This window comes from Coregonus lavaretus, assembly GCF_964263955.1.
Source record: "Coregonus lavaretus genome assembly, chromosome: 4".
Lineage (NCBI taxonomy): Eukaryota > Metazoa > Chordata > Actinopteri > Salmoniformes > Salmonidae > Coregonus > Coregonus lavaretus.
In genome coordinates this window covers 68,148,872-68,220,960 of record NC_139991.1, presented here as the reverse complement: position 1 = coordinate 68,220,960, position 72,089 = coordinate 68,148,872, and the positions used below count along the sequence as shown (strand labels likewise).

The following is a 72,089-nucleotide window of genomic DNA, read 5'->3' as shown; positions in this document are numbered from 1 at the left end:
TTTTATCGCACTGCTTTGCTTTATCTTGGCCAGGTCGCAGTTGTAAATGAGAACTTGTTCTCAACTGGCTTACCTGGTTAAATAAAGGTGAAATGAAATAAAAAATAAAATAAAAAATGGATAGGGCTGTGGCTGTCACGAAATTTCGTCAGTGGGTGATTGTCAAGCAAATAACTGTCGGTCTCACGGTAATTGACCGTAATTAACATAAACACATGTAGCATCTCCTGGCTTCCACACATAGTCTACAAGCCATTTTAAAAAGTCTAATAAATCCATGTAATATAGCCTACACCTTCACAATATATCCATTATTTATTTTAGACAGGTCTAAATAAGCATGATATGAAGAAAATGTAGTCTATTTCAGAAGAAAAGAATAGCATACTCTGAGTTGTCCTGATTTTAGGTCCTGATGTGGCTATGCCAAATGGCTGTGGGCTACACTAGTTCATTTAGCAGACAAGATTTGCTTATAATTCCGTTGCATTATTTTATATTATTTTATAGTATGAAGAATACAATTGAACAAAGCTGAATAAAATATTAATATTTTCTCCAAATGATTAGAGGGAGTGCGCACATGCGGCTATTCTGTGTTGAGCGGTTAACAAAGAAATAGGTACTCCTATATGATTAATATAAGAGTTATTAATGTAACTTGAGTTGTTCTACAAACGTTGGGCTATATGTTTTGATTTGTAATACATTGTAAGGCTGCATGATGAGACTCTAATGGTAATTTGAAAAAAGTCGCTTGAAAGGCATGAGCTCTGCTTAGTTTTTTGTGCAGGTTGTACACACTCCAATAGTCTCTCATTCATAATTTGACAAGCACTTGAAAATGCCATCAATTTCACCGCGGCATACTCTTTGTGGCCGTAATGCACCCTAAAAAATCCATGCCTATTGCGGCCGGGTGTGCTGGGTTGTGCCCTCCTCCCTGAGTGTGCTGCGCAATCCGAAACGTCTCTCACTCGCATCACTCTCGGTCACTTAATCGGGTCTTTCTCACAGTCTACACGTTAAAATAGACACACCTGGGACGCAACTGCCCGCGTCCTTATCCAATTCCGAGGTGCATATTGAAGATGTTGGAAGAACTGTCAACAAGATGAGTAGGCCTAACGAACAGCGAAAGCACTAGCCTATGTCAATCTACTAACCCCCATAGTACAAAAATTTATTTATTCTATTCTGTGCGAGAAATTAATATTCCAAACATAGTCTGGGACAGTTGTGGGATGTGATAGATCCCAAATTAATACAACCACTAGCATCAAAAAACCTTTTTATGCAATGTGGCTGACGCAACAGATCAGCACGTTTAGCGTAAAATGTTGATAAACTATTAGGCTATTTCTTTACATTATAAGTGCAGCAATGCTAGGCTATAAGCGCGAATGTTCCATCAGCAGAAAACACCATTATCAAAGGTGACCGCAAATGCAATTATTTTTATGGTGAAAATTATCTTCCCCAAACTTGAAACTCATGCACTGCTTATATATGCCAGTTAGGCTCTACACCCATTGTAAAGCGGATTAATGTGCTTAATTTTAAGAAGTTATTTGGCCACTTTAGTTGTGATACAAACCATATTAAAACATATAGGCCTATAGGCTAGGCTACATGAGGTCGCAAAAAAAAAGGCATTGTTTCTTATGCTGGGCATCATTCACAAGTGATAGGCTAATATTGTCACCCATCATACTATTCTTGATTTAATATTGTCTTCACGTATAATATACACTACCTTTCAAATGTTTTAGAACACCTACTCATTCTAGGGTTTTTCTTAATTTTTTACCGTGACTAAACGGTCATGTGGAATTTAACTGCCTTCATGACTCGTCACCGCCGGTGTGGCGGTAATACGGTCACCGTAACAGCCCTAGGCATGGACAAGGCTGCAGAGAGACACATCAAGTCATGCCATGGTTGCCAGATTGTAGCACAACCAGATATGCCAGAACCGCTGAGACCCACAGCGCTACCTGATGGCCAGTGGCAGGACGTCGCCACTGACTTATTGGGTCCACTGCCAACAGGACTCTCAATACTAGTAGTTGTAGACTTTTACAGCAGATATTATGAATTAGATATCATTCAATCTACTACCGCAAAAAATATGATTGATAGTCTGGAGACTACAGTGCCTTGCAAAAGTATTCATCCCCCTTGGCGTTTTTCCTATTTTGTTGCATTACAACCTGTAATTTAAATTGATTTTTTTTGGATTTCATGTAATGGACATACACAAAATAGTCCAAATTGGTGAAGTGAAATTTAAAAAAGATACTTGTTTCAAAAAAATTCGAACAAATAAATAACAGAAAAGTGGTGCGTGCATATGTATTCACCCCCTCTGCTATGAAGCCCCTAAATAAGATCTGGTATAACCAATTACCTTCAGAAGTCACATAATTAGTTAAATAAAGTCCACCTGTGTGCAATCTAAGTGTCACATGATCTGTCACATGATCTCTGCATATATACACCTGTTCTGAAAGTCCCTAGTGTCTGCAACACCACTAAGCAAGGCACCACCAAGCAAGCAGCACCATGAAGACCAAGGAGCTCTCCAAACAGGTCAGGGACGAAGTTGTGGAGAAGTATAGATCAGGGTTGGGTTATAAAAAAATATCAGAAACTTTGAACATCCCACGGAGCACCATTAAATCCATTCTTAAAAAATGGAAAGAATATGGCACCACAACAAACCTGCCAAGAGAGGGCCGCCCACCAAAACTCACGGACCAGGAAAGGAGGGCATTAATCAGAGAGGCAACAAAGAGACCAAAGATAACCCTGAAGGAGCTGCAAAGCTCCACATAGGAGATTGGAGTATCTGTCCATAGGACCACTTTAAGCCGTACACTCCACAGAGCTGGGCTTTACGGAAGAGTGGCCAGAAAAAAGCCATTGCTTAAAGAAAAAAATAAGCAAACATGTTTGGTGTTCGTTAAAAGGCATGTGGGAGACTCCCCAAATATATGGAAGAAGGTACTCTGGTCAGATGAGACTAAAATTGAGCTTTTTGGCCATCAAGGAAAACGCTATGTCTGGCGCAAACCCAACACCTCTCATCACCCTGAGAACACCATCCCTACAGTGAAGCATGGTGGTGGCAGCATCATGCTGTGGGGATGTTTTTCATCGGCAGGGACTGGGAAACTGGTCCGAATTGAAGGAATGATGGATGGCGCTAAATACAGGGAAATTCTTGAGGGAAACCTGTTTCAGTCTTCCAGAGATTTGAGACTGGGACGGCGGTTCACCTTCCAGCAGGACATACTGCTAAAGCAACACTTGAGTGGTTTAAGGGGAAACATTTAAATGTCTTGGAATGGCCTAGTCAAAGCCGTTCAAAGTCCTGAGGAGGTTACCTATAGGTTAACTTCCACCAGATTATCGTATTAACCCCTTGTTCCACAAAAAGGAGGGGAAATATCACAAAAAGGGGCAGAGACAGAATGCAGAAGGAAAAGACAAATCAGAGAAGGTGTGCTATTGTTGTGGACATGCAGATCATTTTGCAAAGGGCCTTGTTTTTCCAGCACGTGGGCAGACCTGCAAGAAATGTAACGGAAAGGACCAAAGGTTACTCGAAACAGACTGTGAAATATGTTGATTCAGAGGAACCAAAGCGAGACTGCATTTGTGGTAAATGAGAACAGAAACTCAGAGAGGATCACGTTCTCAGTGGGAGGGGTCAATTTATTAATTTTAATTGATTCTGGGGCCACGAGCAACATAGTCGATGAGAGGACATGGGAAATGTTGAAAGCCAAGGAAATCAGGTGCTGTTCATCACTGACTGATAAAAAGCTATATGCACACTCATCCATTACCAGTAAAAGGGGTTTTCACATGCCAAATAAAGATAGGCAAGCGCAGCACACAGGCTGAGTTCACTGTGATATGTGGACGTGGAGAGCTGTTGCTAGCTAAAGAGACTGCCATCAAATTGGGTGTGCTAAAAGTGGGTGTTGACATAGCAGCAGTGACAGATGTAAAAACACAGATAAAACAGCAATACCCCAAGTTGTTTGAAGGTGTGTGTAAGCTAAACACAAAGCAGATCAACCTGCATGTTGATAAAAATGTGACACCAGTAGCACAGGTCCTTGGGCGTGTACCATTCCACTTGAGAGAAGCTGTGGAGAAAAAGATAGAGGAACTACAAAACATGGACTTAATCAAGAGAGTGGATGGTGCCACACCATGGGTGAATCTGGTGGTGGTAGTGCCAAAACCGGACAGAAAAATAAGACTGTGTCTGGACATGGGACAAGCTAACACAGCAATCATACGTAGCACTTACCCAATCCCCACAGTAGACAAACTTTTGCAAGGAATGAATGGGTCTGTCATGTTCAGTAAACTGGATCTATAAATGGGCTATCATCAATTGGAGCTAACACCAGAGTCAAGAGACATAATGACGTTTGCAGTGAATCATGGGATATACAGATATAAAAGACTCATATTTGGAGTTTCATCGGCGAGCAAGCAGCATCAACATTAAATCGCAACAGCACTGACAGGCATCATGGGGGTGGAGAACATATCAGAAGACGTCATCTTCCACTCCCCGGACAATGAGACCCATGACCAGCAGCTACATACTGTCCTCAACAGGCTCAGGCTGGAGAACTGTGGGCTGACTCTCAACTCAGAGCAATGTCAGTTCAACATGGACAAATTGGTATTTATGGGCATGCTACTCTCACAGAAGGGCATTGGGCCCACAGTTGAAAGAGTGAGAGCAGTGGTCGAGACCAAGGAGCCTGAGACTGCATCAGAGGTTCGTAGCTTTCTAGGGTTAGTGGGCTACAGCAGTAGGTTCATTCCCCAGTTCTCTACACTCTCAGAGCATCTACGGTACTTGCCCAAGAAGAACACAACATTCCAATTTGGAACAGAACAGAACAAGGCATTTCAGACATTAAAAGAGAAACTGGCTGAAGCCGTGACACTCGCGTACTTTGACAAAGACGCTCCCACAAAAGTAATAGCAGACGCAGGACCAGTGGGTCTAGGAGCTATGCTCGTGCAAGAACAACACAGAGAAATGGTTCCAGTCTGTTATTTGAGCAGGAGTCTGTTAGAGAGTGAACATAGTTATTCGCCAACTGAGCGTGAGGCCCTTGCATTGGTTTGGGCTTGTGAAAGGCTTCACCCGTATATGTATACGGCAGGAAATTTGATCTAAGCCATGCGCTCGCATCGAACGGTGGGTGCTGAGACTCCAACCCTATGACTTTCGTGTTGTCCACATACCAGGGAAAAACAACATCGCTGATCCTCTGTCTCGTCTAATTGGAGAGACTGCAGTGAAAGACTCATACACACATGGAGCAGAGGAGTATGTGAGATTTGTGGCTGTGAACACAACTCCAAGTGCAATGACCACAAGGGAAGTGGAGGAAGCATCAGCTACAGATGAAGCGCTAAGAGAAGAGAGAAATGCTCTTCAGAGTGAGACATGCCAGGCAAATGCACCTATAGCAAATGAACTGTGTGTAATTGGACAGTTAGTCCTAAGGGGAACACGCATTGATTTGCCACATGGACTTCATGCCAGGGCTGTAGCCTTAGCTCACCAGGGACATTTGGGTATTGTAGGCACAAAACAACACCTCAGGAGTAAAGTATGGTGGCCAGGCATGTTGTTTTTATCGCACTGCTTTGCTTTATCTTGGCCAGGTCGCAGTTGTAAATGAGAACTTGTTCTCAACTGGCTTACCTGGTTAAATAAAGGTGAAATGAAATAAAAAATAAAATAAAAAATGGTTAGGGCTGTGGCTGTCACGAATTTCGTCAGTGGGTGATTGTCAAGCAAATAACTGTCGGTCTCACGGTAATTGACCGTTAATTAACATAAACACACGTAGCATCTCCTGGCTTCCACACATAGTCTACAAGCCATTTTAAAAAGTCTAATAAATCCATGTAATATAGCCTACACCTTCACAATAAATCCATTATTTATTTTAGACAGGTCTAAAGAAGCATGATATGAAGAAAATGTAGTCTATTTCAGAAGAAAATAATAGTATACTCTGAGTTGTCCTGATTTTAGGTCCTGATGTGGCTATGCCAAATGGCTGTGGGCTACACTAGTTCATTTAGCAGACAAGATTTGCTTATAATTCCGTGACATTATTTTATATTATTTTATAGTATGAAGAATACAATTGAACAAAGCTGAATAAAATATAAATATTTCCTCCAAATGATTAGAGGGAGTGCGCACATGCGGCTATTCTGTGTTGAGCGGTTAACAAATAAATAGGTACTCCTATATGATTAATTTAGAGTTATTAATGTAACTTTAGTTGTTCTACAAACGTTGGGCTATATGTTTTGATTTGTAATACATTGTAAGGCTGCATGATGAGACTCTAATGATGATTTGAATAAAGTCGCTTGAAAGGCATGAGCTCTGCTTAGTTTTTTGTGCAGGTTGTACACACTCCAATAGTCTCTCATTCATAATTTGACAAGCACTTGAAAATGCCATCAATTTCACCGCGGCATACTCTTTGTGGCCGTAATGCACCCTAAAAAAATCCATGCCTATTGCGGCCGGGTGTGCTGGGTTGTGCCCTCCTCCCTGAGTGTGCTGCGCAATCCGAAACGTCTCTCACTCGCATCACTCTCGGTCACGTAATCGGGTCTTTCTCACAGTCTACACGTTAAAATAGACACACCTGGGACGCAACTGCCCGCGTCCTTATCCAATTCCGAGGTGCATATTGAAGATGTTGGAAGAACTGTCAACAAGATGAGTAGGCCTAACGAACAGCGAAAGCACTAGCCTATGTCAATCTACTAACCCCCATAGTACAAAAATTTATTTATTCTATTCTGTGCGAGAAATTAATATTCCAAACATAGTCTGGGACAGTTGTGGGATGTGATAGATCCCAAATTAATACAACCACTAGCATCAAAAAACATTTTTATGCAATGTGGCTGACGCAACAGATCAGCACGTTTAGCTTAAAATGTTGATAAACTATTAGGCTATTTCTTTACATTATAAGTGCAGCAATGCTAGGCTATAAGCGCGAATGTTCCATCAGCAGAAAACACCATTATCAAAGGTGACCGCAAATGCAATTATTTGTATGGTGAAAATTATCTTCCCCAAACTTGAAACTCACGCACTGCTTATATATGCCAGTTAGGCTCTACACCCATTGTAAAGCGGATTAATGTGCTTAATTTTAAGAAGTTATTTGGCCACTTTAGTTGTGATACAAACCATATTAAAACATATAGGCCTATAGGCTAGGCTACATGAGGTGTGCGACTATGATTCGAACAAGTCGCAAAAAAAAAGGCATTGTTTCTTATGCTGGGCATCATTCACAAGTGATAGGCTAATATTGTCACCCATCATACTATTCTTGATTTAATCTTGTCTTCACGTATAATATACACTACCTTTCAAATGTTTTAGAACACCTACTCATTCTAGGGTTTTTCTTAATTTTTTACCGTGACTAAACGGTCATGTGGAATTTAACTGCCTTCATGACTCGTCACCGCCGGTGTGGCGGTAATACGGTCACCGTAACAGCCCTAGGCATGGACAAGGCTGCAGAGAGACACATCAAGTCATGCCATGGTTGCCAGATTGTAGCACAACCAGATATGCCAGAACCGCTGAGACCCACAGAGCAACCTGATGGGCAGTGGCAGGACGTCGCCACTGACATATTGGGTCCACTGCCAACAGGACTCTCAATACTAGTAGTTGTAGACTATTACAGCAAATATTATGAATTAGATATCATTCAATCTACTACCGCAAAAAATATGATTGATAGTCTGGAGACTACAGTGCCTTGCAAAAGTATTCATCCCCCTTGGCGTTTTTCCTATTTTGTTGCATTACAACCTGTAATTTAAATTGATTTTTTTTGGATTTCATGTAATGGACATACACAAAATAGTCCAAATTGGTGAAGTGAAATTTAAAAAAGATACTTGTTTCAAAAAAATTCGAACAAATAAATAACAGAAAAGTGGTGCGTGCATATGTATTCACCCCCTCTGCTATGAAGCCCCTAAATAAGATCTGGTGCAACCAATTACCTTCAGAAGTCACATAATTAGTTAAATAAAGTCCACCTGTGTGCAATCTAAGTGTCACATGATCTGTCACATGATCACTGCATATATACACCTGTTCTGAAAGGCCCTAGTGTCTGCAACACCACTAAGCAAGGCACCACCAAGCAAGCAGCACCATGAAGACCAAGGAGCTCTCCAAACAGGTCAGGGACGAAGTTGTGGAGAAGTATAGATCAGGGTTGGGTTATAAAAAAATATGAGAAACTTTGAACATCCCATGGAGCACCATTACATCCATTATAAAAAAATGGAAAGAATATGGCACCACAACAAACCTGCCAAGAGAGGGCCGCCCACCAAAACTCACGGACCAGGCAAGGAGGGCATTAATCAGAGAGGCAACAAAGAGACCAAAGATAACCCTGAAGGAGCTGCAAAGCTCCACAGCGGAGATTGGAGTATCTGTCCATAGGACCACTTTAAGCCGTACACTCCACAGAGCTGGGCTTTACGGAAGAGTGGCCAGAAAAAAGCCATTGCTTAAAGAAAAAAATAAGCAAACATGTTTGGTGTTCGTTAAAAGGCATGTGGGAGACTCCCCAAATATATGGAAGAAGGTACTCTGGTCAGATGAGACTAAAATTGAGCTTTTTGGCCATCAAGGAAAACGTTATGTCTGGCGCAAACCCAACACCTCTCATCACCCCGAGAACACCATCCCTACAGTGAAGCATGGTGGTGGCAGCATCATGCTGTGGGGATGTTTTTAATAGGCAGGGACTGGGAAACTGGTCAGAATTGAAGGAATGATGGATGGCGCTAAATACAGGGAAATTCTTGAGGGAAACCTGTTTCAGTCTTCCAGAGATTTGAGACTGGGACGGAGGTTCACCTTCCAGCAGGACATATTGCTAAAGCAACACTTGAGTGGTTTAAGGGGAAACATTTAAATGTCTTGGAATGGCCTAGTCAAAGCCCAGACCTCAATCCAATTGGGAATCTGTAGTATGACTTAAAGATTGCTGTACACCAGTGGAACCCATCCAACTTGAAGGAGCTGGAGCAGTTTTGCCTTGAAGAATGGGCAAAAATCCAAGTGGCTAGATGTGCCAAGCTTATAGAGACATACCCCAAGAGACATGCAGCTGTAATTGCTGCAAAAGGAGGCTCTACAAAGTATTGACTTTGGGGGGGTGAATAGTTATGCACGCTCAAGTTATTTCTTGTTTGTTTCACCCCCAAAAATATTTTGCATCTTCAAAGTGGTAGGCATGTTGTGTAAATCAAATGATACAAATCCCCCCAAAATCCATTTTAATTCCAGGTTGTAAGGCAACAAAATAGGAAAAATGCCAAGGGGGGTGAATACTTTCGGAGCCAGGTATTCCAGGAATACAACATTTGTGAAGAGGTATACAATTGAGGAGCCAGATCCACAACCAAAGGACACTACACAACTGAAAGAGACTGTGGAACAGAGTTCTACTCTGAGACATTACACAGTGTCCAAACCAGAGACTATCTGTGAGGGAGCACTACAAAGACTCAGACTTCACAGACAAATTAAACTGCCACAGAAGTTAACAGACTTTGTCATTGAATAATTATCCTGTACTGTAAGTGGTAAAGCAAACCGGTATAAACTGAAAAATGACAAGTACAAAGGACTAATGCGAAGACTCTGAATGTTTGATTTATGTTGTGAAAAAGGTGCATAATGTTTTGTTACAGTAAGAAAATGAAACAATTGTTTTGTTTTGCTTAGAAGTAAGCTTAAAATGGAAAGTCCATTAGGGGAACAGAAATAATAAGACATTGAACAGAAAGGTTGCTATACAGGTAAAGAATGAGTGTTGTTGTGTATGTCAGGTTGACATTGAAGTTAATATCCATGTAAAGGGGGGATGTCGTGTATTGATGTGACGTACTGATATATTTTTCTCTCGACCTGTGTGCACCTACGTTGTAAACTTTCATTCATAGGCTAGGTTGTAGCAACCTCATGATGGGTATAGGGAAAATTAGAGTATCATGTTGTAGCCGAAACCTATTGCTGTTACATTGAACTGGGTGATTGGAATATAAAAGACAGTCATCCAATATGCTGTAAAAACAAACAAACAAAAAAAAGGTCCTCCCTCATCTTAACCCTCCCGTTGTCCTAGGGTCAAAATGACCCGCCACTGTGTTGAACCAACTTTATTTAATTTTTATATTTTTTGGATCATTTGTGAGAAGGAGGCAGTGATACTTTCTTTAAAGTCTCACTGCCTCCTTCTCATAAATGATCCCCAAAATATAAAAATTAAATAAAGTTGGTTCAACACAGTGGCGGGTCATTTTGACCCTAGGACAACGGGAGGGTTAAACAGCACTGACCGCCACTGGTCTGCTTGCATAACAGTGTCAGAGATAACACCTTACATGCACATTCGCATTTTCTCAAAAGATGCTGAAATAAATAAATAATATTTCTCCACTCCTGTTCCCACGACAAAATAAAAATGTATTGTATAATTTTACTGCAAGAAATACATAATTCTGCAGGAGTTAATATTATATTAGGCTACAATATTATATTAGGTTATAGGCCTACAGTCAGTTTCCAGATTTCAGTTACTATTCCATTTAACCTATATTAACTTCAATTAGGAATATTCTGTTTATCCATGGATACAGGGATATTCGTGAACGGGATATCAAAGGTGCATGTACACAGCTTCTCCTGAATAAGACCTTAAGGATATGAGCCACTATCCGGAACACTGTGCACATGTAAACGTGGTCAGTGTGAGTTGCTATGGCTGCGTTTTACAGGCAGCCCATTTCTGATGGAAATAATATATGAATTGGACTGCCTGTGTAAACACAGCCATAGCAATGACCATCAAGAAGAGGTATATCATTGGTAAGCATATATTTGTAGCTGTTGTGTTTTTTTCTCCAGAGGAAACTAACATATAAGGCTGCGTTTGCACAGGCAGCCCAATTCTGATCTTTTTTTACTAATTGGTCTTTTGACCAATCAGATCAACTCTGAAAAAGATCTGATGTGAAATGATTTGATTGGTCAAATGACCAATTAGTGGAAATAAGATCAGAATTGGGCTGCCTGTGTAAATGCAGTCTAACATCCCCTCCCACCATGTCAGTGATAAAGCAAGGGGAAGTGGACTCGTGTGGGCTATTTTGTTGTCCTCAAAATAAACTTTTTGTGGTCTACTTCATATGCAAAAACCAAGCAAGAAAATGTTAAAAACAAAAAGTATAAGGGTTTGATGAAGGTAATGAACACAAAAGACATAGGGTTTACAAATTTCGTAATTTATTGGTATTCTTTTTAAACATTCTGCTTATTCTCCAATCTTCATGTTATTAAGTACAATTTACATGCTTTATTAGCACCCTTTTAAGAATATTTCTATGACATGAGATGGTCCCAATACTTAGGCCATGTTGGTTGTTTCAGATAAATACCTTGTTATAAAGGGCCTTGATCTACCCAATTCTTCACAATCATAATCTCAGTAGAGTTAACCAGATAATTATGCTACTGTTTGTGTACATCTGAGATGCAACATTTTGTGTCTAACCTGAATAAAAACCAGTATTGGAAGAAGACATGATCAGGATCCAATAGACAACATGGAGGTAGAAGATGTTAGCCATTTCAGCATAGGTTACTTCCTGTTTTTATATCTGCACCATGTAGCCGCACTTAAGCTACAGTAGCGTGCTTTAAATAGCTTTTTTCTTAATTTGTCCAGTTTTATCCATAAGAGAAAAGGTCCACCAACTATCACCCCCCACCGCTGGCCATAATAATAAATAGCAGGAATAATAGCGCTTGGTTAAAGAGCACAGGAGGTTGGTGGCACCTTAATTGGGGAGGACTGGCTTGTGGTAATGACTGGAGTGGAATGAGTAGAATGGTATCAAATACATCAAACACATGGTTTCCATGTGTTTGACGCCATTCCATTTGCTCCATTTCAGCCATTATTATGAGACGTCCTCCCCTCAGCAGCCTTCTGTGCAACAGATCTAGGATCAGATTGCTCTATCCACAATTCTAGAGGGAGGAAAAATCTGCCCCTTTAACAGTGGTTAGGCGCAACTTCTACCAAGCCTTGTCCCACACTGTATGTGCTGTAATCAACTCTTCTATCGTTGTAAAGCCACACTTTAATCAGAGATTTGAATTATACCTGAGTAACTAGGTGTATGAAATCTCTGGCCAATGAAGTGCCAGGGTAAAACAACACCAGCAGGTGCCAGGGGAAAATAAAACGAGTGAAATTGCAGGTATGCAAACGGATAAAATAATTAAATAAATGCTTAGTGGTTTACTTAACAGGTTCACAAAGAGTGAATAACAGTCTATTTCTGCAATACATTAACTGTTAAATAGTCATATATACACACATTTATTTTAATACATACATAAAATGACTGTACTGAGCTACCTTTTCTCTGGGAAACTAAGAATGCATCCATAAACATATTTGAAAGAGGCTTTGATTGTACAGAGAACATGAAACGCATGGTAGACTGTCCGTTCGTTCAGATATAAAACTATGTCACCTGTAACATGTTACGAGAGTGTGCTGACTGGTAGAGAACCGTTGCATCCAGATTTCCTGTGTGCAGTGGTAGCCTGAATCAGCAGCCTAGAACTCAGTTATGCCATGCTAGTTCTGTGGTGGTTTTCTACATAGGTTCCGACCACCATGCTCCCTCACTTGTTTCTCTGTGGCCAGATACCACTTCTTCACCTTTGTGTTCTCCATCACGTCGTAAAAGGCCTCCAGGTCCTCCATGGATCGGAGGACTCCATACACCGCCTTCAGGAAGAAAGAGATTATCAGCAGTGGAAAGTCAAGAGTTGGGTGTCTTGAAAAGCGCATAATATTAAATGTATTATTATTATTGAATTCAGGTCTCTTGTCAACATGTGTATTCAATTTAACATGTCAATGTAAACTGTACCCAATTTAAATGGAATTGCCTTTTAAACTGTCACAACAACCCAGATAATCTTACCAGATCAGCGAGATTGGGTTTGTCACCACCCATGAATTTCCTCTTCCTCCCAATAGCTGTTATCCACTCATTCACAGCCATGTACAAATCTTCCCTCACATCATCCTGTAACTTGTACCTATGTGGGGGCAGGAACAGAGGGGAACGATCAGGCACAAACTCATATTGACCAGCAAGAGAATGAACTTGAAAACATTCCATTTAAAATATACAGTGGGGAGAACAAGTATTTGATACACTGCCAATTTTGCAGGTTTTCCTACTTACAAAGCATGTAGAGGTTTGTAATTTTTTTCATAGGTACACTTCAACTGTGAGAGACGGAATCTAAAACAAAAATCTAGAAAATCACATTGTATGATTTTTAAGTAATTAATTTGCATTTTATTGCATGACATAAGTATTTGATACATCAGAAAAGCAGAACTTAATATTTGGTGCAGAAACCTTTGTTTGCAATTACAGAGATCATACGTTTCCTGTAGGTCTTGACCAGGTTTGCACACACTGCAGCAGGGATTTTGGCCTACTCCTCCATACAGACCTTCTCCAGATCCTTCAGGTTTCGGGGCTGTCGCTGGGCAATACGGACTTTCAGCTCCCTCAATCAATTACTTAAAAATCACACAATGTGATTTTCTGGATTTTTGTTTTAGATTCCGTCTCTCACAGTTGAAGTGTACCTATGATAAATATTACAGACCTCTACATGCTTTGTAAGTAGGAAAACCTGCAAAATCGGCAGTGTATCAAATACTTGTTCTCCCCACTGTAGTAATTTGCAATGATTGACAAAACTCACCAGATTTTCAGGACCTTGGAGGCCCAGAACATATAGAAGGCCCCTCCATACTTGGCAAAAGGAACAGAACCAAAGTTGCCCTCACGCACTATGTGGTCATAGGTAGCCAAGGCCTCAGCGGGAGTCCTGTACACATTGGGATTTATCCGATTCGCTAGCCAGTCATCGGCCCATTGACGCCACCGTACCTCCTCCCTGGAAAATTAGAGAGATTTGCCCAGTCCAAAAACAACCTCTAGCCCCTACCCCATAGGAATTGACGTAGATCTGAAAGAACTGGAATCAATATGGTGGGTAGCTCCACCTTACCCTGTGAAAGGTGACATTTTTCAACCATATTACTTATACCTATCACTTTTCAGATGTACTCTAGTGCATGTAGAAAACATTGAACAAATCACGACACAATCAAATTCTTAGATCAATACAACATAGAGCTAACTTACTTTCTGGCATTTTTGGATGTGTACACCTCTGTGATCTTAATCTCATTCAACATCACCCAGTATTTGTTAGTGTACTCCAGAACTTCATTCCCCCAGGCATTGGTAGACGGGAGTCTCGGAAAGTATTGAACAACCTCTGATATCGTTCTTTCTCTGCAAAGTCAAAGAGAACAGAGGTATAGAAATAAGTGATACTGAAGGGTTGAAATGCGATACGCCATTCTGCTTTCTTTGAAATTACATTATTTACTTACTTGTCAATCATGCATGTCTTCATTGCACTGATTATGACAGATGAGTTGTTCAGTTGCTGTTAGACAAGCAATTAAAGAGGGAGATGGTGGTATTAAACTAAATTCAAAAAATATAGTATTTGCTTAAAATACTTAGAAAATATTATTTTTCTTAAAGTTTGAAATCTACTCTGCTTACCACAATTTCTTTCCCCTCCACCATAAGAATTGGCACCTTTTGGTACTCCGACGACCATTTGATCTCCGTGTGCATGATAGGGTTGACTTCCACAACCTTATATGGCAGACCATAGTAGTCGAGGAATGCCCGCACTTTGCTGCAGTATGGACAGGTCTTGTACTGGTATAAGGTAAACTTCAAGTCGGTGGCAAACGTCAGGTCAGAGCCCAGGTTTGTGGGGATGCCCTATTGGAGATTGGGGAGCTTTGGGTAAATATCTGATTGCACACAGTGGTTGTCCCCATATCCTTATTTCTAATCCGTTGCAGCAAAACATGAGACATACTTTCAAAAGTATAGTGCTACTACATCATCAAGTTGTTTTGTGGACATCAATGGAAAAACTGAAGACAGTTACAGAGAGAGAGCGACAGATACATAGCCATAAACAATGAATGACGTGACATTGAAGAGATATAAGTATGAAGCAGAAAGGCATAAATGGTGGAAATCCTTACATATGACAATTCATCCTCTGCTAAATGCTGTTGAAATGATAATTTGATGGTTTGATACAAGCCGACTCCTCCTCCGAACAAAAAAGCGTACCCCAAGAAGCGCCTGTTGGTTGCGCGCAAGGGGAGTGTGGAGATGAGTTTGGATCCTAACGTGGTGCCACCTCTGCTATATGCCCTGCAACTGTACCTCGACGGGAGTTTAGATAGTGCAACTGCTAGGCTGGTTTTGGCTCTCGGAACCCGCAAAACATGCCAGGCGGTCTGTCCAAAACTATTGCAACGCGAGGCTGACATTTTTGGTTTACACAACCGGCTCCCACAATGCATCTGGTCTGGCAAAAAGCGGCAGCTACAGCTTCCGGTTTCGTACACACGTGGTTATGTTGTTATATCACCGGCCACGTTCCAGACCGCCTGCAATAAAGTCGTGCTGCGCAGGTTATTATGTGTTTCCTGCCAAGTTAAACTCTACTTGCGTTTGAAGAAATCTGATACATCTGATTGGTCCCAGAACTCCACAAATGTGGGTTTAGTGTTTGACGGGGATGGCTCAATAAGATTTTACATTCTGCGTAAAGGGACTAGCCTACAATATAGGCAGCTTGGAACGCAGCCACCATTATTGCGCAACAAATGTTTCAAATAATCTTGCAAAAAAATTAATTAGGCATCTGACTACAAATACATGATTTGTACATGCCCAATGTAAGTAATTAAATTGTTCTGGTCTGGAGTATGACAGCTATTTTTGGCATCAGATGAATGACCTTATCAAGAGACATTTCGAAAAGGATCATCAATCCACACACAGGGTCAGCACAAATCAAAAACTGTGCATGCCCTGTACCAAAGGGTATTTCAAGGATATCATTGACATCTCAGACAGCCAGGTTTACATCCTCAATTGAACTGCATCCTAGGGCCGGGATTCAATCCGATCAGCAGTAGATCCACGATATAGCATGCTTGTCATGTAAAGGTAATTTCAGATTGAGCCAATATATGCAACGTTTTACCTTGAATGCGGTCTCCCTGAATGCGGGAACATTAGCTTTAAAAGGTTCATAGAAAACAAAGCGCGATCGGATTTAATCCAGGCCCTAGATTAAATAATGTAAATCAGTAGACGGATTATCAGTCTACCATAGACAAAGACAAAGGAGAAACAGGATATAACCACTCCAACTTTATTGTTTATTCATCTGAGACGAAAGGAATAACATCTAGAACTAATGGTGCTATTGAAAGGAATTCAAACTGTGGATGCCATGTGAGCCATATGCACATTTTGGCCGTAGGTTTCCCTTGACACCTCTGAAATATGATACATTGTTATGGGCATGATATAACAGATATAATATGAAGTCATAAAATCTGACTGTAGTTTATGAAAAATGAGTTGACACAGTCATGATTAGCTGGGAATTTACTAGCTTACCTGTAGAGGAGTTTGTGTCAGATGACAAGACTGTTTATTAAATATTTATGCTTATATTTGATAGGCCTAATATCACCATTATTATGAAGAGGCATCTCTCTTCTGGAGACATAGAACAGAGATGTCAAGTAAGTTTTACCTACATTTTCTTCAGATGCACTACAATTTACAACTGAATAGTGCTAAAGAGCCGACGCTGCAGCCTAAAAGACCTACATAAATCAACCCATCCTCCCTTTAAAAACTGCATTGTTGGTTAAGGGCTTGTAAGTAAGCATTTCACTGTAAGGTCTACACCTGTTGTATTTCGCGCATGTAACAAATACAATTTGATTTGATTTGTAACTCTGCCCATTGATTGAATATTAGAGATTCCAACATCCGTAAACTTACTATGAAGTGAGGTTTCCAACAACAATATAATATATTTTCAGTTTCTATAGGCCTTGCCCATTCCGGCCTCCCATTTGAAAATAAGCTCCCATCATAATTGTGAAAGAACAATATAAATATAGTTGAACCAGGCATACAAATACAAAATCACATGATAAAGGCTTTTAAGACAATGTACATGGAAAAGTTAAGATGAATTAATTTGATATCTAATGGATCAGAGGGGTTTTCTGTTCAAGAAGCGAAGGAAAAGTCCATGTCTGAATGTGTTGGGCCTTCATGTGAAATGTCAAAATAATAATACAGCTAGTCAGGGGTGCAACTTTGGTTTTAGAAGTGGGGGAGACATAACTTAAAAAAGAAAAGAAAAATCCAGTGGGGTAAACACTCCAAACAGCCTCCCCGACCGCTCGGAGGCGTCCGCATGGTCCTAAAGCACACCGTGACCTGGTTTTGTATCACATTCCAATAATAAAACTGGGGGGACAGTGAAAGTTGCGCCCCTGCCGCTAGTGATCAGTCAATGAACAGTCAGTCTGGTGTGGAACGTTGTATTTTTTCTAATGATATTTAGCTCAACTGACATCAAGTTTTGGACGGGGAAATTAGTGTATAGTTCTGAACAAAGACCAATGGATATCATCTGTTTTAAGATATATTCAAAGGGAGGATTGTCAAAAGTTGGACGCTGTGAGGACAGATACTTGGGGCATGCTGTATGTTTCCATATCATGGCATTGGTTTCTTGAATTAATGTTGCGTGAACATGCTAGTGTTTGGAGACCAAGTGTACCACTACATCACTTGACTACCTTTGTATCCAAGTCATGTGCAAATGTTAGGCCAAATATGTTTTACGTGGCAACTAAATGTTCAGAAATGAATTACAGGTTTTCCTAAATGTGTCAAATCAAAATATATGAAATTAGACTTTATGGTTGAGGACATTGTATCCATATACTCCACACTGTTCAGAAATCAAATTCCAATGCAAATATTACAATGTATACATGATAGACACAAAATAAAATGTTTTTTCAAATCCACCTTCAGATTTTCCTTAAAATATAAGAACATGGGCATTTTTTAGAGATTCCAAAAATCCTAATAGTCGTCCTCCCTGGTTTGTTTCTCATCATTCTGCTTCTTTATGGTTATATACATGTAACTGTCAAAATAAAGGAAACACCAACATAAATTGTCTTAAAGGCCCAGTGCAGTCAAAAACGTGATTTTCCTGTATTGTATATACAGTAGCAGTCAAAAGTTTGGACACACCTACTCATTCAAGGGCGTTTCTTTATTTTCACAATTTTTTACATTGTAGAGTAATAGTGAAGACATCAAAACTATGAAATAAAACATATGGAATCATGTAGTAACCAAAAAAGTGTTAAACAAATCAAAATATATTTTATATGAGATTCTTCAAATAGCCACCCTTTGCCTTGATGACAGCTTTGCACACTCTTAGCATTTTCTCAACCAGCTTCATGAGGTAGTCACCTGGAATACATTTCAATTAACAGGTGTGCCTTGTTAAAAGTTAATTTGTGGAATTTCTTTCCTTCTTAATGCGTTTGAGCCAATCAGTTGTGTTGTGACAAGGTAGGGGGGTATACAGAAGATAGCCCTATTTGGTAAAAGACCAAGTCTAAATTATGGCAAGAACAGATCAACTAAGCAAAGAGAAACGACAGTCCATCATTACTTTAAGACATGAAGGGCAGTCAATCCGGAAAATGTCAAGAACTTTGAAAGTTTCTTCAAGTGCAGTCGCAAAAACCATCAAGCGCTATGATGAAACTGGCTCTCATGAGGACCGCCACAGGAAAGGAATACCCAGAGTTACCTCTGCTGCAGAGGATAAGTTCATTAGTTTCCAGCCTCAGATTGCAGCCCAAATAAATGCTTCACAGAGTTCAAGTAACAGACACATCTCAACATCAACTGTTCAGAGGAGACTGCGTGAATCAGGCCTTCATGGTTGAATTGCTGCAAACAAACCACTACTAAAAGACACCAATAAGAAGAAGAGACTTGCTTGGGCCAAGAAACACGAGCAATGGACATTAGACCGGTGGAAATCTGTCCTTTGGTCTGATGAGTCCAAATTGGAGATTTTTGGTTCCAAACGCTGTGTCTTTGTGAGACGCAGAGTAGGTGAATGGATGATCTCCGCATGTGTGGTTCCCACAGTGAAACATGGAGTAGTAGGTGTGATGGTGCTTTGCTGGTGACACTGTCTGTGATTTATTTATAATTCAAGGCACACTTAACCAGCATGGCTACCACAGCATTCTGCAGTGATACGCCATCCCATCTGGTTTGCGCTTAGTGGGACTATCATTTGATTTTCAACAGGACAATGACCATACACACCTCCAGGCTGTGAAAGGGATATTTGACCAAGAAGGAGAGTGATGGAGTGCTGCATCAGATGACCTGGCCACAATCACCCGACCTCAACCCAATTGAGATGGTTTGGGATGAGCTGGACCGCAGAGTGAAGGAAAAGCAGCCAACAAGTGCTCAGCATATGTGGGAACTCCTTCAAGACTGTTGGAAAAGCATTCCAGGTGAAGCTGGTTGAGAGAATGCCAAGAGTGTGCAAAGCTGTCATCAAGGCAAAGGGTGGATACTTTGAAGAATCTAAAATATATTTTGATTTGTTTAACACTTTTTTGGTTACTACCATTTCATAGTTTTGATGTCTTCACTATTATTCTACAATGTAGAAAATAGTAAAAAATTAAGAAAAACCCTTGAATGAGTAGGTGTCCAAACTTTTGACTGGTACTGTATATAAATTATACATATATTTCCACACTATGAGGTTGGAATAATACTGTGAAATGATGAAAATAATGCCCTTTTAGTGTAAGAGCTGTTTGAAAAGAACGGCAGAAATGTCTGTTTGTTTTGGTGGGATGGAATTTTGGCCTTCCATGGTGACAGCACCATGCAGTAAATTAGTTAATAGACCAATAAGAAATAGTTCCAAACCTCTCTGCCAATAACAACTAGTTTTCAGTTTCCCCCTCCCCGGTTAGAACACTCCCTGTAATAGGGAGTTGGGCCACAACAGCAGCCAGAACAGCTTCAATGCGCTTTGGCATAGATCCTACAAGTCTCTAGAACTCTATTGGACGGATGCAACACCATTCTTCCACGAGAAATTCCATCATTTGGTGTTTTGTTGATTGTGGTAGAAAACACTGTCTCAGGCACCGCTGTAGAATCTCCCATAAGTGTTCAATTGGGTTTAGATCTGGTGACCGAGGCGGACATGGCATATGGTTTACATCGTTTTCATGCTCATCAAACCATTCAGTGACCACTGAAGAGTCCACTCCCATCAGGATAGAAATCCTTCACTATAGGTTGAAGGTGATCACTCAGAATGGCTGTGTATATGTTATTGGCGTTTACCTTGCCCTCCAAGGGGTTGAGTGGACCTAAACCATGTCAGGAAAATGCACCCCACACCATAAGAGCCATCAGAACCCTAATTTACTCAAGTGCTTTCTTTATTTTGGCAGTTACCTGTATGTAAAGAATTGGGAACCAAGCCTAGATGTACAGATTAAATCATAGGAGTGTTTATAATCATATATCATAAAAACAGACAGACAGAAACAAAGATGGGACAGACAACTCCAAATATCTACAACGAAAAACAAAACGAAGTCCTTCCCCATGCCACAGGATCTAGGAAGACTTCTGCTGGGGTCATCGTCATGGTTACACTCCAAGGTTAAGCTCTCAATCAGTATGGGATGTAGAGGCCTCCACAGAGATAGCAACTTCACTGCGCAATATCAACTGTCCACAGATCAGTGCTGCATGGGACAAAACTAACCCACCTTCCACACCTCATGGCGTCATCCATTTAGAATTTCTCTGTCAGAAATCGCTGAGAGGACCGAGGATTCTAAGAAGGAGCATGATGGGCATTATGTTCTCTGATGATGCTGTGTTGGAAACTCAGCTTATGTAATGGAGGGCCTCTCACTAGACCCGATAGAAGAGACTAACGGGAGAGACAGACAAACATCTCCCCAGTGTTTTGATCCTTATTATAAACACATACGTCCTTCCATACAGACACACACTCATTACACCCACTCTAGCACGCTCACACACACGCACTCTGGCGTGCTCACACTGAAACGAGGACAAGCACGCACGCCCCAAAAAAAAGCAAAACAAACCAATAAGAGAACACAAATCCATTATACAAATGATGCTTATCATGTGCAACACAAATAAAAACACACACACCAACTCCGTGCACCATATCTCAACTTCCTAATAGTGTCGCATAACAAGGTTCTGTCCAGAAAGCCTGGCCGAGAGGCAAAAAAACTGTTGCTCTGCTCTACAGTAAATCGATGCACACAATTGACCCTCGTGGTGAGAAGATAGTGAAGGGTTCCTATGAAGTTTTGCCTTTTTGTTTGTTTAGCGGTGTTGCTCCCCTGACGTCGACCTCTGCTGATCGTCGTCTACCTCGCCGTTTCCATGGGGTCTTCTTTGAAGTTCTCACACTGCTCCATCACTTTCCTGAAACAGAGGGAGGGAGGAGTCAGCATTTTCATTTAGTTCACACAGTTTGGGCTCCATTCCATTCGAATTCAAGTCAATATATAAATTAAGGGGAGGGGGATTAGGGCAGTCCTCAATTTATTAACTACATTTCAATTCATTGCTTTAAATGAAAGTAAATGCAATGTAAGAGACCCCAAAATGATCAACATCTCCATAAATATCGCATTGGTTCTAAAATGATGATCAGGTCAAAGGTCGGGTGGGTTAATAGGTGAGGTCATACCGCGCCATGTCCTTGGTCTCTTCGTGTGATGTCTGGAGCTGCAGCACCTTCTCCAGGAGAACGATCCCTCCTTCCTTTACCAGCAGAGGGCAGTACTTACTCGCTGAGGGAGGAAAGGAACAAAATAAGGGAGAATAATTTTTTACTATAAAGCAGAGATCTTTCCCTGATGAGTGGCAAAGTGTGGGCAGTGGGCTGTATTCTCTTGAAAAACGAATACTCCAAAAGTGAATCCACAATTATTATATTAATAATGCATCAATAAATACATTTTCAGTATGAAAATGTATGCACTCATTAACTGTAAGTCGCTCTGGATAAGAGCGTCTGCTAAATGACTAAAATGTAAAATGTAATAAACATTAATGAAATAACTGACCTCGGCAGTCTCTCAAATTGATACAGTGTGGCAAAGACTGGTGCCACCGCTGACACCAATAAGCGGTTTTACCTGGCAACTCGCTTACTGGTGTCAGAAGTGGGATTGGTCTTTGTATCGATACTCACGGTAGACTGACACCAGGTTGAAGAGTGCCCATGTGGCCCAGTGCTGACTGACTGGGGCAATGCTCTGGGGCAGCAGGCGCAGGATAGGCTCAAAGGATCTGAACAGAAAAGGGGAGGGAGTGTTAATTCCGAAAATGTGAGTGTTCATTCAATAATTAATTCAGAAGATGTGAGCGTTAATTCAAGTGTTAATTCTGAAAATGTATACATGAAAAGTGAAATGCACTCGCACATCTAAAAGGTTGCATTACAGGTCTGTTGGAGAAGTTCAGCAATAGTTAAATATTTTCCAGACAATCTACTTTGATCATTTTCTGAGGATATATCCAATTGTAGTTGGGATCAAGGTGACATTTGTAACTGTCTCCAGATACTCATCTCCATTGAGTTCTCTGTTTACCTGTAGTTGATATTCCGGCGGGAGGTGACGTCCCAGCTCTGGATAGCAGCCATCATCTTGTCCATGACCGTGTCCCTCAGTGGCTCCTCCATGCCCCATGCCTCTGGCCCATCAAACACGATGTGGGACAGCACCCCACACGCGTTATAGGACACCTCGATCCCATCCGCCTTGCTGTCCAGCAGGTCACTGTCACCAGAGAACAGTCAGAATCCAGTTTTATTTATCCAAGTTAGTCTCAATGAGATAAAATCTATATTGCAAGACAGATCTGGGACCATATGTATCAAGTGTCTCAGAGTAGGAGTACTGATCTAGGATCAGGTCCCCCCCCCCCCCCGTCCATGCAATCTTATTCACTGTGATCCAAAAGGCAAAACTAATCCTAAATCAGCCCTTCTACTCTGAGACGCTTGATACACACGGTCCCTGGTCCAAGATAGCAGCAGGATCAGTTTAACCATTCAATATAGACAAAGGACATTCTCTTACCTGAAGACAGAGATGAACTGTGGGGTGAGGAGTTGTGGCCGCAAAGCCCTCACTTCTGCCACATTACCCAGCAGCCCCAGCATGTTACGGTGGAGCTCCTGCTTGTCTGGAAACTCCTGAGAGGCAGTGAAGGACAAAAAAGGTTGAGACACAAGCAAGCACTGCATGATGGGAGAAGGAATTTTATTTATTTCATTTCAGATGGAGTACATTGATTGTATATTTTAACAAATCACTTGGTGGTTATGAAAAGGTGAGATGCCCTAGCTAACCTTCAGGCAGTCCAGGAAGAGGCTCATGCCCCTACAGTTGAGGAACATCTGACAGTTGTCTGGCGTCTCGTCAGTGATGTTCCACAGCGCGCTCCAGGAGAACTCCATCACCTGGTCACACTGTAGAAAGATAAACAAAATGAAGGTGGCATTCATTTTTATCCAAAGTGACCTCTAGGTAGACTCATCAGTTAGCCAGGCAATGCCGTTCTAGACAGTACACTTGAATTGGCTTAACACATGCAATGTTTTCTTAAGGGTTGCATGTCAAAATACTATTAGGTCTGGAATGAGCTAAGACTCATGACAATCTGATTGTGATGTGGCTCAATCCAGTTTGCAGGTTCTTTGAGGTCATTTCAGACGAGATGTAGGAAGGAGTCTGCACTTGTGGAATGGTAGGGATGTTAAAAAAATCTGCACGATTTTTGATTCACAAGAAAGAATCAAAACGAGACTCACCGTCCTGTCCTGTAGCTTTTTCTGTATCAGATTCAACATTGTCTGAAGAAAAAAAGAAATAACACGAGATGACTTCACACAACATATCAATGACCTGTGTGTGTGTGTGTGTGTGTGTGTGTGTGTACTGTGTGTGTGTGAGAGAGTGAGAGAATGTACGAATGCGTCAGGGTTTCCATTAGCCGGTAATAGCCATCTTTTGGCAGATAAAAAATTGAAAAGCCGATAAATAAAATTGCCGCTGGCTAATTGTCCGGGAGAAGAAGAATAAATCCCATTGTGAAGGCTGCTTTTTAGCCTCTTCACTGATGGAAACACCAGTCCATGTAGTGGAATTAAATTGGTGCATGTGTGCAGTATATTCATTATGTATCTTATTTATCACACGCATACAGATACAGAGCCTTTGAGTGGAAAATCTGTCAGACAGCTGAGAGCTGCTGCATCTCCAACACTAAACATAGTCAACGGAAGGCAGGCTTCATCAGCGCCTCACACACCACTTTACAATGAGCTGGAGGCAGTATGCATTTTGAAAACATATACTTCATTGTTTGAAACCTGAACATTTTAATACATATTATGAGGCATGTCTTACCTTGCTTCAAAGTAGCCTAGCCAAAATCAGACCATATCCGTGGAGGCAATTATTTTATATAAACTTTCTTTCATTGTCCAGTAGCCAAAGGCCCAATCCTAGTTATATCAGCAACCCATGCTAGTTGTTGCATATTAGATATCCTCTCTTTCTACATTTTTGTCTCTGTCACATGAAACCGCTTGCATGTGCCATGCGCTTTTGACAACAGAGTTTTCCCACTAATTGCATTATGGAATGAACATTTGTGTGCAGCCTACTCTCTTATGTGCATTGCTGCACTTCAACATTTGAAGCTAAACGTTCTGATCTGTTGCATCAGACTCATTGCTTTTTAACGTTTTTTTATGGAGCCTAGGCCTACTGGTTGGATGAATTTGGGATCGTCCCACAACTGTCCCAGAGTCTGTTTGGAATAGGCTATTTCTTTCTCGATAAGCTGACCAATAGAATAGGTCAACTTTTCTACTATGGGGGATAGTAGATTGACATAGGCTGGTGATTTTGCGGTTCGTTACTCATCTTGTTGGCTGAGGAAAAGTAAATGTGGACAGTTATTCTAACATCTTCAAAGTGCACATCAGAATTCAGTAAGAAGGACCGCACATCGTTGCACCCTCGACTTGCATGTTCTGTTAATATGAATTACCATAATCTAAATGTGATTTCTATCATTCTGAACACTATGGGTGGACGGCCTGATCAGGTTACGCATTCCAATGCATATGGGTCCGGTAAATCTCTCAAATGTCCAGTAAATTAAAATGCTGCCGGTCAAATGTCCAGCACCACATTTTCCTAAGGGAAACCCTGGAATGTGTGTAAGAGACAAGTGTACCAATTTGTGCATAAGGTTACGGCTATCAATGTGAGTCTCTCCTACCTTGACAAAGCCCATCTTGTGTGCAATGTACAAGTGTGTAAGTGTTTGATTGTTGATCTATATCAAACAAAATAGCAGTCTCTCCTACCTTGACGAAGCCCATCTTGCCCACAGCCTCCTTGTGGTGGTTGTCCACTTGGCAGACCAGGGCGTTGCAGAGGTGCACGGCAATGCGTTGGATGGACTCGTCCTGCCGGGCCGGCTCCAGGATCTTCAGCAGCAGCAGGTTGACCCGGCCGTATTGGAACTCCAGCTCCTCGGGGATGCTGAAGTTACACAGCGTCAGGCAGCAGTTCCTCTGGACCTGGGGGGAGGAAGGGGGAGGGAGACGAGGGGGATGGAAGGGTGGAAAGGGGGAATGGGAGTGAGGAATACGGTTTAAACTAGGGGTGTGCCGATCTTGCCATACTCGTAATCGTATTCGTAAATTGACAGTTGATAGATCAGATGACACTTGTGATCTGAAAAAAGTGTTTTAAATGCCAAAATAGAGGTTACAAATATAGCTTATAGTCCCCCTGCACTTTTATAGATCAAGAAAGCTGCTGATCAGGAGCTGCCGACGTGTGTGTGTGTCTGTGTGTTCTCAAAACTTGCAGCGGGAAGACAAGTTTTCTGTCATCAAGAACGCGCACCATGTTATTTTCCTACAGTCACTCTAGTTGTAAGACATTATACACATTGATAGCTTGCTAGCAAAGGTCCTCACCAATTGATTTAGTAGCAGACTAGCAGCATTTATCTAAATGTTCGGACCAATACATGCAAGGAGAAGTGACCGGTGAAATTATGAAGCGAGTGAACGGCGATACAGCTTCACTCTATCCAATGGTAGCAGCAGAATCAAGCTACAGCCAGCCATTTCTTTACGGACAGCAGAACTAGCCAGTTGAATTATTTAGAGCACATTTCATGAGAAAGATGCGTGCTGCTCCGATCATAATCGTACCCATATACTTTTTACAATACTCCTTTTGCCCGAGTACTCGGCACACCCCTAAGATTAAACTCCTTCAGCCCTAATACATACCAATCCAGTCCTTTTAAATTTGTGAAGGGAATTAACTTTGCAGTTTCACTGATGGGAGAGACTTGACCTTACCGTGACCTCTTGGTACTGCTCCATGCCGTTGAGCACCACCTGGATGACCTGCCGGCGTAGCCTCATGCTCTGGTCACTGCGGTACTCAGTGTTGGTCAGGTAGAAGAGGGCCGCGCTGCCTGTCACCTGGACGCTCTTTTCGTACTTATGGCACTTCAGCGCAGCAATCACCAGCTGGGGGGGATCACGACAAGACAGACGGGATAAATTGATAATGAACCTTGAGAGGTAACTATAACTCGGTCAAATAAATGAAAGTACAGCTAGCAGTTTTTCAACTTTATTGGTGTCAGAAATGGGATCCTACAGTATCAAAATGAAAGAGACTTTCCACTTTGTGGTCAAGCACCCTTTCTAAACCATTGAAGGAGGTTTCATTTTCAGACACTTTCATTTAAACCAAAAAGGTCCCTAACCTGAAGTGCCCGCAGTAGCTGGCTGCAGTGCTGTATCCTGGCGATGTCAAACAGCTGGTTGATTGCTCGGTGGGCCAACTCCGGGCGGAACTCTGTGTAGGCCTCGATGGCATTCAGGACCTGGTCTTCATTCTTGGAGCCTGTGACCTGAACAGGGACACAATAGAAGTGATGCATATACGCACAGACACGGGGTGGCACAAGAGACATGAAAGCTACTGGGTTTGCAGGTTTTTGGTCGAACCTTGCTCTAACGTTTGTTCTAGCCCTATAATAACACAATAACACAAGCCCAAGACCTTGATTAGTTGACTATTCTGATTAATTTTATGTTAGTGATGGGCTGGAGCAAAAGCCAGCACCGCCAGTAGCTCTCCAGGATGGGAGTTGGAAACCCCTGCTCTAACTTTACCTTGTACGCAGGGATGTGCGTCACATTACAAAGGGTGGTGTTGTAGAGCCCCAGAAACTGCAGAGGCCTCTTCAGCTCCTGGAAAGGGTAGATGCTGCTCTTGCAGGGCTCAATGCTAAAAATAAAATTTAAATTAAAAAGAGAGATGTCATAGTTACATAACATGGGAAATATACACATATTTTTTAGAAAGAGAGATTACGTCAACCAGTCCTACTATTTACAGTGGGGAGAACAAGTATTTGATACACTGCTGATTTTGCAGGTTTTCCTACTTACAAAGCATGTAGAGGTCTGTAATTTTTATCATAGGTACACTTCAACTGTGAGAGACGGAATCAAAAAAATCAAAAATCCAGAAAATCACATTGTATGATTTTAAAGTAATTAATTTGCATTTTATTGCATGACATAAGTATTTGATCACCTACCAACCAGTAAGAATTCCATCTCTCACAGACCTGTTAGTTTTTCTTTAAGAAGCCCTCCTGTTCTCCACTCATTACCTGTATTAACTGCACCTGTTTGAACTCGTTACCTGTATAAAAGACACCTGTCCACACACTCAATCAAACAGACTCCAACATCTCCACAATGGCCAAGACCAGAGAGCTGTGTAAGGACATCAGGGATAAAATTGTAGACCTGCACAAGGCTGGGATGGGCTACAGGACAATAGGCAAGCAGCTTGGTGAGAAGGCAACAACTGTTGGCGCAATTATTAGAAAATGGAAGAAGTTCAAGATGACGGTCAATCACCCTCGGTCTGGGGCTCCATGCAAGATCTCACCTTGTGGGGCATCAATGATCATGAGGAAGGTGAGGGATCAGCCCAGAACTACACGGCAGGACCTGGTCAATGACCTGAAGAGAGCTGGGACCACAGTCTCAAAGAAAACCATTAGTAACACACTACGCCGTCATGGATTAAAATCCTGCAGCGCACGCAAGGTCCCCCTGCTCAAGCCAGCGCATGTCCAGGCCCGTCTGAAGTTTGCCAATGATCATCTGGATGATCCAGAGGAGGAATGGGAGAAGGTCATGTGGTCTGATGAGACAAAAATAGAGCTTTTTGGTCTAAACTCCACTCGCCGTGTTTGGAGGAAGAAGAAGGATGAGTACAACCTCAAGAACACCATCCCAACCGTGAAGCATGGAGGTGGAAACATCATTCTTTGGGGATGCTTTTCTGCAAAGGGGACAGGACGACTGCACCGTATTGAGGGGAGGATGGATGGGGCCATGTATCGCGAGATCTTGGCCAACAACCTCCTTCCCTCAGTAAGAGCATTGAAGATGGGTCATGGCTGGTTCTTCCAGCATGACAACGACCCGAAACACACAGCCAGGGCAACTAAGGAGTGGCTCCGTAAGAAGCATCTCAAGGTCCTGGAGTGGCCTAGCCAGTCTCCAGACCTGAACCCAATAGAAAATCTTTGGAGGGAGCTGAAAGTCCGTATTGCCCAGCGACAGCCCCGAAACCTGAAGGATCTGGAGAAGGTCTGTATGAGTGGGCCAAAATCCCTGCTGCAGTGTGTGCAAACCTGGTCAAGACCTACAGGAAACGTATAATCTCTGTAATTGCAAACAAAGGTTTCTGTACCAAATATTAAGATCTGCTTTGCTGATGTATCAAATACTTATGTCATGCAATAAAATGCAAATTAATTACTTAAAAATCATACAATGTGATTTTCTGGATTTTTGATTTTTTAGATTCCGTCTCTCACAGTTGAAGTGTACCTATGATAAAAATTACAGACCTCTACATGCTTCGTAAGTAGGAAAACCTGCAAAATCGGCAGTGTATCAAATACTTGTTCTCCCCACTGTACATGACATAGTTTTAGCAACAAAAGTCAGAACGTATAGCATACATCAAGTCTTCATAAGGACTAAATAGACGCTTCACGAATTATGTCACACAAGTGGCTCACCTTGGACGTCCCATGGCCTCCTCGAGGTGTGGGACTGTGCAGTTGTCCAGCATGATGTGGCCTGAGATGTCCAATGACACCAGGTTGACCAGGCCCTGCACGATGGCCGTCAGGATCTTACGGGTCATTTTGAACTTGGAGGTGCGCTCTCGGGAGATATCCAGATGCCTGGGGAACACAAAGAGAGAAGGGTACAGAACATGGTACAAACCTACTGCACAAAGAGTGATGTTTACTTAATTTAGAGAATTCAAGTTGAGAAGTTGAGAGTTATTAACTGAGTTATTAACAGATTAACAGTTCTTGATTATCAATTATTGCTCAAAACCGTACATCTGTAATTATCACCTAGCCATGGTCTACTAGACTGAAAACAATTACACACAGTATCGGGCAGCATATCTTGAACTCTCAACTTCTCAACTTTCTAAATCAAGCAAATTCTGATGGTTATTCCAGAACCAAGGGGCCCAAAAGAGAAACCAGTTTATTTTACCCAGTTACTGTACCAAGACTAAACCCTGCCCCTCCCAGCTCACCTGAGGTGTCCCAGCTCCACCACTGTGTTGACCAGCTCCTCTGACAGGTCCACGTTGTAAAGCACCAGCGAGGCCAGCCTCTCCTTCCACTGGGCCAGGAAGGCAGCCCTGGGCAGCTGCACCCCGGACAGGTCCAGAGAGTTGAGGGCCGGCAGGGGCTTGAGCAGGGCCTCGGGGTCCACCTCTTCAGGCAGACCCCCCAGGTTGAGCAGCCGCAGCCGGTTGAAGCCCTGGAAGCTGAAGTCTGTGTCCAGCGCCTGTCTGGAGGCCGGCCGCTCCGCCTCTTCCTCGTCGTCCTCGTTGCACGCCAGCGGGGCGCCACCCTTGCGGTAGAAGATGTGGCTGCAGCCGAACAGGCTGAGGGAGACCAGGGTCTGGCGGAAGCTGGCCAGAGTCTTTAGGCTGCGCGCTGATAGGCTGTTGCAGTAGGTGAGGTGGAGCTCTATCAAGTCCTGGGGGCATCGTCAGTTCAAATCAAACATGTTGAATGTCACAGTTTCATTGTTTAGCCTATGTGGTACTGACCTTGTATATAGCGGATATTCATGTGTGTTTCTAAAAATGTTACCTGACCTAGTATTGATTCCATGCTCTTTTTAAGTGATCCTATTCTGGATTTTCTATTTATTTACCTTTGATACTGAATACTGCACATCGCTGAGGAAGAGCTTGCTAGTCAGCATTTCACTGCACTGTTTACACCTGCTGTATCCTGTGCATGTGACAAATAAACTCTTGATTTGTTTCCCCCGAATTGGTCATGTAGAAAGGCAACATTGATCCGTTTGGTAACACTTTGCCTAAAGCCTGCGAGTATATAATAACAGTATATGCCACTTATTGTAAGCATTTACATGCCTTTATAATGCCATTAAATAAGGCTTATAACATATCTATGTAGCAACATATCAACTGACTCAAAATGGCTGTATAACTACATTATACCGTCGGACTTGTGTGTATTCAGAAAAATACATTTGTATGGTTTGTGCCTTCAATTGTTGAAAAGTCTCCAGTCATTTCACAGAAAAGTGTTCTAGACACATGCGGAAAGTGAAAGCCAGTTTATGGGAGAGCAATGTTCACCGCCATTAAAGAAGGAATGTAAAAGAGCTCTCCATCTCCTCCCCCCAGGGCCTGTGTGCATGACTAGATGGAACCCATCCACACAGAGAGAGACAGACACACTGAACAGCTTCAATACTGGTGAAGGGCCAATTGACCTTTTATAAGTACCTGTGAGTATATGTGCGTGCGAGTGAGACACACACAGCATTTAGTCTAGGCAGTGTGTGTGTGTGCCTTCTAAAAAGGTTGTAAGTGAATAGCATATATATGGCTTGAACACATGGCCCTAACCCAAGTTGGGGCAAAGTATGGCCCGCCGGGCACTTCAATCCGGCCCGCGAGACATTTTTGAAATGTATTAAATACTATTATATTTGAGTTACAATCTTTGGCCTAAAATTACTCATTCCATGATACACAAACAACCTCCAATAGATGGCGCTGTAGCCTGGCAGCGCGCTCTGTATTTGGGCCTACAGTCAGATTCAGAATGCACTCAGTCATCATAGCCACTTCATTGCTTGATGACTTTTGACGTGAAAAATGAGTGCTGCTAAAATGAGAAAAGTGGACTCTGAATGATGGGAACAACCAGGGACTCTGACTTCTATGACAGGGTGTCTGCCTGCTTGGAAAAAAGGAATCTACCGTGGAGCAAACTGACACTGGATCACCAAATCTAACCGGTAAAAACATTGGCCTACTAAAAAGATTACAAGAAAGTAAAAGAAGAAAGCCCTAACTCAGAGGAATTGATATTTATTCACTGTATTATTAATCAGGAAGCCCTGTGTAAAAGTGTGTTAAAGCTGGAAAAAGTTGTCAAAGTGGTTGTAAAACTTGTCAACTTTATACGGGCAAGGGGGCTTGACCATCGTCTGTTCATTCAGCTGCTCAATGACACAGAGGCAGAGCACCAGGACTTGTTGTACCATTCAAATGTGCGCTGGCTAAGCCTGGGAAAAGTATTTCGCAGTGTGGGAACTGACAGGGGAGATAGGAATGTTCCTTGATACGGTCGGTAAAGCTGACGACTTCTCAGAGTTGAAAGACACAGACTGGCTGGGCGACTTTGGTTTCAGTGTGGACATTTTGGGACATCTGAACCATCTAAATGTGAAACTGTGCATGAATTGTATTCCAACGTGAAAGCATTCAAGGCCAAACTTGTGTTGTTCTCCAGACAAATGAGCAGCCGGTCTCTCGCTCATTTTCTGACACTGGCTGCACTGAACACACCCACATCGCAGTGCCGCACTGAGACATACAGTAGCACTTTTCATCAACCTGCATGCAGAGTTTTCCCGCCACATCTCAGACTTCACCAAAATTGAGACTGAGCTGGAGCTTGACAGTGAGAAAGCACCACCAGACACACAATTGGAGTTCATCGACATCCAATGTGACAGTGCTTTGAAGGAGAAGTACAAAACAGCAACAATAGACCAGTTCTATGGCTCACTGAATGAAACAAAGTTTCCAAACTTTAAAAAGCACGCCCAAAGGATGCTTGTTTTATTCGGGTCCACATATGTGTGTGAACAAACGTTCTGTCATGAATTAAAACAAATTCCGTCACAGGTCAAATTTAACAAATGACCACTTGTCAGCTGTTCTGAGAATCTCTACATCAAAGATGACACCAGACTTCGATGCCCTTGCCAAGAGAGGTGACCAGCCCCATTGTTCACATTAAGACTTGAATAACCGTGACTGGGGTAGGCAAGGATTATGCTTTTACATTTTGCATGTCTCCAGTCATATAATATATATCTATTTTAAAGTTAGCATATTGTGACTAAGTTTGATTGTACTTTACAAGGGTAGAGATGCAGGATCTGTGTGTGTTTGATTGTCTGTGATGTTATAAATTACATCAATTGTGAAAAATGCACAAAGAACAAGGGTAGAGATGGTACAAGGGTAGAATTGTTCTGCAAGCATATGTACACCTACAGTACACTAGTAGTTGCGTGTCAATGTGAAAATGAATAAAGGCTTCACATGTTTTGTCACGCATATAGTATGTGGCCCTTCACTTGGTTTCAAAAACTTAATGTGGCCCTTGAGCCAAAAGGTTTGCCCACCCCTGCCCTAACCTCTACCACTAGGCGCTATAACCCCCTCCAAGATCTGAAAGGCCCGGATTGGTTTCATCATCATAATAATAATAATAATTATTATTATTATTATTATTTTGATGATGATTGGCGGAAATGCTAATATGCCTATACAGAAGAATGGGGGCAGTTTGAAGGAAAGGCTAATATGCCTATACAGAAGAATGGGGGCAGTTTGAAGGAAATGCTAATATGCCTATACAGAAGAATGGGGGCAGTTTGAAGGAAAGGCTAATATGCCTATACAGAAGAATGGGGGCAGTTTGAAGGAAATGCTAAAATGCGTATACAGAATAATGGGGGCAGTTTGAAAATGAACTATTTATTTTTTATAGTTTATGTTACAGCCTTATTCTAAATTGAATGAAATCTATTTTTTTCTCAGCAATCTACACACAATACCACATAATGACACATTGAAAACAGGTTTAGACATTTTTTGCAAATGTATAAAAAATATATAAGTATTCAGACCCTTTGCTATGACTCAAAATTGAGCTCAGGTGCATCCTGTTCCCATTGATCATCCTTGAGATGTTTCTACAACTTGATTGGAGTCCACCTGTGGTAAGTTCAATTGATTGGACATGATTTGGAAAGGCACACACCTGTCTATATAAGGTCCCACAGTTGACAGTGCACGTCAGAGCAAAAACCAAGCCATGAGTTCAAAGGAATTGTCCGTAGAGCTCCGAGACAGGATTGTGTCGAGGCACAGATTTGGGGAAGGGTACCAAAAAATGCCTGCAGCATTGAAGGTCCCCAAGAACACAGTGGCCTCCATCATTCTTAAATGGAAGAAGTTTGGAACCACCAAGACTCTTCCTAGAGCTGGCCGCCCAGGCAAACTGAGCAATCGAGGGAGAAGGGACCTCAGACTGGGGCGAAGGTTCACCTTCCAACAGGACAATGACCCTAAGCAAACAGCCAAGACAACGCAGGAATGACTTCGGGACAAGTCTCAATGTCCTTGAGTGGCCCAGCCAGCGCTCCGGACTTGAACCCGATCTAACATCTCTTGAGAGACCTGAAAATAGCTGTGCAGCAACGCTCCCCATCCAACCTGACAGAGCTTGACAGGATCTGCAGAGAAGAATGGGAGAAACTCCCCAAATACAGGTGTGCCAAGCTTGTAGCGTCATACCCAAGAAGACTCAAGGCTGTAATCGCTGCCAAAGGTGCTTCAACAAAGTACTGAGTAAAGGGTCTTAATACTTATGTAAATGTGATATTTCCGTTTTTTTTGTTGATAAATTAGCAAAAATTTATAAAAAACCTGTTTTTGCTTTGTCATTATGGGGTATTTTGTGTAGATTGATGAGGGGGAAAAACTATTGACTCAATTTTAGAATAAGGCTGTAACGTAGCAAAATGTGGAAAAGTCAACGGGTCTGAATACTTCCTGAAGGCAATGTATGACTCATTTGAGCTCCGTTATGTGATGCAGACACCTGTGGTATCAATTATTAATTCTGGCCATACAGTAGCAGGTGAAGTGACACGAACGAACATGAGGCGGTTTGTGCCCAAGATCTACCCCCTGCCCATCTTCTCATAGTTGTGTTACTATCAACTTCTGCAGTGGAAACACACTACTCCATTAGTACAGTGGGGAGAACAAGTATTTGATACACTGCCGATTTTGCAGGTTTTCCTACTTAAAAAGCATGTAGAGGTCTGTAATTTTTATCATAGGTACACTTCAACTGTGAGAGACGGAATCTAAAACAAAAATCCAGAAAATCACATTGTATGTTTTTTAAGTAATTAATTTGCATTTTATTGCATGACGTAAGTATTTGATCACCTACCAACCAGTAAGAATTCCGGCTCTCACAGACCTGTTAGTTTTTCTTTAAGAAGCCCTCCTGTTCTCCACTCATTACCTGTATTAACTGCACCTGTTTGAACTCGTTACCTGTATAAAAGACACCTGTCCACACACTCAATCAAACAGACTCCAACCTCTCCACAATGGCCAAGATCAGTGAGTTGTGTAAGGACATCAGGGATAAAATTGTAGACCTGCACAAGGCTGGGATGGGCTACAGGACAATAGGCAAGCAGCTTGGTGAGAAGGCAACAACTGTTGGCGCAATTATTAGAAAATGGAAGAAGTTCAAGATGACGGTCAATCACCCTCGGTCTGGGGCTCCATGCAAGATCTCACCTCGTGGGGCATCAATGATCATGAGGAAGTTGAGGGATCAGCCCAGAACAACACGGCAGGACCTGGTCAATGACATGAAGACAGCTGGGACCACAGTCTCAAAGAAAACCATTAGAAACACACTACGCCGTCATGGATTAAAATCCTGCAGCGCACGCAAGGTCCCCCTGCTCAAGCCAGCGCATGTCCAGGCCCGTCTGAAGTTTGCCAATGACCATCTGGATGATCCAGAGGAGGAATGGGAGAAGGTCATGTGGTCTGATGAGACAAAAATAGAGCTTTTTGGTCTAAACTCCACTCGCCGTGTTTGGAGGAAGAAGAAGGATGAGTACCACCCCAAGAACACCATCCCAACCGTGAAGCATGGAGGTGGAAACATCACTCTTTGGGGATGCTTTTCTACAAAGGGGACAGGACGACTGCACCGTATTGAGGGGAGGATAGATGGGGCCATGTATTGCGAGATCTTGGCCAACAACCTCCTTCCCTCAGTAAGAGCATTGAAGATGGGTCGTGGCTGGGTCTTCCAGCATGACATGACCCGAAACACACAGCCAAGGCAACTAAGGAGTGGCTCCGTAAGAAGCATCTCAAGGTCCTGGAGTGGCCTAGCCAGTCTCCAGACCTGAACCCAATAGAAAATCTTTGGAGGGAGCTGAAAGTCCGTATTGCCCAGCGACAGCCCCGAAACCTGAAGGATCTGGAGAAGGTCTGTATAGAGGAGTGGGCCAAAATCCCTGCTGCAGTGTGTGCAAACCTGGTCAAGACCTACAGGAAAAGTATGATCTCTGTAATTGCAAACAAAGGTTTCTGTACCAAATATTAAGTTCTGCTTTTCTGATGTATCAAATACTTATGTCATGCAATAAAATGCAAATTAATTACTTAAAAATCATACAATGTGATTTTCTGGATTTTTGTTTTAGATTCCGTCTCTCACAGTTGAAGTGTACCTATGATAAAAATTACAGACCTCTACATGCTTTGTAAGTAGGAAAACCTGCAAAATCGGCAGTGTATCAAATACTTGTTCTCCCCACTGTATATGTTAACATTTTTACATTTTAGTCAGAGCGACTAACAGGAGCAATTAGGGTTAAGTGCCTTGCTCAAGGGCACAGACAGATTTTTCACCTAGTCGGCTCGGGGATTAGAACCAGCGACCTTTCGGTTACTGGCACTACGCTCTTAACCACTAAGCTACCTGTCATGGCTGTCCTGTTGTGGTGCAAATGGTCAGATCAGGTTTGCAATGAATAAACTCCCACCAGACCCCTTTTTCACCTGCAGAGGGGAGGAGGGAACTGGTGTGGGGGTTTTGACAATTCACACCCTGTTGTAAATCAAGGATTAGAACATTCAGCGATCTCCCTCTCCGGTATTGGCGAAAGGAATGTTCCTTTGTCTACAGAGACTTTTCCCGCCTAAACTCTAACGTCCAAAAAGTGAATACTGGAAAATTATTTCTAACATAAGAACGTGGGGAATTGTCAGAGACTATCTATAGAAATGAATGTCATATGGGTTGTTATTTTGTGAAGTCATAAAAACCTTATGGAGGAAATACTGTAACTTGGAAAGTATGCCCACTACATGTATGAGGTTTTCATCTGATTCGTTGAGCATATAATATGAAAAATGTCAGTATTTTTGTTAAGATAGTAATGTGATTTTAGTTTTCTAATGAGATAATTGTTTTTCATAATACTTTGCACAGTAAATTGCCACGCCCCGAGTGAGGTCAGAGTGTGTGTCAGCATGACGGAACAGCCCTTTAGACCAGAGTGCATAAAGGCTTGGCAGAGAAATTAACTTTTAGACCAGAAAGACGTGAAGCAGCCGCTACACGTTAAAAATGGTTGGAACATATGGAACCAGAAAGACTCGAGCTGCAGCTCACGTCTAAAGTGGTTCGAACCCTGAATTTCAACACTAGGTAGAGACGATAAGTCACCTCCCGGACAACCACTGGTACGGCTGATTAGCTGTTCTAAGTACAGTATCTAGAAAAGTGAATTTAAGTAGGACCATTCTACTACTCTCTTCAAATCATTGTATACTACGCTACTCTCATCACCCCATTCGGGACCATCGAGCCCATCTTCAAATACTCAACTTCAAGAGCGACGGGAAGAAGAATCGATTCTGTAGTTCTGTTCAAGTCATTGCAGCCATGGACAACTAAGATGGACATTGTGACCTCTTGTGGACAATCAGAGCCTTACAAGCAGGCCGCGGAAAGGCCCACCCAACCCCCTTTCCAAGAAGGCTTGGTTCCGACAGAAATAAACGAAGAACCAAGGCATTCCCACGTAAACACATTCATGATTTCTTACTCCAAGTGGGCGGCAGTTCGTGTGCAAAGTATATGGTTACTGTGAGAGTAGTTTCTAAATGTACCAAAGTAGTATGTCTCTGTCCCTCTCTGCCCTCTCTCCATCTCTTCTGTAACAAGCCGTCATATTGTGTCAGTCCGCTAGGGACCTGTTTCAATCTTATTAAGTTTCTAGTCAATAACCTGTACAGTGTATGTATGTTTATCCTGTGTTATTATTTAGTTAGCTAGTAAATAAATAATTAAACCAATTTGTGTAGGCTGAATCATAATTAAGGCTGGGGTTTTTGCAGATGCAAGGAGGATACAACGTTCAGAATGATGATATGATATGAGGTTATGATTAATAAGTTGACTGTTATATACAGTTGAAGGCGGAAGTTTACATACACTCATATCATATCATAATTAGTATTTGGTAGCATTGCCTTTAAATTGTTTAACTTGGGTCAAACGTGTCGGGTAGACTTCCACAAGCTTCCCACAATAAGTTGGGTGAATTTTGGCCCATTCCTCCTGACAGAGCTGGTGTAACTGAGTCAGGATTGTAGGCCTCCTTGCTCGCACACGCTTTTTCAGTTCTGCCCACACATTTTCTATAGGATTGAGGTCAGGGCTTTGTGATGGCCACTCCAATACCTTGACTTTGTTGTCCTTAAGCCATTTTGCCGCAACTTTGGAAGTATGCTTGGGGTCATTGTCCATTTGGAAGACCCATTTGCGACCAAGCTTTAACATCCTGACTGATGTCTTGAGATGTTGCTTCAATATATCCACATCATTTTCCTTCCTCATGATGCCATCTATTTTGTGAAGCGCACCAGTCCCACCTGCAGCAAAGCACCCCCACAGCATGATGCTGCCACCCCCGTACTTCATGTTTGGGATGGTGTTCTTCGGCTTGCAAGCGACCCCCTTTTTCTTCCAAACATAACAATGGTCATTATGGCCAAACAGTTCGATCTTTGTCCCCATGTGCAGTTGCAAACCGTAGTCTGGCTTTTTTATGGCAGTTTTGGAGCAGTGGCTTCTTCCTTGCTGAGCGGCCTTTCAGGTTATGTCGATATAAGACTTGTTTTACTGTGGATATAGATACTTTTGTACCTGTTTCCTCCAGCATCTTCATAAGGTCCTTTGCTGTTGTTCTGGGATTGATTTGCACTTTTCGCACCAAAGTACGTTCATCTCTAGGAGACAGAACGCGTCTCCTTCCTGAGCGGTATGACGGCTGCGTGGTTCCATGGTGTTTATACTTGCGTACTATTGTTTGTACAGATGAATGTGGTACCTTCAGGCGTTTGGAAATTGCTCCCAAGGATGAACCAGACTTGTGGAGGTCTACAATTTCTTTTCTGAGGTCTTGGCTGATTTCTTTAGATTTTCCCATGATGTCAAGCAAAGAGGCACTGAGATTGAAGGTAGGCCTTGAAATACATCCACAGGTATACCTCCAATTGACTGAAATTATGTCAATTAGCCTATCAGAAGCTTCTAAAACCATGACATCATTTCTGGAATTTTCCAAGCTGTTTAAAGGCACAGTCAACTTAGTGTATGTAAACTTCTGACCCATTGGAATTGTGATAGAGTGAATTATAAGTGAAATAATCTGTCTGTAAACAATTGTTGGAAAAATTACTTGCGTCGTGCACAAAGTAGATGTCCTAACCGACTTGCCAAAACTATAGTTCGTTAACAAGACATTTGTGGAGTGGTTGAAAAGCAAGTTTTAATGACTCCAACCTAAGTGTATGTAAACTTCTGACTTCAACTGTATATATAATAGGTATATACCTTCTAGAGTTTAATTCGGGAGATGGTAACTCTTTAAACAACCGCTCCCGTGGTGCCCCAAATCCGAAAGAGTTAATTGTTACATGATTATTTAAAAATCGGGTAACAATTAAACATAGTTAGTTAATTAGATAAATAACAGTCATCAGATTAATAAAGGTCACGTCACGACACACCTGTAGCTGAACTTCCCAATAAAGTCCATGGTGGTGCCTGCATGTCAAGGAATTAGCCTACAGAGTGATTAGTGAAAACAGGACACCACTTGGTCCCTGCCCCCCAGTTGGGAGGGTGTGATGACACAATGGCAGCAGATATCCTAAACACAGTGACAGGTGTTGGTGTCCTTTACCAAGGTCTCCCTGGCCATTACAGAGGATGGATAGGCCTTCACATCAAGCTTTATTACTATGTATATTGAACGCAACATGTAAAGTGTTGGTCCCATGTTTCATGAGCTGAAGTACAAGATTCCAGAAATTTTCCATACGCACAAAAACCTTATTTCTCTCAAATGTTGTGCACAAATTTGTTTACATCCCTGTTAGTGAGCATTTCTCCTTTGCCAAGATAATCCATCCACCTGACAGGTGTGCAATATCAAGAAGCTGATTAAACAGCATGATCATTACACAGGTGCACCTTGTGCTGGGGACAATAAAAGGCCACTCTAAAATGTGCAGTTGTGTCACACACAACACAACAGATGTCTCAAGTTTTTAGGGAGAGTGCAAGTGGCATGCTGACTGCTGGAATGTCCACCAGAGCTGTTGCCAGATAATTGAATGTTCATTTCTCTACCATAAGCTGCCTCCAATGTCGTTTTAGAGAATTTGGCAGTTTGCCCAACCGGCCTCACAACCGCAGACCACGTGTAACCACGCCAACCCATGACCTCCACATCCGGCTTCTTCACCTACGGAATCGTCTGAGACCAGCCACCCGGACAGCTGATGAAACTGAGGAGTACTTCTGTCTGTAATAAAGACCTTTTGTGGGGGAAAACATATTCTGATTGCTGCGCCCCTGCCCAGTCATGTGAAATCCATAAATTAGGGCCTAATGAATTTATTTCAATTGACTGATTTCCTTATATGAACTTGAACTGAATTGTTGCATTTATATTTTTGTTCAGTATAAATGTGTCAACACTGGACAGTTGTGCTTTCGATCTGTGTCTGACAATTATTATACAGTGAGTTGTTCTGCACCACATTTTGTTATGAAATAGTACATTTGAGCAAATTAATTCTCATTATTCAACGAGAGTTGAATTACTAGCATTAGTATTTTGCTCACTGTATGTACTTTTTAGTATGAGGAACAAACATACAGAAATCATCCCCGTATGATGCATTTTTGCATCATCTGATGCTGCGGGATCATACGGGGATGAGTTCTGTATTTTGAAAGTTACATACCTTGAAAACTTGATTGTTGACAAGTAAAACATTTTGGGACTTTGTCAACAATGGACTAATGAAACAAATACCAAAAGATAGTTTTTGGGTGGAGTTTTCCTTTAATTACTTTTTTGTGTCAGTGCATCTGGGTGTTGTTTTGGTCCTGATTTGAAAGGCGGTATTGACCTGAATAGAGAGGAGGTATCATCATGGCTTATTCCTATAGAGGTTAGCTTAGGCCTAAGATGCTTGGAGAAACCATTCCAACGCCCTCCAAGTTGTTTGGCCTTTACGCCCTCCAGAAGGAAACACTTTTTCTTGCAGGAAAAAGGCAAGCAAGAAGGCAGCAGGGGAACTCGTGAGACTTGTGGTGGTGAAAACATTAATAAATTCACCATCACTCGAAATCCCATGAGTGCCTCAACTGCCTTTTCTGCCTGTGTTTTTCCTGTATGGCATTTTAGGCCACTCAGTCTACCTATAGCTTGGTCTCTGATCTGTTTGCACTGTCTAGCCAACTCATATGGTCCATAGGGGCTTTTCCATAGAGATTGTATTAAATTCCTAGTGGGGCTATGTCATAAACCCTCAAAGTTCCAGAAGGTTCATGTCCATTGTAGTATTCCAATTCCTAATTCTAGGGGCTATACAGCACAAAGAGATCTGGGATCAGACTAGTCCATCTCCACTACGTCCCACCTGTTTCCCAATGGCCTCCAGGTCCATGTCCCGCACAAGGTCCTCCCTCAGCTGCACCCTGGTGAGCCTGGTGCTGCGCGGGTCCGAGAACAGCTGGAAGAAGCCGTCCTGCGGCTCAAAGTTACTGTCCGAATGTACCAGCTCCATGTATCTGTGAAGATGGATACATAAAACAGCAGAGTAATCATTATTCAAGACATAAGGTCAAATTGATCATTTGTCAGATCATAAACTATAGTTGGCATTTTCATTTCAATGTGATTTTTTGCCAGATCCAAATCAATGCTCACAAGCCGCTGCTAATAAAGTGATTGATCACGAAAATCATCGTTTACACCTCATAAAACCATAGCAACATATTGTAAAACATGAGGCAAACCAACAAGCAAACCATTCTGCGAAAAATAGTGTTTAACCTACCCTGCTTACTTATTTACAAGCCACATGCTTAATTGACCGTTAGGATTAGGACCTGTCTCAAATCCCAATTATACGTACGTGTTGACCAGCTTGTCACAGATCTCGCTGGGCAGGAAGACATCTGAGCGCAGGCAGAGCTTGTTCCCTTCTCCCAGGTAGCACATGGTCCTCCTCAGGTTCCTTAGGCAGAAGGCCGTGGACAGAGCCATGAGGCTGTCTGGGTTGTCCCCTGCTTTAGCTGCCATGTCGGATGCTGCTTCTCCCTTCCCCTCTATGTTTGACAACAGGGCAAATCAGGTGGCCTCGGGAGGTGGGTGCTGGGAAGCTCTCAAAGGGTAGGCATCGGGATACACGAGGTGGTCGCAGAAGAGGCAGAGTGTTCGACCTCCCTAATTTAGGGGTTAGGCCTACAAGAAGCTGCTGGAGACAAATAAAGTTATCATTAGTCATTAGGCTATTTGACATTGCTTTGATACACATATCTACAATTATACTTAATGTTTAGGGAAATGTCAATAGTATAATATATAATTCATAGCAGTTTGTCAGCTACGTGGCCAAACTAACTGGATTTAGCACTATAAATCAAAATGGCAACATGTAATGACAGGCTTCACCTCCATGACATGAATTTGATGTCAATCAATAAGCAAAGAATGTTTGCGGAACCAAGCTTAAATATTTAGGTAGCTAGCTTAGCGGCTTCTGAAGCATTAGTTAGTTATTTGATTTAATTGCATTAGTTAGCTAACTAGCTACTAACGTTAAACACCTCGACAAATTGATAAAGTACAAATGATTGTCAACTAGCTAGTGGCTAGCCGCTAACGAACTGTTGTTGTTCAGATAGCAAATTAGCTAGCAAGATATGTTAGGTAGCTAGCGGAGTTATTACGAATTACAGATGCGCGTACAGTGCGCTATGGGTGGTTAACTAACGATAGCTAGATCAAAAGTGTAAAGTAGTAATGTATATTTACAGGGGAAACTGTATTTATTATAAATGTATAGTGTAACCTGCAACCATGACAAATAGCTATTTTGCTAACTAACTACTGTAGCTACATCAAATCCATTGCTTGCTAGCTAGCTCAGCTAACGTTAGATAGTTAGCTAGCACGTAGTTACTGTAGCTAGCCTGCTGGCGAATAAATGTTTGGTGATCTAGATAGCTATATAAAAGATTTGTCAACACTGCTCATTTGCACGGTTTATCGGACACTATCATACCTCAGCTTTGCACACGGGTAGTTTATTGGTTGATTGAATAAATTTATATTTTTTGTATCATTTATGTTCTCTTCTGTTTTTCGTGTTGGCCCCTGCCAACAAAACAACCTCCCTTTCCGGTTCACATGTGTTACAATTAATTGGGAAGGTAATGAGAAAAAACAATCGCATTGCATTTTAAGAAATGTTGTTTAATGGTCATTGTTAGTTAAATCCTCTCAACATTTGGAATAGGGAGGGTATCTATCTAACTGATGAGTTAGAATTAACGTTTAACCAGGTCTGGCATTGAACACAAAATAAGTGCATACACTTAGCTAGTGCAATAAGCTATTCTAATTATTATTTACATTAAATAATGCAAAGTAGCAGAATAACATGAAAATGATTATGCATACATTTGGTGACGGGGCATAACAAAAAAAACAGCAGAGATCATCCCACACTGGAAAGGTGATATACTCGTGAAGTTTACAGTGTGAGTACAATCAGAAATAGTATTTCAGTCCAACTATGATAAGTTTGACTTCAAGAAAAGAAACTTCGAGTAATTTTTTACATATGTAATTGGTGCATAGGAATAGGCCATGTTACAGCACATCCTCATTTGAGTAGTCTTTACCAAATCGTGTATGTTTCCCCATCGGACTATTTTTCTTGTGGTACACAGGTCTAGCTTTTGGAGTCTTCCAACATGTCGAGCTCGTACCGAAGCAGGTGAGGTGTAGATTTGATTTATGAATGGACAGTGGGCCATAATAACAAATTCGACGAAATGTCATGTACGTTTGTCTTTTTTGGCAATCTCTTGTGGTGCGTTCTGTGTAGCTAATTGTTCGTGTATTATATGGTAGACTCCGAAGGCTAGGCTCACTTTAGCTAACTAGATAGCTAACTAGATAGCCCGTTGTCTCGATGAAATGGGAAGACATCTGGTAGCAACATCGATGAAAATGCTCGCTTCTCTGTACTGTACTACACTGCAGACAATGTCCCCCCCCCTATTCTCTGCTTGAATTAAATAATTGTTTCCTATCTAGCTAGCTATCTATGTGGATAGGAAACATTTTGCTCAAGCATAGGCACTCAAGCTGTCCACCGACACAACTATCATGTTTGTCTATTTCAGTGACTGTAACTATTAATAGTTAGCATTAAAACTCAATACATTTAAACTGAAGGAACCCTAAATGGCCATTTAATTCGAGGCTTTCAATTAACTAGGTAGTGGCTAACGTTAAACTGTTGAGGAAGGACTGGGCTAAGAGAATGCAGAACTTGTGCTACCTAATTCCTCAAATGTAATTATGCAACTTAGGTTGCTAACATACCCACATTCTCCACTGATGAAATTATCACAACTAACTGAGACCACTTTAGACTAGAGACAGTCAAACCTGTGTGTTGTATTTGACTTAATGTCAGCTATTGATAATCCACAAGACAAGGAGAAATACAGACTAGCCTACTCAAGATGCAATGGTGGTATATTGCATTACATTTGACCTATACAATGCACATACTGACAGGACATCCCTTTAAATCCTTGTAAGACAGGGGCAGTTCAAAGCAGGACACACTCATTTACCTGATTTTAATCTATTTAGGGTCCTGCTATTTGTGGCTAAATAAAACTGTTCATATGCCTACTATGGTAACCTATTTTCTGTGATGGCCGAAATGTTGTTGTCATGCTTAGGCTACTCATTATAAAGCTTCCCTTGCTTTTAGGCTACTATTCACTCTTGCTTCTGGACTTAACTGTTCGAGGAAAATAATGGATCCAACGTTATGAAGGGAAATCAAATGTAGGGTTTAATTGTGACAGCAAAGCACTTTTGCCTGGTGTTGAAGTTAATGATCTGAGGTCAGGACTGGTATCTTGCGAGGGCTGTTGCTTGATAATAAACAAATGAACAGTTTTCCCTTTTGAATAGCTCTGAGCCAAGTAACTGCTGATCGTCTGCAGTTTTAGAGGGAGCCATGACAAACAGGATGTAGCCGTCGAGGAAAGAGATACATTTCTATTACAGGAGAAAGGCATACTAGATTGAAATCATAGCTTTTGCTTTAGTTCTGTTCAGTAGGTTAGAACAAAATCAGAGTATCACAGATATAGCTAGGCTATGTAGAATGGACACAACTCTCTGATGTTGAATAGCTGAATAGCCAATCCTGTCAGTTCTACACGCACCTCTTTCTATAGCGTTAGCCTTAGATCGGCAGTATAAAATGTTATTTGTCACATACACGTGTTTAGCAGATGTTATAGCGGGTGTAGCGAAATGCTTGTGCTTGTAGTTCCGACAGTGCAGTGATATCTAACAAGTAATATCTAACAATTTCACAACATATACCCAATACACACAAATCTAGTAAGGAATGGAATTTAAGAATATATACATATATTGGCTAGTAATGACAGAGCGGCATGGACTAAGATACAGTAGAATATTATAGAATAGAGTATATACATATGAGATGAGTAGTGCAAGATATGTAAACATTATTAGTGTTCCATTTCTTAAAGTGGCCAGTGATTTCAATAGGCAGCAGCAGCTAGTGATGGCTATTTAACAGTCTGATGGCCTTGAGATAGAAGCTGTTTTTCATTCTCTCGGTCCCAGCTTTGATGCACCTGTACTGACCTCGCCTTCTGGATGATAGCGGGGTGAATAGGCAGTGGCTCGAGTGGTTGATGTCCTTGATTATCTTTTTGGCTTTCCTGTGACATCGGGTGCTGTAGGTGTCTTGGAGGGTGGGTAGTTTGCCCCTGGTAATATAGTCTAAGATCCACTGTATAGCCTTTGATGCTTTTGGGCTAAATCACAACAATCAATCCACCCCAATCTATTTTGAATTCCTCTGGGACAGGGTTTCCCAAACATTTTTTAATTTCTTGTACAAATGAAGGATCCAGGAATTCAAGGTGGCCTTGAGTGAAGAGAAGCTAGACTTGAAGGCACTCCGGGAACTTTGCTTCAGTGGTAAGAAAAAACCTTGCTTTCATCTCCAGAATGTAATTTTTTCATGTGTTATATTACTTAGTTTGTTACTCTGTCTCCTTATTTAACTTTATCTTGTCCTGTATTCATCTTTATTTTTTTCTCTCTGTCATTCCTCCTTCTCTCCTCCATCCCCACCCACCTATCTCTCTCTCAGGTATCCCATTTGAAGGAGGCATCCGTGCACTTTGCTGGAAAGTGAGTTGCTCCACCCATTTTAATAGACAGACATCTACAGTATGTAGCATTAGCCTTTGTTTTAGTATTAGTTTCAGCCTGTTTTTCTAATCTTATGTGTGAGGGATTGGGATTCTTATTTCGGATGACTTGCTTCCGTGTTTCCAGGTCCTGCTCAACTACCTGCCTCTGGACCAGACGATATGGGACTCCTTTCTCAAAAAGCAGAGGTAAAAACGTCTCCACCAGTTCTGGTGGACATCAATTATTTATCAATAGGAGGAGATTAATTGAAATGTTCAGAATAAGAAATGTGTGCACTTGCAGGACCGGTATGAATTAGGGCTGGCCGATGTGGCCTAAAACTCATATAATATATTTCCTTCTAACTTATGGAATATTCACCATATATAGTGCATTCGGAAAGTATTTACATTTACATTTTACATTTTAGTCATTTAGCAGACGCTCTTATCCAGAGCGACTTACAGTTAGTGAGTGCATACATAATTTTTTTAAATACTGGCCCCCCGTGGGAAACAAATCCACAACCCTGGCGTTGCAAACGCCATGCTCTACCAACTGAGCTACATCCCTGCCGGCCATTCCCTCCCCTACCCTGGACGAATTGTGCGCCGCCCCATGGGTCTCCCGGTCGCGGCCGGCTACGACAGAGCCTGGATTCGAACCAGGATCTCTAGTGGCACAGCTAGCACTGCGATGCAGTGCCTTAGACCACTGCGCCACTCAGGAGACGCATTCAGACCCCTTCCCTTTTTCCACATTTTGTTACGTTACAGCCTTATTCTAAAATGGATTAAATAAATTAAAATCCTCATTAATCTACACACAATACCTCATAATGACAAAGCGAAAAGTTTTTGCCAATAAAAAAATAAAACCAGCAACTTTGTTGTTGTGAGTGGTAGGGGGAGGGGCTTGGGAGAAAGAGACAAAGCGAGAGGTTTCACTCTCCCAAATATCTGTCAAAAATAAGCCCAATGCCCTTATTTTGAACCTTGTCGGTTGCCTTCCCGCCTTTGGAACAATGACTCTCATTGTTAGGGCGGAGACATGAGCATCTCCTGAGTGGCGCAGTGGTCTAAGGCACTGCATCGCAGTGCTAACTGTGCCACTAGAGATCCTGGTTCGAATCCAGGCTCTGTCGCGACCGGGAGACTCATGGGCGGCGCACAATTGGCCCAGCGTCGTCCAGGGTAGGGGAGGGAATGGCCGGCAGGGATGTAGCTCAGTTGATAGAGCATGGCGTTTGCAACGCCAGGGTTGTGAGTTCGATTCCCACGGGGGGCCAGTATAAAAAAATAAAATAAAATATATATATATATTCACTAACTGTAAGTCGCTCTGGATAAGAGCGTCTGCTAAATGACTAAAAATGTAAATGTAAAAAATGATATACTGTTCTCTGGTGTGAATGGAAGGTGCACAGCACAGAAGGAGCGAACGAGACGAGACCAAAAAGACAACATGAGAACAAGCGGACATAAACGCTCATAAAAACGAAAAATACCAAAAAAAATTATATATATATCGCCCAGCCCTAGTTTGAATGGTTAAAGTGAAAATGAAACCATCTATAGATGTATTGACTTTTGATCAGCCCTTTACATTTACATTTACGTCATTTAGCAGACGCTCTTATCCAGAGCCTTTGAGGCCTTTTATATAGAGCATGAAAACATGAACTGATCAAGACTTAGCCACTGTGTATATCCTTCCATGTCAGCCTTTTAATCAGTGACAGAATGATACCTTGGTAACTAACCAATTCTTGGTCAAGTATATCCCCCCTGTCCCGCTGGAGTTTACTTTGGGAATCTTTTCTTAGATTTTACCAAGTGTTCCTAGACAAACAGCTGACTCATAATGGAACCTGGCCTATTCAAATATCACACTAGAACACAACACACCCGGCTCAGGACAGCTATATCGGGTCGGCTCTGGACAGGGGAGACAGTGGTGGCGATTCTGCTGCTTCTATTGGCTCTCCTCACATTATTGAAATCCTTCAAATACTTTGACTGTTTGATTGAGCGTGCCTGGAATGCTTTGAATGGCCCCTAGTCAATTCAGAATTGTCCATGATGATGTCATATTGCTGAGTCTAGTCAATTTCACCAAGTCCAATTGTCGGTCAAATGTAACTCCTGAAATGATACCATTAGGAGTAGCTGACCTCCGATGGTCCCTGACTCTTGCTTTAATCCACAGGCGTAGAGATACAATATAATACTGTTCAATACTGTTCTAAAAATGTTGTTTTTAATTATGTGCCCACAGGGAGGGTTATTCCCAGTTCCTGAAGGAGATGATCATCCAGCCCGGCATCGCTAAGGCCAACCTGGGCCTCTCCAGAGAGGACGTGACCATGGAAGACCATGTGAGTTCCTCCTCTCCTCTCCCTCCTTCGTTACCCCCCAAAATAGACAAATTTCCTACTCTGATACACACCGCTGGGTTGTCTCGGCTAATACACAGGAACTTTCACCGAATTTTCCCATACATTCATTTTCATTCCCTCTTTCTAACTTTCTTTCACTCTCTCAGCCTCTCAACCCCAACCCAGAGAGCAAGTGGAACAATTACTTCAGAGACAATGAGGTGCTGCTGCAGATTGATAAAGATGTCAGGTAGGTAGCTAGGCACTTCTTTAGCTGACTTTGAAGTGAATATCTCCTTGTATTATAAGTAACTCGTCCTCCAGAACAGGGGCGAGCATTAATGAATAGTCTATTAATGGATTCCAGTAGCCTATCATGGAACACCATCTCTAAAACGGCAGAAGATCAGCAGCAGTGGCGCTCTCTCGTGGATTTTCCACAAAGGAACAAAGGATGAACTACTAAGTGCTAATTAACTAATGTATTTCTGTAATGGCAGGCGTCTGTACCCAGACATGGCCTTCTTCCAGTGGCCCACAGACTACCCCTGCCAGCTGATCCTGGACCCCCAGAATGACTACGAGACCCTCAGGCGCCGCGTGGAACAGACCACCCTCAAGGCCCAGACTGTGGACCGCAACCGCAGCGGGGTCACCAATGTGAGTCTGACCGTCAGAGAGAGAAAGTATGTGTGTGTCTGTGTCATTTGGCAGGTAGCCTAGCAGTTGAGCGTTGGGCCAGTAACCGAAAGGTCACTAGTTCGAATCCCCGAGCCGACTAGGTGAAAAATCTGTTGACGTGCCCTTGAGCAAGGCACTTTACCCTAATTGTTCCGGGAAGTTGCTCTGGATAAGAGCGTCAGCTAAATGACTAAAATGTCAAATGTAATGTGTGCGTTTGTTGTATATTTGTGAGAACAGACATATTGGTCTACAGAAATGGTCCCCCTTGCTTCGAGATGTCCACCATCCTTCCTGTACCCAAGAAAGCGAAGGTATCTGAACTAAATGACGCTCGCCCCGTAGCACTCACTTCTGTCATCATGAAGTGCTTTGACAGGCTAGTTAACAACCATATCTCCTCCATCTTACGTCACCCCCTAGACCCACTACAATTTGCATACCACCCCAGCAGATCCACGGACAACGCAATTGCACTGCACACTGCCCTATCCCACCTGAACAAGGGGAATACCTGTGTAAGAATGCTGTTCATCAACTACAGCTCAGCCTTCAACACCATAGTGCCCTCCAAGCTCATCACTAAACTCAGGGCCCTGGGTCTGAACCCCTCCCTGTGCAACTGGGTCCTGGACTTCCTGACGGGCCGACCCCAGGTGGTGAAGGTAGGCAACAACACCTCCACTACGCTGATCCTCAAGACGTGGGCCCCACAGGGGTGCATGCTCAGCGCCCTCCTGTACTCCCTGTTCACCCATGACTGCGTGTCCACGCACGTCTCCAACTCAATCATCAAGTTTGCTGACGACACAACCGGGGTAGACCTGATTACCAGCAACGACGAGACATCCTACAGGGAAGAGGTGGAAAATAACCTCCCTCAACGTCAACAAAACTAAGGAGATGATCCTGGACTACAATAGACAGCAGAGAGAGCACGCCCCAGTTGAGAGGGTCAAAAGCTTCAAATTCCTCGGCGTGCACATCACTGAGGACCTGAAATGGTCCCATCACACTGACAGTGAAGAAATTCGGCTTGGCCCCTACGACCCTCAGGAACTTCTACAATTGCACAATTGCCTGCCTAGGGGGGTAGTGGTTGTTTTTTGACTGGGCCTACCCCCCCCCCCTCACTCTCTCCTACCCCTTCTCCCCTCTCCACTCTTTCCCCTCTTTACCTTCCCGCTCTTCAGGTGAGCTCCCCGGGCAAGGCTCTCAACCTGTACCCTTCCAACGAGTACGAGGTGCTGCCCAATGGCTGCGAGGCCCACTGGGAGGTGGTGGAGCGCATCCTGTTCATCTACGCTAAGCTCAACCCGGGCATTGCCTACGTGCAGGGCATGAACGAGGTGGTGGGACCCCTCTACTACACCTTCGCTACCGACCCCAACGACAAGTGGAAAGGTGGGTGCGGGGGGGGGGGTCGGTAGATAGACTAGTAAAGTACTATTCTGTTGTATTAATGCAAATATCAGCTCTACCAGCTGCTACTTCCCTCTGATAGTCCCATTTCACTAGTCTCTGCATAAGAGTGCTAATGTTCTGTGATGGAATGGGTGTTCTGTGAAGGAATGGATGTTCTGTGATGAAATGGATCAAGCTAACTGATTCAGCACTGCCACCTAGAGGACAAATGAGGAATGGCAAACCACCCTTCTTCCCTATCTCATCTAATTTTCACAGATTGTTATTGCTTGACCTCCATTTAGAAGTATTTTATTGTCTGTCATATATAGACAGACAGACAAACACAATTGACACTTGGTACGGCACGATTGACTGATTGATTGACTGATATTTTGACTGACTGATTTACTAATTGACCGTCCAACCAACCAGAGCACGCCGAGGCAGACACCTTCTTCTGTTTCACCAACCTGATGTCGGAGAACCGGGACATGTTCATCAAGAGTCTGGATGACTCACAGTGCGGCATCACCTACAAGATGGAGAGTGTCTACTCCATGCTCAAGGAGAAGGACATGGAGCTCTACATTAAACTGGTGAGCAAAGGACTCCTGGGCCCTGTCCCAAAGCCATCCCTAGGCCCTTTCCCTGGGCCCTTGTTGACTCGTCTTCACGGCTCTGAAGGGATACAAGTTCATAGGGATATGGGGAGGAGTGGTATAGGGGAGGGGATATGTTTCGTAAGGGGGGGAGTTACACATTTGATCTGTTTACCCATTAATTTTCCCCATGCACCTCCAAACAAAGTGTTGGTTTTGGTTAGATTAATTCATTTAGTGGGATAATGTTATGTTGTTTGTAGTTATGATGGAGGCTAGTTCAATCTTTCAACCTCTCCCTCCCTCCATTCTCTTTAACAGCAGGAGCAGAACATCAAGCCTCAGTACTTCACCTTCCGCTGGCTGACCCTGCTGCTGTCCCAGGAGTTCCTCCTACCTGACGTCATCCGCATCTGGGACACGCTCTTCTCCGACCAGGACCGCTTCGACTTCCTCATCCTGGTCTGCTGCGCCATGCTCGTGTGAGTTCCCTTCTGTCCTGCCTAGCCACGAACGCCCCTAACCCCAGATTGACCCCAGCTCCAATTCCCCAAGTCTGTTGAAATGGACATGGAGTTTGGATTTTCTAAGAATGCAATGAAATTCCTGAATTTACTTGAATTTGGATGGAATTGGATAGGATTTGGATGGAATTGGATACTAGTAAGACGCTTGTCTGCATTTTACCATATGTTATGCGTTATGTTTGTTATTTCTGTTCTGATTTGCATGCCTGTCCTGTGTGGTTTCAGACTGATTCGAGATCAGTTGCTGGCGGGAGACTTCACGGTCAACATGAGACTGCTGCAGGTAAGACCATTTGAAAGGATCTATTCAAATACAGTGGGGCCAATGTAGGTCATGTTTTGGGCAACTAAGGAGGTTTTACTTGACATTTAACTGATTGTCTCTGTTCTTCTTCAGGACTACCCCATCTCAGATGTCCACACCATCCTGGCCAAGGCCAAGGAGCTTCAGGACGGCTCGTAGCCACCCCTACCTCCCTTCTCTCCCTCTCCTGGTTGGGGAGGGGAGGATACACCATTAAAACTGGTAACCATGGGCACAGCGAAGGAGGGAGAGGAAGACTCCTGGCGCCGGGTTGGTGCACGGTTGGTCGGAGAAACCAAACTCAGTACTTAGGCTTGTCGTCTCACTCTCACGGCCTGACAGTTTTTCCACTGGGAGGGTGTGTGGCCTCAAGCAATTTCTTTTTGCACTGAACACTTGAAAAATATTTACAAATCTGCATATATGAAGCAGAGAAACCACAGTAACCCATACAACAGAAGCATCATTATAAAGTCTGCCAACACTCCAAGGTTTTTTTTCAGGGTGTTTCTTTTTAGTGGGATGGGAATTACTTTTTTTTACTATCTAAGTGAACATGTTTATTTTTTATCATAAAGACGAAATATAGTACTACCTTGTAAAGACTAACTGTGGTTAGGGTTAAGTGCCTTGCTCAAGGGCACATCGACAGATTTTTCACCTAGTTGGCGTGGGGATTCGAACCAGCGACCTTCCGGTTACTGTCCCAGCGCTCTTAACCGCTAGGCTACCTGCCGTCCAACTCACTAACCTAACTCATAGTGTATGCTTATAGATTAGCCCAAATTCTGGTCAAGCAACAGGCAGGAACAAAACACAAAATTAACCCTTGATTGTCTTAAATCTAGCCTTACGGGTAGATTGATACGTTGATGATGATGATAAGGTCGCTTTTGATGTGAGGGCATTACTAAGCAAACAAATCAATCCGATTAAATTGGGCATTCGTTTTTAATAATATATTTTGACTTATCTCTGGTCGCATTAAAAGTGGCTAACGCCCTAGAAACCAGAATACATTGAACATGAATGACATCTTGTAAATGAAGCATAACACAATTTGCTCTGCATACTGTAAGGTTATTACAGAGAACAAATGATTGATAATAGTAGCTGAATATTTATCATGGATAAATTAATGACATTGAAACGCTATGACGATAACGTTTCTATAATCACATAATGGAATTGACAGATAAGAGTTGACAAATAACAGAGTTGATTATGTAAAATAACTATGATTGAATGTGTTATAGATTCTTTATTTTTTTTAAATGCTAACACTTTACCACAAAGCTAAGACACCCTTGAAATGTACTTACCTTTTCAAACAGTAGGACCTGCATAATAATGTGATACTTTAAGTACACAGAGAATGGCTGGCTTTGTTTTCATCAATATTGCTAGAATGAATCAGTGCACAACAGTTACCTTTGTACTGTTTGCATTTCAGTTTTATTAGCATTCCCTAGAAATTCCAAGTATCGCCATCCCTTTCAGTGGCAAGATGGTATCAGTCTACATTCTAACACTATTTCAGTAGCAAGATGGTATCTTCCTGCTGACAAATCGCCTAGACAGGAATTGGTACAAATTGACAGTCTGTAACTAGCTCTGGTTCAACGTAGCTTTATTGTTCTAAGGTGAGGTAGTAAGAGATACTATACTGAGTATTTTAACACACTCTGAATGAAATGGGAACACTCATCGTTCAAACAACTTGGCTTGGTCGATAATTGTGACTATAATCATGTCTTGATCTTAAAGGCCCAGTGCAGTCAAAAACGTGATTTTCCTGTGTTTTATATATGTTTCCACACTGAGGTTGGATTAATACTGTGACATTGTGAAAATTATGATAATGCCCCTTTAGTGTAAGAGCTGTTTGAAAAGACCTCCTGAAATGTCAGCTTGTTTTGGTGGGATGGAGTTTTGGCCTTCCATGGTGACATCACCATGGGGTAAATTAGTTAATAGACCAATAAGAAAGATTTCCAAACCTCTGCCGATAACATAAGCTATTTTTGTTTCTTTTTGACCATTTTAATTTAAAACAATCACAGTAAGGTATTTAATTGTTACCTAGAAATGATTTGATATTGAGGTAAAAAAAAAAAAAAAATGCTGCATTGGACCTTTTTAATGAATGTATATAAACAGTGACAAATCCCCCTTGGAGGTTCACTAATGACAATGAAGGAAAGTCTTGTCTTCCTGTGATTCACAAACGTTTACTGTCAACGATGAATGATTTCTCCTTCTCTAACATTCTCTCGTTCTTATCTTGCTCTATCACAATTTTTTCCCCTTTCCTTTTTTTCATTTTCTCATAATTCATTGCGCTCGCCTTTCTCCCACCTTTTCCCCCTCCTTGCCCTGGGATATTGAGGGCTTGTCCAGGATAGGGCTAGCAGCGAAGCAGTAGACCCTGTGCCACAGTCAGCCTGCCAACCGCAATGCACTGCCATTCTCCCTCTTATCATATGTCTCTGTTTCTCATCATATGTCTCTGTTTCTCATCATATCTCTCTGTTTCTCATCATATCTCTCTGTTTCTCATCATATCTCTCTGTTTCTCATCATATCTCTCTGTTTCTCATCATATCTCTCTGTTTCTCATCATATCTCTCTGTTTCTCATCATATCTCTCTGTTTCTCATCATATCTCTCTGATTCTCATCATATCTCTCTGTTTCTCATCATATCTCTCTGTTTCTCATCCAGCAGACGTTCCATTTTTGGACCGCAAACTATCTGTTTTACAGCTATGTTGAGACTGTTTCAGAAAGCAGCTCACTGCCTCTGGTCTCTCATCTCTGCCAACCGTTTGATGGCAGACAGCATAGCCTATGTGGCAAAAAGCTATTATAATTGTGGACTTGAGAATAACAGGGCTAGATAGGGAGAATGCATAGTCATCATGAAATATAAGAATATATTTTGTAACCCTGCATGTCGATGGCTTTTTCTGTAACACTTTTCCTCCTTTGAATTTAACATGGCTGAACAGTCTTTTGTTGTTGTCTGTTCGTTTGTTACTCGCACCACAATGTCCTTGGTGTCAGATGAATGTTTGTCATGCCAATGCTACACAGGGCAACAATATAAATTGTCCAGCGTGTTGTGCTCCGATTTGACCTATCCTCCATTGTCTTAAAAATCCATAACATCTTTGACTATGTGGAAGGACAATATTGCATTGTTGCCATTGGCGATTATATAAATCTGTATAGTGATTACATCAGGAGTTTGACAATGCTACGTGTAGCCATATTCTCTCTAAGGGTTCGTCTTTGTGTATTTTCAGGCAATCTTTTATAGATGCCAAGTGCGCAACAAGTAGAGTTTTTACTTTACACCCTTTCCCCATGTTGCTTTCCCTCGTTTCTCCCATTCTTCGTCTTTTGCTCTCTTTCACCTTCTGTGCAACTCTCTCTCTCTCTTCTTCCATCTGGTCTCTCCACCCTCTCAGGACTGTGGTGTAATGTAGCCCATGGAGCCCCAGCAGTGTGGGGTTATTAGTAACACATGAGGGTGTTTCCTCCATCCATATTGGTTTAGTGAGGTGAGGTCACCAATGGCTCTGCATCTGATGAAAAGGGAGCGGAGCGAAGCGCGCTGGCAGTAGAAACATGTGGGGGCGTGAAGCAGTGTAAGAGGGGAGAGAATGGGACACAGGCTCTTCGCTACAGAGCTGTCTGTAGGCTCTGCCAGGAAGAAAAACAATATTTCGAAGTATTAAGAGATTCATAAGGTTTATATCGGCTACACCCACCACAAAGATGGTGTCGTGGGTTAGGTAAAGCAGAACAATAGTAGTCCCACCATCTTCAAAGTTGGTTTTGCTTTGCTTTTTCAAAAAAATAAAAGGCATGTGAACTTGGTCCATCTGGTTCTTGGTAATGGACATCATGACCTCATCCTGGCATCATAGCCCATTTGTAGACAACTGACAGCAACTGACAGGTCAGAGAAAGTTCAGCTGCTCTCGTGGTAACTATAAAATCCTTTACATGAGAGACGTGCTACCAGTCAAAAGGGTTTCCGGTGGAAAACTAGCTTGTGAAATAGGAGAGATGGAGGGAAAAGAGAGGCGTCATGTTTAGATCGATCATTGTGCTTTAAGGGCTCTTAGCCAAGGCAGACTTAATCCCAACTGCCTCTTCCCTGGTGAACTGGAGGGATTGGCTGAGTTCCAACACTTCTAAATCACTTCCTTTCCATGTGATGTCTCCTCTCCTTAAAGAAAAACTCCTCCCAAAAACTATATTTTGGTATTTGTTTCATTAGTCCATTGTGGATATAGTCCCAAATGTTTTGCATGTCAGCAATCCAGTTTTCAAGATATATCACTTTCAAAATACAGAAATACAGCCGGTGTGATGCATTTGTATATTGAAAGGAATATATCTTGAAAACTTGGTTGCTGACATGCAAAACATTTTGGAACTATATCAACAATGGACTAATGAAACAAATACCAAAAGATAGTTTTGGGGTGGAATTTTCCTTTAAGCTGATTGGTGAACTGACCTATAGGTTTCTACACTATCGCTTCCTCCTAAGAAGTCCTATACATTTACATTTACATTTTAGTCATTTAGCAGACGCTCTTATCCAGAGCGACTTACATGAGCAATTAGGGTTAAGTGCCTTGCTTAAGGGCACATCGACAGATTTTTCACCTAGTCGGCTCGGGGATTAGAACCAGCGACCTTTCGGTTACTGGCACAACGCTCTTACCCACTAAGCTACCTGCCGCCCTAGATCAGTATGCATGAAGGTAAGGAAGTAATAAAGAAAGGAAGTGTGTTAAGGCCCTAAATTCTTGTAGGGAAACACTGCGTGATTTATTGAAGGAAAAAGCAAGTCAACACTCATTACTTTTGGTTCATCATGGTTCCTTTTCTGTCCGTGCGCCTTGCCCTAGCTCCTACCTCGTCTGTGTTCACAGAGCTGAAAGGATCAAACCCTGAATTCCAATTTAATTCACTCAATTCAGGTCACAAGTTGAACTCACAACCCTAGTAGGGAGTGCTCTGCAAATCCATAAACCTGTAGCAGTACTTTTTTTAGCTTCATTTTTATTTTATTTTTATTTATTTTTATTTACTCATCTCACATGTGCCTGAACAACAAATGCAAGAGAGAATGATTTCTGTCTTTTTTTTGTTTATATTTTGCTTTTTTGGGGGGGAGGTTTATTTGGATCCCCATTAGCTTTTGCAGAGGCAGCAGCTATTCCAGCTGGGTCCACAAAAAACATGACAAGTAACAAAACACTGATAGACAAGGACAGTCACACAAGGGTGGGATGGTGAGAATGCAGGGTTAGAATGAATGTCTAGCAAATAAATGACTTTTCTCCTTGAGTGTCTAACTTATTTTATATTTGTGTGGCAGAAAACACCAGTCTCTGGTTACTTAACATCGATATTTACTCTCTCTTTCTAATGATTATCTTATTGCTACTATGTAACATTTGTATTGCTACCATGTTAAAAATATTAACCTTGGGCAGCATTGGAAGAAGGGATGTTGTAAACTGAATTAGCTTTTTCGAGCTGGGATAGGAAGCATCCACATCTGATGACAAGTTGTTATTTTTCATGTGTACTCTGCTCTATGTATTTTTGTCCTGAAACAGTTTAACTCTTTATGAACTGTGTGTGTGTTTGTTCATATGCATGTGTGTATGCTGCGTGTGTATGCGTGTCTGTCTGTATGACACTCTTCTCATGTTTTTTTGCATGACTACATTTTTGTATGGGTATATACAGGATCTTAGTATTGGAGTTCTATACATGTTTTTACAGTGTTTGCAACTGCACAATAAATATTTCAACGATGGTTTAAATCAAATAATTGTGAGATTCTGTCAATTGTACCGGACGTTTTCACTATTTATGTCCTGCTTTTGACGTTTCTTTAAAAATTATAACTCGAATTTAACACTAACTGTAAGTCGCTCTGGATAAGAGCGTCTGCTAAATGACTAAAATGTAAATGTAATTCAAACACGGCAAAATTTGTAATTATGATTCAAATTCTTAGGCTATTTTGTGTCCATAACTGAACCTTGATGATGGGAATATGGTTGAATGATTGGTAAAAATATACAGTGAGTTCCAGAATTTAGAAATCCTGCCCAATAGTGGTACAGCCTCACTGGTTATTATGCTAGGCTTGGTACGGAGCTTTCAGCAGCTTGTTTCCATGGAAACACTCCCCCCCTCCCCCTCCCCCCCTCCCTTGCACCATAGGACCACTTGGTGCCCATGATTCATGTTCCTCTGTAGGCGATGATAGGTTGTCGTTGTCAACGTTATAGGGATAGGCCCATGTTGAATTTAAGATTTTGTAAGATTGACAATCTTATGTTTGACTTGGGAAAGCAGAAATCGTAGCGGCTTACGATAAGTCTTGTCGCATCTGCCAGACCAGGCATCACGGGAATATTCTGTATATTCAGGGAGCAATAGAAAAATTGCTAATTTCACTAAAATACATTTTTTATTTTTACTAACATAGGTCCAATGTGTGGCTCAGTATTGTACTTTACTAAAAAGCCTACATTTTATCTAGGATATCATATCATATCACGAAGGCCTCATACTAGGCTATGTGATCACATTTGTTTTTAATGCCGGCTTTGAGCTTTTGGTGACAGCTACAGTAGACTACAGCAGGCACCCACAGCAGGCACCCAATATAGATTATATTCATGTCTGTAATGTAGCTATTTCAGATTGAGGTCAAATCTGCCCTGGCTGGCTGCGCACGCAGAATTCAGCGCGAGCGGGTCGTGAGGTTTGTCTATATTCGCTCTGTTCTTCATCTCATCCGCAACCGGCTGGCAGAGAGCGACTGATTATTCTGCCGGAGCCGGACTACACCAAGGAACAACACTCGGACAATTTTGAGAATGAATGGATTTATGCCTGCTTCGGTGCTCAGAAATGACAATCCACTCGGGCGCAGGGTATGCTGCGAAATTGACGAAAAGCCCAAGACACAGGTATCCCAGCTTCGTCAATAACAGCTCGTTGGTACCGAAACATTCCAATTTCATGTTATAACATCGTGCGTTGTGGATATCAGTGATTTTTGTCGTTTATTTGTACATGTCCACCGGTCTCGTTCTGTGTTTAAATGCGGCGGCTTGGCTAGGACATGGCTCGCTTCTCACCATGCTATTTATGGGGTTGGTCTTTTTTTCTCCACGGAACAGCCAACACCTCAGAGGCATATGAAAGAGGGATGTGACACGGATTCCACATATCCCGAAGGAGACTGCTTAGAGAAGAATATGAAAAAGCAAGACATTGGAGAGACCATCCATTTTGTGTAAGGAGAATATATTTTGATGAAGGAGACACTGGGATAATTATAGAAACTGGAGCCTCTGGATATACATTCATCGACATGGGAGCACCCAGCTGTGAAAATACATGTTGGGCTTATTAATTGTATGATTATAATGACTATAGGCTAATGGTTGGATCATATCCATTAAAAAATCATAAAATGTGATGGCATCTTTTCGGGAAAAATGCAATAGGAAAAGATGACCCAGAAATCGGGATCGCCCTGTCATCCATCTGTGCCTTCAGCATCATGTTATGAGGTGGAGTGGCTGCGAGAGAATATCAACTGAATTGTACATGGATATCGCTGATTTGTAGGCCTATGCGATTTTTTACATTCATATTTCATAATGTAACTGACTTTCACATATTTCTTTCAAGGCAAACATTGAATTATTGTGTCTATCGGGATCGTATCCATTCCACTTGGTCTCCAAGTGTCAAATGAAATGAATATCTAAACGAGAATTTAAAGGGAGCAACCTCGATATAATCAAGACTCGTTTTTCGAACCAAGCAAACATCGCGTGGCACACAGATAGGGCGGCAGGTAGCCTAGTGCTTAAGAGCGAGTAACTGAAAAGTCGATGGTTCGAATCCCCGAGGCGACTAGGTGAAATATCTGTCGATGTTCCCTTGAGTAAGGCACTTAACCTTAATTGCTCCTGTATATGGCTCTGGATAATAGCGTCTGCTAAATGACTAAAATGTAAATGTGGATAAAGCATATAGCTGTCATATGAATATATGGCGTGAAGTGATGGCCTGTTGTTTTTTATTCTAATATTGTCCCACTGTGATCTATTTTTCTATTTTCTCAATGTTATTTGTCCAAGCTCCGCCACAAATTTCTGGATAAAAAATCGGACCGCGGGTTTATCACCCTAAATGGAAACCATATGTGGCCCACTTGATTTTAAACAAGTGTTTTTTCCATTACTGAGGATATTTTTCTTACGCAGCCATTCGCCTAACTTTCAAGTGCGAGAAGCTTTTTTAACGCTTATAGTCTGATTTTTAGTGAGTGACATCAACAGAGGTGGAATTGATGACACAACTGGACACTGCTGTTGCACTGTACAAGCCACGAGCACTAGGCTACTACGGTCACGGGGAATTCGACACGTTTCAAGTGCGCTGTCAGTGGAGTTTTGTCTGTTTCGCTCGAAATGTGGAGAGTTTTATTGTAGGAGTGCCTCACGACTCGTCGAGATTTGCCAGGAAAAAGAAAAGGAAGGGGATATGAATCCAAGAAGATGATGATGATGCTGGATACACAGGTAACAAAATACTTATAGTTTGCTTTAAGTTATTGTTGACGAAGGTGAAGTTCTTCTGTTTTTTTCATCTGTTGCTCCAGCTGAAGTTCTAGGCTACCCGGCCAGACATTTAAAGAGACAAAGCCGGATCGCACTATAAGCACTATTTATTTACTTTCTCACGGTAAATGCAAAAACAGCATTCAGAAAACAAACGAAGATAAACAACCTGCTTGGACGCAGTTGCTAGAATGGTTTGGAATGAATTACCATAACAATGCACTATTCAAATAACTTCCCCAGGCAGGGGATCATCATTGTATGGTCTTTACAAAAGAGATTAGGGCCTGGCACAAGGCCATGTCTTTTGTACATCTGTCATGGCATGCAGAACGAGGGCAGTGCGCAGGGGGGACATGGGATGGTGTAGTACACAGCACTGCCCACCCGCCTTCCTCAACATGATGGGTTAGAAAAGCTTGTTATAAAATAGCCTAGAGTAATGTGTGTGTGTGTGTGTGTGTGTGTGTGAGAGAGAGAGAGAGGGAGAGAGAGAGAGAGAGAGAGAGAGAGAGAATGTGTGAGTGTGTGTGAGAGAGAGACAGAGAGAGAGAAAGAGAGAGACAGAGTGTGTGTGCAACCTTTCAGTGACTGGCCCAATGCTCTAACCGCTAGGCTACCTGCCACCAAAGAGCCACTAGAAAGGACCACCAAGCCAAGACCCTCTGCTATTGAAATGACACCCTGGTATGATGGCATGCCACAAAACATTTACAAGAATGAATCAATCCAACGGCAACTCATGTAAGAGACGAGGAGAGGAAGTCACGTAAGCGCATTGGGACCAACGTCATCATCCACTCTCACTCCATCCGTGTCATATGACCTCTTGGTCACAAAGTCGTCCTGTTCCATTTCTCCTAAGGCATCCAAAATCCATTGAGATTCCGCCCCTGGAGGCTTCGTTTGTTGCATGTGTTTGGGGAAGGGCCGAAGGGGTGAGCACTGGGGGGCCGTGGGGGACCGTCGTTGGTTTGTTTGGGGGTCGCAGAAGGAGTGGGTGGTTGTGCTGTTCCCCTGGGCCTCTACTGCAGAGTTCTCTAACTCCAGGCCTGGAGAGGTACTACCATACCAGTTTGGTGATATGCAACTATGTACAACATGTACCTACAATGTAGTTGCACTACCAACCTATGTAATTACTGTATTATCAAGTAAATACAAGATTTTGGTCCATAATATAAAGTAGAATCCATATCTCCTTCTTTTCATAAAATATTTTTTTCCTGTGATTTTGTCAGCATATCAATTTTTTTTTGTTACCACCGGTAGTAGACTGAACTCGTTGAACTCTCCCGGGTCTCTCTCTCTCTCTCTCTCTCTCTCTCTCTCTCTCTCTCTCTCTCTCTCTCTCTCTCTCTCTCTCTCTCTCTCTCTCTCTCTCTCTCTCTCTCTCTCTCTCTCTCTCTCTCTCTCTCTCTCTCTCTCTCTCTCTCTCTCTCTCTCTCTCTCTCTCTCTCGCTCTGTTTCACCTAGTTACTGTGTATCTCTCTGACTTATTTATTCATCTTAATGCATTATACATTGGTCCGATTACCTTGGAGCTCCTCAAATGCATTTTACTCAGAGCTTCCTTTCACTTTTATCTGGAGGACTTGTATTTTATGGCCACAAGACATTAGTGGGTGCAGCACTGCAACATTGGATAACCAGCCTGGTCTCATAGACTAGACGTAACATAGTAAATGTACATCCAGGACAGTCAAATTAGTATGATATGTTACGTTTGGTATGGTTACATAAGACAGATGGTTACTTAACTAGGGTGGTTGGTCGGGGTGGATGGGTGGGCGTATAACGCGAACGTATAGCAATCAAAAGGTTGCAAGCTTGAATCTCATCACGGACAACTTTAGCATTTTAGCAACTTTTCAACTCCTTACTGCTTTTTAGCTACTTTGCAACTACTTAGCATGTTAGCTAACCCTTCCCCTAACCTTAACCCTTTTAGCTAACCCTTCCCCTAACCCTAACCCTTTTAGCTAACCCTTCCCCTAACCCTAACCCTTTTAGCTAACCCTTCCCCTAACCCTTTAACCTAACTCCTAAACTTAACCCTAACCTTAACCCTAATTCCTAACTCCTAGCCTAGCTAACGTTAGAATTTGTAACATATCATACGTTTTGCAAATTTGTAACATATTGTACGTTTTGTATATTCGTAACATATCATTCGAAATGGGTGATAGACATCTACAAATTAATACATACCATACGAAACGTAACATATAATACTAAATGATATGTCTCGGATTTACATACAGAATAATACGAAATGCTTTGAGACCAGGCTGGATATACCCACATCTTGAGGGCTCAGTATGGTGAAGTACACGTCTCCATAGCTAGACCCTTACCTTTAGCTTGTGATGCTAAATTGTAATTATTTTGCACTATGGCCTATTTATTGCCTTACCTCCATAACTTACTACATTTGCACACGCTGTATATAGATTTTCAATTGTGTTATTGACTGTACGTTTTGTTTATTCCATATGTAACTCTGTGTTGTTGTTGTTTTTTCCGCACTGCTTTGCTTTATCTTGGCCAGGTCGCAGTTGTAAATGAGAACTTGTTCTCAACTGGCTTACCTGGTTAAATAAAGGTGAAAGAAAAAAAGAAAAAAAAAGAAATGCTAATGTTAGGCTAACTTAGCGTGGGAATTGGGAAGCAGTTTCAGTTTAGGTCTCATTCTCTGGCAGTCTGAATGGGAACGAATGGGCAGGAGAGAGTTGGAGGTGTGAGATTGTGAAGTCTCGCTGGGCTTGAGCCAGAGCCAGGTCAATAAATAACAGATAAGAGGGTAGAGAGAAAAATGCAGTGTAGGAATGTATCCGGGAGAGATCGATAGACAGACACTTTGTACATTTTCAGAAACGTAATGTTCTCGATTAGCTACACTTCCAATCTCTGTTTCTCACTGTTCCTTTAGTCTTTAAAGCCACACTCTGCAAGTCTCCTACGACAACAAAAACATTAATGCAGTAATAGGTCTTCGTTTTTTAAATATGACTCAATAAGACAGCTGTACTAATCTGATTATGAAGGTATTTAGAAGTAATATTTTTCCAAATCAAGGGGTGTAAGCTATTTCATTAGTTAAAATTAGTGGAAATCTTACAGACCAAGCCTCTTCCAGCTTTCCTTCTCTTTAATACGATTTGTCTGATTGGAGATCAGTCTTATTGTGCGGCCAAGCACACCCATTTACCCCAGCCAGATCAGTCTCTCTCTGTGCAACCAAAGGATTGCTGTGTGTGTGTGCGCGTGTGTGGGTGTGTGTGTGTGTGTGTGGGTGCGTGCGCGTTTGGGTGTTACTGGAAGCACTGTAGGACCACCACTTATAATGTATTTGTAATTTGACACAGGAAATGGAGATGACACTGCTGTCTGTGACCCTTAGTAAACTTTGAGAATGAGTGTTCTCAAAAAGAGATATGTGTGTTTGTATTTGTGAGTGTGTGCACACATGTAGCCTACTGCTAGTGTATCTGACTTTAGGAATGGCAGCCTATGTACCGTATAGTGTGACCATAAACTTTAGAGTAGCCACTATAAAACAGATCACACTCTCTGTGTCCTCTGCGGCCCCCTTGCGAGAGCGTTGCTATGCTAACATGTTAGACAGCCAAGCCTGTGGACCTAAGCCCCCATTGGCAGACAGCCCAGCTCGGACCACTGGGGGAAAATGGGGAGTCCTCCAATTCACTTAGCCAGAACTCTACTCTCTGCCGTTGCACTGCCTTCAAATATTAGTGCATTATAGGAGAAGACCTGAAGAGGAGACAGCTAAAAATCCCCAATGGCTGTATAGAATTCTTATGCATTCGTAGGGTTTCACTAATGTAGTTTTTTAGTTTGTAGGCTATGTGACCATCACAACTTAAATAGCTCCTAAGCATAATTTACATAAGTTAACCATCTACATATTTTCTAATGCTTGGGTTAACATGATGAAGAAGGTGCTTCAGGTTTTGGTGTGAGTTGGACAATACATTGGAACCAGCTGAGATAGAGAGTTGTGTTACCCAACATGTCCAGTAGGTGTCTCTGTCACTCCTGCGAATTGTTGGCCGACCCAACTGTTTACAGCTGTGGTTCTCAAACCTCTCCTCTGTGACCCCTAGACGTTTCACAACTTTGTTGTAGCCTTGAACTAGCTCACCTGATTCACCTCGACTAGGGCTTGATGATTAGTTGGCAAGGTGAATTAGGTGTGCTAACTCTGGAATAGATCATAGTGGAAAAGTGGTCCTCTGTAGCTCAGCTGGTAGAGCACGGCGCTTGTAACGCCAAGGTTGTGGGTTCGATCCCCGGGACCACCCATACACAAAAATGTATGCACGCATGACTGTAAGTCGCTTTGGATAAAAGCGTCTGCTAAATGGCATATTATATTATAGATCAAATACATGGAACGACTGGGGGTCCCCGAGGAGAGGTTTGAGAACCACTGGTTTACAGTGTGAGCTGGTCTTTTCCAGATGTTTTTGCTCTCTGCGCTGGTACTTGTATGCAGGGAGTTCTGTTGAAAGCTCAGGAGAAGAACGTTACATAAAGGCTGAAAATAAGTTGCATGTGTTCACAGGACATGAAACCTCTGCTTTGTGAAATGAAAGCAGAAAAACATGAGTAATGGGAAAATAATCATAATGAATAAGGTTAATGAACCTCACAGCTTTTCACAGTATCATGCTGATTTGGTGAATGTGATATTACCAATTGTCAGTGAGTTCATTCTATTTGTACATTGTGTACATTTATGCATTCCTTGCAATGGCCACAGAGAACACATATCCAAACAAATTTCAGAATAAGGATGTGATAACCATCAATTAACCAAACAGTCCAAATAGTACACCCAATATGGCCACCACCCCACACATCACGGAACATGGATTTGAATTTGAATGTATTTTCTACCCATTGTAATTCTATGGCGTCAGCTCCTCTAGGAATATGGCCTGACAGTCAGCCGTGCTTTATGGGAAGTCACATGACACACTGCCCTCATCAATCATCATCAACAACTCCCCCGACCAACCACTACAGGGGATGACATCACAAAGGGCCAGCCAGCCACCTTCCCATAATCCCCCTCCACTCTCTCTCATTATAATGAACTCAACGTCAACAATGTGAATATGATCTAATTACCAGCAGTGTAGCTGATGAGCAACCACAAACCATGAGCGACACTTGCGGTTCATTGGCCAATGGCCGCACACAAATGTTGTAATTCTGTCCGTTACAATCAACCGTTAACGTGGTTTTTCATAGCTGCACGTGGTCAACTTGTCGAGACCTTTGTTCATGTTTTTGTTTTTTTGCCTCCATTACGCTCATCGGCAGACAAAGAAGTGCAATCATGTAGAACGTGAGGGCGGGTAAACGCCACTTCCTTTGGCAAGGGGACAATACGAGGAGTTGAATGGCGTCTCTCTCTCTGTTTGGCTCTGGCCTCTGGTCACCAGCCTAAGGTCACACTGTCACAATGTGAGGGGACACTAGTTGTTGTTTCTGCCTGGGTGTTAGTGCGAATGACCGGGAGGGGCAGAAGGTGTTGTGTCATCACCATGTAGGCTAGTAGAGAGAGCACCCTGTAGCTGAAATGTGTTGTTGTTTTGTAGCCGTCTGTGGAGTTATCGTAGAGCTGCCTGAAACTGCGGAAAGGAAATAATATGTTAAAAGGCTAGTTTTAGCCTAGTCAACGTCAATGTGTTTGATTGGTTTGGTGTGTTTTGATTGGGTGCGTTTGATTGGTTTGGTTTGGCTTGAACGTGATATACAGAGTAATTCTGTCACTGGTGACATCTATACACTCACAAACACATATTATTCTGCACACCCCCCTCACTCTCACTGATTAACCTTCAATATCAATCACAGAACAAGCACACACACACACTCTTTCTCTCTCTCTCTCTCTCTCTCTCTCTCTCTCTCTCTCTCTCTCTCTCTCTCTCTCTCTCTCTCTCTCTCTTTCTCTGTCTCTATATTTATTTCTCTCTATCTCTCTCTCTCTCTCTCTCTCTCTCTCTCTCTCTCTCTCTCTCTCTCTCTCTCTCTCTCTCTCTCTCTCTCTCTCTCTCTCTCACTCTCTCTCACTCACTGACTAATAGCTCAGACACACCAGTAGAATTGTAAAACATTTGCCTGCAGACAGTACTTAGCATAATCTATTTTGTGTTCACACAGCAAAGAACTTGGAAGTCGTCAGCCTTGTTAAAATACTCCAAACCAGAAGGTGGCAGTAGAGTTGTTTGGCAATGCATGTCCGTGTGTGTTGTTTAGTTTATGGTCTACGTTCTAATGTTAGCTTGCTAGCTGCGCTAATGTTGCTATTTTGTAGAAAGCCCTTGTTGATACTAGCCAGATGGCCACAGATAGATAACTACCTAGCAAGATGACGAAGAAACAATTTAATTCACTCTCAACTGCCAGTGCCAGTCCATAGCCAAATGTTTAGATGGTTCGTTGCTACCAGGTTCGTTGCTACCAGGTCGGCATGCAGCAGGTACCGCTTTTATTCTAGCAAGAGAAGGAACGGCCTCCCACTGTGATAGTACCTTCAGTCTATCGGCAGTGAGATTCTCGGTGTGTTTCATGCTTACGCATTCACCTCAATCCTCTCCCCTCCTCTCCAAGCTCCTGTTGTACTGTAATCCTAGGCTTGATTGTCTTTTGCCCACATCCTCATTGACAGAGAGTTAATTTCCCTGTTGAGACCCGCCACTTCAGATCTCTTACTCTTACTTCCTCCCATTAACTCAAACCTTTATCCCACTAAGTGTTTCCTTTTACTTCCTGCCCACAAGCGCCTAACCTTGGTTCACTGTGCTTGTCACACTTTAGCTTACCTGACCTAACATAAACCTATTTAGTTAGCACACTCTTAGGAAAAAAAGGTGATATCTAGAACCTTAAAGTGTTCTTCGGCTGTCCCCATAGGAGAACCCTTTGAAGAACCCTTTTTGGTTGCAGGTAGATCCTTTTTGGTTCCAGGTGGAACCCTTTTGGGTTCCATGTAGAACCATTTCTACAGAGGGTTATACATAGAACCCAAAATTGTTCTACCTGGAACCCAAAAGGGTTCTACATGGAACCAAAAAGGGTTCTCCTATGGGGACAGCTGAATAACCCTTTTGGAACCCTTTTTTCTAAGGCTGTAATCAGTACTTCATTTGTTGTGACTATACCTGCAGTGCTAGATCCCACTGCTGACACCAACTGTTACGTTATTAGCTGTATGGATGAGGCAAAGAGATGTGAGTCAAGAAAACATGTTTACTGAGAAGATAATGTAGCAACTACTATTTGCAATTATTATCCATGATATTCACTATCACTGTGCTGAGTCTATTTTATAGTATTGGGATGCATCTCTCTGTGCCTCATCCCATTTTCTCACTTTGTTCCTTCCTTCTGAAAAGGCCTTATGGAGTGCTGGGTGAGGCTTCTCCCCCAGAGTATTGAGCTCATTTGTGCCTCTGTCCCTTGGTTGCTAAGTTAATGATAGGCTGCACCTGGTTTACACCCCCCTCACAAACGGTAGGCAATGCCCAACAGAACACAGGTAATATGCCACTAACAATAGTGTCATGACCGAGGCTCTGTTTGTGTGCGTGTGCGTGTGCGTATGTGCGTGTCTGCCGTGCTGTTGCCTTGATTGGCTATGCATGGTGGTTCTGGACGCACCAGATGTACCCTGTCTTGATTGAAAAAAACCACATTTAATTCTCTGCTACATCAACAACATCAGCTGCTGAAGCTTTATTCTGGTCTGGTAGAAAGTAGAGACTATTAATGCCTTGGAGTATTTATATCTGTTCATTCCAATTTTTGCCTCTCTTCGGTAACATATAGCGGTGACATTATTTATTTATTTTCCCTTGTTGCTATGGAAGCGGTGGGGCATGCTTTTCTTCAGTGTGATAATGGTGGTAGATCAGAATCTGGGCCCCTCTGGTCATGGAGTTGATTGGTTATGCCTGGCTGCACCAATCAAACTGTACAATGCTATAATTGTATATAAAGTGTGTGTGTTTGTGTGTGTGTGTTCGACATTGATACACATTTTATGTGCAAATTATAGCATTGTACAAGTATGCATGGATATAAGGTTGGAGTAGTGAGTGAGTGTAACTGGACCCATGAAGACAGGTGGAAAGTTTACGTGCAATGTTCCCCTCAAGTGTATCTGGCAGGGTTAAACACTGGTTTATAGCTTACTCCTGTTTTCTGTGCTAACCCCATAAATGACATCAACCACTATCGCCATGTTTCCCCTCTACCATGCTTCCCTTGCTGAGGGCTCAAGGAAGCACATCCTTTATGACTGCGTACAGCATGGACAGTGTGTACTGTACAGTACAGGACAAGGATAGGGCGTGGAAGCATCCGTCCTGAATTAAGGGTGATGAGAGCCGAATGGAGGAACATTCATGGAGGGGTTGACCAGGTGGGATGACTTGCAGACTATGAAAGGTAGAGGGAGGGTGATCATGATATCATACGTCATTAAGGACACAAAGCACCAACCTCCAACCTCCCACTCAACCTCTTTTGGGAGCTACAATTTCAGCTTCTGGCGCCAGACCCTGTGACTTCTCCTCAATGCGCATGTTGTGAAACCCGACAATGGATCTGTCAGTGGTTGGCTGAGAAAGGGTAAACAGAGGGGAGTAAAGGCTGAGGGAGGAAGAGGGAGGATATATGCTGTTATTGTCCAAAGCCCACCCTGTTTCACTATGGTACACAAAGTCTCAGAGACAAAGAACATGTACATTGAGTTATGACACAATAATAGCCACAATTAATCAAAACACATGTCGCTATAAAGAGAGAGATTGGTCCTGATAGATGTATTATATTGCACTGAAAATCGGTGAGACTGTGCCACACCTGTCCATAAGTGACTTTAGGCAAATTCGAGTCAAGTCTCAAGTCTTTGAGCACGAACCAGAGTCAAGTCTCCAGTCTTTGAGCACGAACCAGAGTCAAGTCTCAAGTCTTTGAGCACGAACCAGAGTCAAGTCTCAAGTCTTTGAGCACGAACCAGAGTCAAGTCTCCAGTCTTTGAGCACGAACCAGAGTCAAGTCTCCAGTCTTTGAGCACGAACCAGAGTCAAGTCTCAAGTCTTTGAGCACGAACCAGAGTCAAGTCTCAAGTCTTTGAGCACGAACCAGAGTCAAGTCTCAAGTCTTTGAGCACGAACCAGAGTCAAGTCTCAAGTCTTTGAGCACGAACCATAGTCAAGTCTCCAGTCTTTGAGCACGAACCAGAGTCAAGTCTCAAGTCTTTGAGCGCGAACCAGAGTCAAGTCTCAAGTCTTTGAGCACGAACCAGAGTCAAGTCTCAAGTTTTTGAGCACGAACCAGAGTCAAGTCTCGAGTCTTTGAGCACGAACCAGAGTCAAGTCTCCAGTCTTTGAGCACGATTCAGAATCAAGTCTCAAGCATTTGAGGATGAGTCAGACTCAAGTCTCTCAAGTCATCCTGTGTCTATCAAGTCATCAACCATGACTCTGGGTCAAGTCTCAAGTCATTGAGCACAACTCTGAGTTGAGTTTCAAATCATTGAGCCACAAGTCGTCTCAAGTCTTTGAACAAGTCAGTCAAGTCTTGAATCTTAAAGGATGATCATAGTCTCATAATCTGTTGTTGCTGCAAGACACGTCCGTGGGTTGTCGCAGTTTTGTGTGTGTCCATTCAGCCTCTATAACGACCCCTGACCTTTGATCCCTGACCTGACTCCTGACCTTTGGCCTACCCTGTGCTGGGGCGGCTTGTTAGACTGTTCTGGAGACAGTGGGGATCAGGGGATCAGGACGTCAGATGGCTGCGAAGCTTTTTGGTTGTGAGCCCATCTCCATCCCTCTGACAGACAGTTGTTTTCCCACTCTGCCAGTCAGATGCGCCGCTCGTTAATTGTTTAAAGCCTCTCAACAGGGATAAGCTTTTGTGCTCAGGCGGCTGGGAGGACCCCTGAGTGGTCTTCCCTGAGACAAAACACATGGATGCATGTCATATAGGCCTAGTCAGACGTCTTAGTATTTATTACATGACGAAGAGTTGACATGAGACAGGAAAATGCCTGTAGCTAAAAAGTCATCGTCCCCGTTCTAACAAAATAATGTAAATAGCAAAGCTGTAATTACGGGGCTGCCGATGAGGCCTCGAGAAATATCTCTCTGCCTATTGTGTCTTAAGGAGGGGAGACAGGGAATGGTCACTTTGTTGCCATGGCAGCTGGTCAGTCAGGGATGGTATGTAAACAAAGGAGGTGGTGTGTGTAGCCTAGCACTTGTTTTACGCCATGTTGAATCCCGGTTTAGCTGCTCTTTGACACAGCAACCATTCTCTCCTTCCAGTTGAGTAGACGCGGGTCAAACACACACACCTCTCTGTCTCCTGTCGTCTGTCAGAGAGAGGAAGGACGCTGCTCCATCCCTCCATCATCTGGGCTTCCCTGGAGGAAGCTGCTGTCTCACTGTGATAATGTACTTTTGGTTTAAGTTGTGAAGCATATAGCATGTCCTCATGCAATTAAATGTGATCCTCCTTTTAGTGTTGACGTTATACATTTCTGTATGGATGGGGGAAGATGTGGCCAGCACACTCAGCAAGTGAAATGCAGATAGAAACATGTGATGATGGAGATGTGACTGACCACCATCATCACACCTCCATAGGTGTAGGTGGAGCCATGGTCTTATTTTCTACCAAAGGGGATCAGGCAAAGAGCTGGAGATAAATATGGGTCCGAGCATATGACCCACAGGAATTGGAGTTGACTTATCATCCAGTGAACATACCCCAGATCTGCCACACTCCCTGTCACATGACATGGGAGCCCAAACAGTTTGGTCTTCCTAGCCCATGGTACTTATTTTTACTGTAGACTTATGTAATATGCCAGAATCTTACTTGTGCTGTAGGTTATAGAGGTTTAAAGAACATTCCATAAACATTTGTTCTGGGTTCTCCTTGATGCTCCGGGAGCATTTGCTTTTGGTCCAGTGAGCACTCCCTCCTTGTCAGGTTCAACATGTTCAAGACAAG

At 42.4% G+C, this 72,089-nt stretch overlaps 3 protein-coding genes across 3 annotated transcripts; 1 reads left to right on the top strand and 2 right to left on the bottom strand.

The window, feature by feature from the left end:
- Positions 1-11,402: 11,402 nt before the first annotated feature.
- On the bottom strand, positions 11,403-15,641 carry LOC311127229 (prostaglandin E synthase 2-like; the record flags this gene model as incomplete). The annotated part of the gene is made up of 7 exons (XM_084159025.1): positions 11,403-12,935; positions 13,135-13,252; positions 13,937-14,131; positions 14,383-14,535; positions 14,637-14,692; positions 14,815-15,042; positions 15,315-15,641. 7 exons carry the CDS (start codon positions 15,639-15,641, stop codon positions 12,783-12,785), a joined length of 1,230 nt encoding a protein of 409 aa, XP_084015151.1. The 3' UTR covers positions 11,403-12,782.
- Positions 15,642-20,660: 5,019 nt separating this feature from the next.
- LOC311127873 (protein zer-1 homolog) lies at positions 20,661-43,355 on the bottom strand. The gene is made up of 16 exons (XM_084159773.1): positions 43,239-43,355; positions 42,087-42,428; positions 41,589-41,739; positions 30,000-30,451; positions 29,461-29,628; positions 27,524-27,638; positions 27,112-27,258; positions 26,696-26,869; positions 25,682-25,897; positions 24,113-24,154; positions 23,651-23,770; positions 23,379-23,494; positions 22,887-23,075; positions 22,487-22,584; positions 21,980-22,082; positions 20,661-21,711 (listed from the first exon to the last, which is right to left on the bottom strand). Exons 2-16 carry the CDS (start codon positions 42,251-42,253, stop codon positions 21,654-21,656), a joined length of 2,316 nt encoding a protein of 771 aa, XP_084015899.1. The 5' UTR covers positions 42,254-42,428; positions 43,239-43,355; the 3' UTR covers positions 20,661-21,653.
- Positions 43,356-43,897: 542 nt separating this feature from the next.
- On the top strand, positions 43,898-54,445 carry LOC311128464 (TBC1 domain family member 13-like). Its single transcript, XM_084160619.1, has 12 exons — positions 43,898-43,955; positions 46,152-46,225; positions 46,401-46,441; positions 46,589-46,650; positions 48,722-48,821; positions 48,989-49,071; positions 49,322-49,481; positions 50,696-50,906; positions 51,342-51,505; positions 51,830-51,990; positions 52,261-52,318; positions 52,433-54,445. Exons 1-12 carry the CDS (start codon positions 43,933-43,935, stop codon positions 52,496-52,498), a joined length of 1,203 nt encoding a protein of 400 aa, XP_084016745.1. The 5' UTR covers positions 43,898-43,932; the 3' UTR covers positions 52,499-54,445.
- Positions 54,446-72,089: the final 17,644 nt, after the last annotated feature.

What these genes read in the sequence shown, in the direction of transcription:
- LOC311128464 (XM_084160619.1), top strand. Translation starts at nt 43,933, where the DNA reads ATGTCGAGCTCGTACCGAAGCAG. An exon ending in CCGGGAACTTTGCTTCAGTG is followed by an intron (nt 46,226 to 46,400) that starts GTAAGAAAAAAC and finishes TCTCTCTCTCAG; the next exon opens with GTATCCCATTTGAAGGAGGC. An exon ending in ACCGCAGCGGGGTCACCAAT is followed by an intron (nt 49,482 to 50,695) that starts GTGAGTCTGACC and finishes CCCGCTCTTCAG; the next exon opens with GTGAGCTCCCCGGGCAAGGC.
- LOC311127873 (XM_084159773.1), bottom strand. Translation starts at nt 42,253, where the DNA reads ATGGCAGCTAAAGCAGGGGACAACCCAGACAGCCTCATGGCTCTGTCC. An exon ending in GCAAGATGGGCTTCGTCAAG is followed by an intron (nt 24,155 to 25,681) that starts GTAGGAGAGACT and finishes TTTTTTCTTCAG; the next exon opens with ACAATGTTGAATCTGATACA. An exon ending in CAGTTCATCTCTGTCTTCAG is followed by an intron (nt 23,076 to 23,378) that starts GTAAGAGAATGT and finishes CTCTGGTGACAG; the next exon opens with TGACCTGCTGGACAGCAAGG.